Source organism: Salmo trutta, unplaced genomic scaffold (genome assembly GCF_901001165.1).
Source record: "Salmo trutta unplaced genomic scaffold, fSalTru1.1, whole genome shotgun sequence".
Taxonomy (NCBI): Eukaryota; Metazoa; Chordata; class Actinopteri; order Salmoniformes; family Salmonidae; genus Salmo; species Salmo trutta.
In genome coordinates this window covers 4,301,070-4,373,158 of record NW_021822911.1, presented here as the reverse complement: position 1 = coordinate 4,373,158, position 72,089 = coordinate 4,301,070, and the positions used below count along the sequence as shown (strand labels likewise).

General features: G+C 41.1%; 2 protein-coding genes and 1 pseudogene across 2 annotated transcripts; 2 read left to right on the top strand and 1 right to left on the bottom strand.

The window, feature by feature from the left end:
- Positions 1 to 6,410: 6,410 nt before the first annotated feature.
- LOC115186594 (zinc finger protein 2 homolog) lies at positions 6,411 to 7,706 on the bottom strand (the record flags this gene model as incomplete). Its single annotated transcript, XM_029746183.1, has 2 exons — positions 6,411 to 6,748; positions 6,917 to 7,706. Coding segments are annotated over 2 exons (1,128 nt in total), but the record flags the coding sequence as incomplete, so codon positions are not given.
- A 16,351-nt stretch (positions 7,707 to 24,057) lies between these two features.
- On the top strand, positions 24,058 to 25,188 carry LOC115186414 (zinc finger protein 2 homolog; the record flags this gene model as incomplete). The annotated part of the gene is made up of 1 exon (XM_029746051.1): positions 24,058 to 25,188. A coding segment is annotated over one exon (1,131 nt), but the record flags the coding sequence as incomplete, so codon positions are not given.
- Positions 25,189 to 39,312: 14,124 nt separating this feature from the next.
- On the top strand, positions 39,313 to 63,163 carry LOC115186413 (zinc finger protein 2 homolog; annotated as a pseudogene).
- Positions 63,164 to 72,089: the final 8,926 nt, after the last annotated feature.

Genomic DNA, 72,089 nt, shown 5'->3' with positions numbered 1-72,089 from the left:
TTTTCACCTTTTCTCCATGTAGTTTAACTAATAATAATAATAATAATAATAATAACAACAATATAATATTAATAAGTCACTTTCTCTTTTAATAATTTCTCTCATTCTAGTGTGTTGCTTTGTTCAACAGGTGTGATATTATTATGCTGTTACTGAATTCAGTTCATAATATCAATGTTAAGAAAAGTATGTTCAGTGGTTTCAAACCAAATTACACAGGAAGCAGGAGATCATTGTAGTTTAGAAAACAACACATGTTCTGATATTCTGGTAAAATAATCACGATATATGAATCGTATAATACGATATATGAACAATATGTTTTTGAATTTGACTTGCCGACGCCCAGTTAGCGCCATTTTGTATGATTGAACTGTCACGTAGCTGTCCCAGGTGAAATGAACTTTTAGATCTGAGTGTTTTACCGTCAGTCACTATACTAAAATAACACCATACATTTAATTTCTCTACACACTTTACAATAATCACTGGGAAGATTCTTACCTTGTAGCCTGAATTCACAACCAGAACATGTCAAGTCATTGAGATATTTTCCGTTGTGCTGAGAGAGCAGCTTCCTGATGACAAGTGGCTCTGTATCTATGTTCTAGGTACAGTTGATCTTTGGATGCAATAATATCTGGTCAAAGTCTAGTGACACAACACCATAGTATATCATAAACATAACAGCAGTTGGCCAGTAAAGGCCATGACATACTATAAAACAGGGTTTGTCAACTAGATTTGGCTTCGGGTGTCACGGTTGTCATAGAGAGGAATGGACCAAAGTGCAGCGTGATTATCGTTCCACATATTTTATTGAACTGTGAAACTATGCAATACATACACATAAACTAAAGAACAAAAAAACAACAAACCGTGATGCAGAGGTGAAACATACACAACTCAAAAACAATCTCCCACAAACCCAGGTGGGAAAAACACCTACTTAAGTATGATCTCCAATTAGAGACAATGATGACGAGCTTCCTCTAATTGGAGATCATCCCAAACAAAACCCAACATAGAAATACAAAACTAGAAAACAACATAGAAAAACTAAACTAGAAAACCCCCCTGTCACGCCCTGACCTACTCTACCATAGAAAATAATAGCTTTCTATGGTCAGGACGTGACATCGGGAGAATTTGTTTCTGAGTTAAATCGGCGGGCCAGAACATAATTAGCATATAATATTAGCACAATTAATACGCCTACACTACAAATTTAACAACATGTTTAACACATTTGATTAGTACATAGTACCTTCAGTGACAATAAAATAATTTAGATCTGATTAAGTTCATAAAATCACCAATATCTCTATTCAATTATAACTTTTTGTTTATTTCTCTGTGTGTTGATTGGTGGGGAAAAACAGGTCTACGTAGCCTACTGTAGTCTACACTACTTTATTAATATCAACATTCACTCAGAACAATTAGCTTGATAGCAAGAGAACATGTCGCTCTCAAAAAGTAGCAAAAGAAAGGTGGATAATGAAAATCAAAGTTTCAGGGAAGAACGGACAGAGAGATATCCATTCATCTGACCATCTTTCTCCAATGCCAAGCCAGAGTGTCTTGTTTGCAATGAAAATGTCATTGTTTGCAAAGAATTCAATCTCAGACGGCATTATGAATCTAAACATGGTACTTTCAAAGTGGCCCAGACAGAGGCCTGAAGCAGAAACACTGAAGCATTAACTACAACCTACAAACACGGCAGTAGAATCCTCCTTTGTGGCCTGACCCAACAACAGAAGGTCACAAGTGCTTTCCTAAAAGCATCCTGGGTTCTAACCAAACACAACATGCCCTTCACAGACGCAGAGCTATTTAAAAAGTGCATGGTGACAGTTTTGGAGGAATTGGCTACAGACCAGTCTATGGATAGCATAATTGCGTCTGTCAAACAGGTGCCCCTGTCTGTGACATCAGCCGGACGCCGTGTCTGTGCTCTGGCGGATGATGTGCATAGGATTGTTCTGGAGGGACTCAGTCAGGCTGAGCATTTTCCCCTGGCTATTGATGAGAGTACTGACAACACTGATGTAGCACAGTTGTGTGTATATGTCCGTTATTTTCATGGAAATGACTTTAAAGAAGAGCTACTGGCACTGATTCCCCTGGAAGGACACACCTCCGGGGACGTTCCCCTGGAAGGACACACCACCGGGGACGTTCCCCTGGAAGGACACACCACCGGGGACGTTCCCCTGGAAGGACACACCGCCGGGGATGTTCCCCTGGAAGGACACACCGCCGGGGACGTTCCCCTGGAAGGACACTCCACCGGGGACGTTCCCCTGGAAGGACACACCGCCGGGGACGTTCCCCTGGATGGACACACCGCCGGGGACGTTCCCCTGGAAGGACACACCGCCGGGGACGTTCCCCTGAAAGGACACACCACCGGGGACGTCCTATTCACAAAGCTGCAAGAATTGTTTACTCAGCATGGCTTGTCATTCGAAGAAGTCAACTCTGTGGTCTCCGACGGGGCTCCTGCTATGGTGGGCAGAGGTTTCTGATGGACTCCTGCTATGGTGGACAGAGGTTTCTGATGGACTCCTGCTACAGTGGACAGAGGTTTCTGATGGACTCCTGCTATGGTGGACAGAGGTTTCTGATGGACTCCTGCTACGGTGGACAGAGGTTTCTGATGGACTCCTGCTATGGTGGACAGAGGTTTCTGATGGACTCCTGCTATGGTGGACAGAGGTTTCTGATGGACTCCTTCTATGGTGGACAGAGGTTTCTGATGGACTCCTTCTATGGTGGACAGAGGTTTCTGATGGGACTCCTGCTATGGTGGACAGAGGTTTCTGATGGGACTCCTGCTATGGTGGACAGAGGTTTCTAATGGACTCCTGCTACGGTGGACAGAGGTTTCTGATGAACTCCTGCTATGGTGGACAGAGGTTTCTAATGGACTCCTGCTACGGTGGACAGAGGTTTCTGATGGACTCCTGCTATGGTAGACAGAGGTTTCTGATGGGGCTCCTGCTACGGTGGACAGAGGTATCTGATGGACTCCTGCTATGGTGGACAGAGGTTTCTGATGGACTCCTGCTATAGAGGACAGAGGTTTCTGATGGACTCCTGCTATGGTGGACAGAGGTTTCTGATGGACTCCTGCTATGGTGGACAGAGGTTTCTGATGGACTCCTGCTATGGTGGACAGAGGTTTCTGATGGACTCCTGCTATGGTGGACAGAGGTTTCTGATGGACTCCTGCTATGGTGGACAGAGGTTTCTGATGGACTCCTGCTATGGTGGACAGAGGTTTCTGATGGACTCCTGCTATGGTGGACAGAGGTTTCTGATGGACTCCTGCTATGGTGGACAGACACAGGGGCCTGGTCAGCAGGTTGTTTTACATTGTCTCATCCATCAGAGTGTGTTGTGTACCAGACTAAACATGGTTTACATTGTCTCATCCATCAGAGTGTGTTGTGTACCAGACTAAACATGGTTTACATTGTCTCATCCATCAGAGTGTGTTGTGTACCAGACTAAACATCCACAGAACATGACATAAGCAGAGCTGTGGGAGACCACCTCAAGCCCCTGGTAGAGCCGGGGGTGGTGTTTACCACTCCACCACGCCTTCAGCAGGCTGGAAAAGTGGGATTGATCTGGTTGATCCATTTGTTTGTTTCCGTTTCCAGTAGTTGAATCCTTTGATGTAAACATTTCATTTTCAACAAATTAACTGGGTTGGTTGAAAAGTGATACTAAATGTACATATCATGCACTATTTTGAGATAGTGGAAGAAATACTGAATTTATACTAAGATGGACCAAGATACTTGTTGCTTTTGCACAGATTTGTTCATTGGTTTGACAAGAGTCTGTTGATTGTCAGTCATTGGGTTCATTTGTTTTACACTATGTTGAAATCAAATCAAGCTTTATTTATACAGCACATTTCAGACATGGATGCAACACAATGGGTTTACAGGAAAAACCAAATAAATGAAAATAAACAAATATATGATAAAAAACAGAAGACTAACAATTCAAAGACTAGTGATCATTCTAAGGAAATGCCATTGATTAAAATATTAACAATTGGATGCAACATCCAACCCAAAATATCAGCTTGTTTTACTATATTGTTTGTTGTTACATTCCCCATCAAGAAAAATCTAAAATGTTTCTCAAACAAAGAGTCACTGACAACAACCACAACTAAACAGGTGGGGTTTTAGGAGGGTCTCTGAAAGACACTATGGGGGTGTCCACTGAAAGTTGACTAGTAACAACAACTGGGACCTAAAAGACACCCACCATGAGACCCACTAAATCTGCCCAAGAAGAGACAAACAAAAGAAAAACCCACACCAAACTTAAAGACAGGAAGCAAACCAAAAAGGTGGAGCAACTAAAGGTGTTGACTCTCCACATGTATCAAGACAACTGGAGCACTGGGCCAGACACTCTTAAATAGAACCTGGACCAGCTGAGGTGAAACACCTTCCTACTAACGAGATGGACAAGCCAGCACAGGTGTAACACATACTGACTAACGAGCTAGACGTGCTAACGAGCTAGACGTGCTAACAAGCTAGACGTGCTAACAAGCTAGACGTGCTAGATGAGCTAGACGTGCTAACGAGCTAGACGTGCTAACGAGTATAACGAATATAAACATGGTGTCTACTTGCGATCTACTGGCTATCAACAATTAAAAACAAGAAAAACACATTTCTAAACAATAATATACAATCGTTTTATTTTCTCTCATTTTTCTTTCTATAGAATCCTAAAACTCACTAGCTTCTAGAACTCTCGTCTTCCTAAAACTCACTAGCTTCTAGAACTCTCGTCATCCTAAATCCCACTAGCTTCTAGAATTCTCATCCCCTTGGAACGAGCCCAAACAAAACTCATCTCCAATATGTAAAAACATGTAGTCAAAATAAATTGTGATCCATGGCAATGCACTGGCTAAACGCAAAACAGAAATCTTTTTGACTGCCCAGCCTTGAGACAATCAGCAACCATGTTGTCCTTACCACAAACATGTCTGATTTCAAGAGGAAACTCCTGCAATATCCGTAGTAACTTTCCACCTCACTGCAGAGCTTCTCTCTCTTTTCAGGGTTCACTAGATAGGCATGTTGTTGGATCGGGGCCCAGTCCCCAATGTCATGCTCTAGTACATTTAGGTTGGCACATGTGAGAATAAACCCTGATATTCATAAAAACACGGCAACAATGTGAATACAATTGTACCAAAAAAATTGTCAGTTGGTTGCATAAATAATTATCATTACCAAATGTTACATGAATTGTAAATATTAAATATTTGATTGCATAGTCTTATTTTCGATGACATTTTGCTTGGTGGGATATCCCCAATGTCAAAGCACAGTTTTAACATGTACAAATCAATAACCAATATGCAGAAACAGTTTGTGATAAATTGAAAACCTAAACATAACATGTGCTATGTACACAAAAATCAGCCAGTCAGGTTGTACATGCTGTTGAAACTAACACAACTAAAAAACACATGGAAATGGGAGATATATTTTACCTCACAGGTTAGAGGACAACCTGCAGAAGACAGTCAGCTACATTTTGGAGTGATGCATTTAAATGTAGGGGTCGCTAAACAAAGGAACACAACACTTATTCATCGATATCATGCTAAAATCATTTGTGTGACAGGAGGGAGATGAAGTTGCACGTCCTGTTAAAACGAACAGCTCAAAAAACACATGGAATCTGGGAATAATGTGTACATCCCTGGTTAGAGGACAATTTGTAGAAAGCAGCTAGATACATTTTGAAGTGGTGCGTTTTGATTCAAGTGGGTCACCAACATGGTAAGTGTAACACAGATCTTTTTTTGTTAGTCACTTTTTGTTAAATCTCATAAATAGTAACTCTTTCAATTCAGAGCCTGGATTTTCCCGCTGAGGCTAATATTCATATCATGTTGAAATCAATAGAACAGGGGACAAATGTTTATGGTTCTACATTGTGACATCATTAAAATACTCCAACTACAATGTTAAAACATTCTACATTGTGACATTATTTCATTGATATCATGAAACAACTCCATGTATTTTCTGATGTTTAATCAGAGATCTTTTATCAGAGTATCTCTTCCCACATTGATCACAGCTAGGAGGTTTCTCTCCTGTGTGGGTTCTCTGATGTGATACTAGGCTGGTTAGCCAAGCAAATCTTGTCCCACATTGACTACAGCTATATTGTTTCTCTCCAGTGTGTGTTCTCTGGTGTATAGTGAGATAGCTAGACGTAGAAAAACTCTTCCCACATTGAGTACAGCTATATGGTTTCTCTCCTGTATGAGTTCTCTGGTGTTTAGTGAGAACTCTAGATGTAGAAAAACTATTCCCACATTGGTTACAGCTATAAGATTTCTCTCCTGTGTGTGTTCTCTGGTGTAATTTTAGGCTGTCTGGCCGAGTAAAACTCTTCCCACATTGAGCACAGTTATAAGATTTCTCTCCTGTGTGTGTTCTCTGGTGTATAGTCAGCTGGCTAGATGTAGTAAAACTCTTCCCACATTGATCACAGTTATAAGGTTTCTCTCCTGTGTGTGTTCTCTGGTGTAGAGCCAGAGAGCCAGATGCAGCAAAACTCTTCCCACATTGATCACAGCTATAAGGTTTCTCTCCTGTGTGTGTTCTTTGGTGTACAGTCAGATTGCTAGATGCAGTAAAACTCTTCCCACATTCATCACAGCTATAAGGTTTCTCTCCTGTGTGTCTTCTCTGGTGTACAGTCAGAGAGCCAGATGCAGTAAAACTCTTCCCACATTGATCACAGCTATAAGATTTCTCTCCTGTGTGTGTTCTCTGGTGTAGAGCCAGAGAGCCAGATGCAGCAAAACTCTTCCCACATTGACCACAGCTATAAGGTTTCTCACCTGTGTGTATTCTCTGGTGTAGAGTCAGAGAGCCAGATGCAGCAAAACTCTTCCCACATTGACCACAGCTATAAGATTTCTCACCTGTGTGTATTCTCTGGTGTAGAGTCAGAGAGCCAGATGCAGCAAAACTCTTCCCACATTGACCACAGCTATAAGGTTTCTCTCCTGTGTGTCTTCTCTGGTGTAGAGTCAGAGAGCCAGATGTAGTAAAACTCATCCCACATTGACCACAGTTATAAGGTTTCTCTCCTGTGTGTGTTCTCTGGTGTAGAGCCAGAGAGCCAGAAGTAGTAAAACTCTTCCCACATTGATCACAGCTATAAGATTTCTCTCCTGTGTGTGTTCTTTGGTGTAATATCAGGCTGCCTGACTGAGTAAAACTCTTCCCACATTTATCACAGCTATAAGATTTCTCTCCTGTGTGTGTTCTTTGGTGTGATATCAGGCCGCCTGACTGAGTAAAACTCTTCCCACATTGACCACAGCTATAAGGTTTCTCTCCTGTGTGTATTCTCTGGTGTAGAGTCAGAGAGCCAGATGCAGCCAAACTCTTCCCACATTGACCACAGCTATAAGGTTTCTCTCCTGTGTGTATTCTCTGGTGTAGAGTCAGAGAGCCAGATGTAGTAAAACTCTTCCCACATTGATCACAGCTATAAGATTTCTCTCCAGTGTGTGTTCTCTGGTGTAGTGTCAGCTGTCCAGATCGACAAAAACGCTTCCCACATTGATCACAGCTATAAGATTTCTCTCCTGTCTTGATTCTCTGATGAATTTTAATGCCTGATGAGGTGAATCTCTTCCCACAGTCAGAGCAGCAGTGAGTTCTCTTCCCTGTGGGTCTCTGCAGGTGTTTCTTGAGGTGTTCTAATGTGGAGGGACTCTTCTCTGCCTCTTCAGCATCATGAGGTTGTTGAGGCTCCTCAGAGGATCCACGATAGTCCCGTATCTCTCCTGTGTGAACAACAAAGTCAGACAGATGATTAAAATCCCACAACAGCGGTAATCCACTGTAAAGGGTGATGCCAACAGCGTAGCCATGATGTTGTACAACAATTGACGTCTGTAATGAATGTTAAAATTATTTGACATTTGCCTTAAAATGAGCAAGAATAGTCATATTTTGTCTTGTTTTCACATTAGTAGTAACATCGATGATTGTAGGCTAGAAATAAGTTATTCATGTTGTTGAAACTCTAAGCAGTGTGCCAGATGACTTTTGGTCTCCAATATAGGCCCCTTTCTGTGTTTGCTAAAATTGTGGCACGAGGGCAATTTCATTGCAGAAACTCCTCCCTGCTAATGAGGAAACCACTAGTTATGGATGTAGTATATCTGGTAATGAGGAAACCACTAGTTATGGATGTAGTATATCTGGTAATGAGGAAACCACTAGTTATGGATGTAGTATATCTGGTAATGAGGAAACCACTAGTTATGGATGTAGTATATCTGCTAATGAGGAAACCACTAGTTATGGATGTAGCATATCTGGTAATGAGGAAACCACTAGTTATGGATGTAGTATATCTGGTAATGAGGAAACCACTAGTTATGGATGTAATATATCTGGTAATGAGGAAACCACTAGTTATGGATGTAGTATATCTGGTAATGAGGAAACCACTAGTTATGGATGTAGTATATCTGGTAATGAGAAAACCACTAGTTATGGATGTAGTATATCTGCTAATGAGGAAACTACTAGTTATGGATGTAGTATATCTGGTAATGAGGAAACCACTAGTTATGGATGTAGTATATCTGCTAATGAGGAAACCACTAGTTATGGATGTAGCATATCTGCTAATGAGGAAACCACTAGTTATGGATGTAGTATATCTGGTAATGAGGAAACCACTAGTTATGGATGTAATATATCTGGTAATGAGGAAACCACTAGTTATGGATGTAGTATATCTGGTAATGAGGAAACCACTAGTTATGGATGTAGTATATCTGGTAATGAGGAAACCACTAGTTATGGATGTAGTATATCTGGTAATGAGGAAACCACTAGTTATGGATGTAGTATATCTGGTAATGAGGAAACCACTAGTTATGGATGTAGTATATCTGGTAATGAGGAAACCACTAGTTATGGATGTAGTATATCTGCTAATGAGGAAACCACTAGTTATGGATGTAGTATATCTGGTAATGAGGAAACCGATAGTTATGGATGTAGTATATCTGCTTGGAGCAAAAATGGTGAGCAAAGATTTTAGATTTTCACAATGTATTCTGAAAGTGAATGGGGGAAAACTCAGGGGAGTAACCTCCATTTCCAGGTTGATGATGAGTTCATTTCACACTACTTTGGATTATAATTGTAAGACTCATTTGAATGTCCTGTTTATTATAATGTTTGCTACAGCATTAACCTCTCTAGGGTAGGGGGCAGTATTTTCACGGCCGGATAAAAAACGTACCCGATTTAAACTGGTTACTACTCTTTTCCAGAAACTAAAATATGCATATAATTATTTGATTTGGATGGAAAACACCCTAAAGTTTCTAAAACTGTTTGAATGGTGTCTGTGAGTATAACAGAACTCATATGGCAGGCAAAAACCTGAGAAGATTCCATACAGGAAGTGCCCTCTCTGACTATTTCTTGGCCTTCTATAGCCTCTTTATGGAAAATAGAGGATCTCTGCTGTAACGTGATAATTTCTTAGGCTCCCATAGGCTCTCTGAAGGCGCCAGAAAATGGAATGAGATCTCTGCTGTCTCTGGGCTAGGTACAGGAGCGCTGTTTGTGAGGTATCAGGCTGGTGGCTCAGAGACAGGAGATGCGCAGCCACGAGAGTACTCCATGTTTTTCTTCACCAGTTTGAACGAATACAATATCGAGAAGTGGCCATGTTTTTCTTTCAGCCTTTGAATGAAAACAACTTTGCCCGGTTGGAATATTATCGCTATTTTACGAAAAAAATAGCATAATAATTGATTTTAAACAGCGTTTGACATGCTTCGAAGTACGGTAATGGAATATTTAGAATTTTTTTTGTCACGACATGCGTCCTCGCGTCACCGTTCGGATAGGGACCTGAACGCACTGACAAAACAGAGGATATTTAAACATAACTATGGATTATTTTGAACCAAAACAACATTTGGTGTTGTAGTAGAAGTCCTGGGAGTGCATTCTGACGAAGAACAGCAAAGGTAATCCAATTTTTCTAATAGTAAATCTGAGTTTGGTGAGTACCAAACTTGGTGGGTGTCAAAATAGCTAGCCTGTAATGGCCGCGCTATCTACTCAGAATATTGCAAAATGTGCTTTTGCCGAAAAGCTATTTTAAAATCTGACACCACGATTGCATTAAGGAGTTCTGTATCTATAACTCTTAAAATAATTGTTATGTATTTTGTGAACGTTTATCGTGAGTAATTTAGTAAATTCACCGGAAGTTTTCGGTATGTTTGCTAGTTCTGAACGTCTCATGCTAATGAAAAAAACTAGTTTTTGATATAAATATGAACTTGATTGAACAAAACATGCATGTATTGTATAACAATATGTCCTAGGAGTGTCATCTGATGAAGATCATCAAAGGTTAGTGCTGCATTTAGCTGTGGTTTTGGTTTTTGTGACATTATATGCTAGCTTGAAAAATGGGTGTCTGATTATTTCTGGCTGGGTACTCCGCTGACATAATCTAATGTTCTGCTTTCGTTGTAAAGCCTTTTTGAAATCGGACAATGTGGTTGGATTAACGAGAGTCTTATCTTTAAAATGGTGTAAAATAGTCATATGTTTGAGAAATTGAAGTTATAGCATTTTTAAGGTTTTTGAATATCGTGAGGTCACCGCATGTGTGGGAGGTGGGACAAAAGAGCTCTCTGAGGCATGTTGAGTGGGACTAGGGGCTCCGCAGTAAAATAAAACAATGATAACTACCCTAAACAACAGTATACAAGGCATATTGACATTAGAGAGACATAAAGCAAGGCATAAAGCAATCACAGGTGTTGATTGGGAGAGCTAGCAAAGACAACAACGGGTAAGACAACAACAATTCATCAGCTAAGACAACAACAACAGGTAAAATGGCGATGCATGGGCAGAGAGGGTCAGTTAAATACATACAGGGCCTGAATTCTAGGCTGGGGCCGACAGATAAACAAAACAAACAAAATGGAGTAGTGATTAATGAACAGTCCAGCAGGCATCAGCTATGTAGCCAAGTGATCATAGGGTCCAGTGAACAGGAATATATGAAACAGGGAAGCCGTTAGGTAGTCGTTACTACGCTAGCCGGGAGATGCGCCTGGCTCGAGGCTAACTGGTGCTAACTTCGAGACAAGTGCGTCACCGACGTCCGGCAAAGGCCGGTTGAGGGCACATCGGACGGAATTACGTCGGCAGACCAGTCGTGATGGATCGACGGGGCTCCGTGTCGACAAAGGGTCCAGGCCAATTGGCAAAAGAGGTATTGTAGCTGGAGTAATTTTGTTTGCTAGCCGGGAGATGCACCTGGCTCGAGGCTAACTGGTGCTACCCAAACGTTTTGGGTAGCCTCCCACAAGCATCCCACAATAAGTTGGGTGAATTTTGGCCCATTCCTCCTGACAGAGTTGGTGTAACTGAGTCAGGTTTGTAGGTCTCCTTGCTCGTACACGCTTTTTCAGATCTGCCCACAAATGTTCTATAGGATTGAGGTCAGGGCTTTGTGATGGCCATTCCAATACATTGTTGTCCTTCAGCCATTTTGCCACAACTTTGGAAGTATGCTTGGGGTCATTGTCCATATGGAAGACTCACTTGCAACCAAGCTTTAACTTCCTGACGAATGTCTTGAGATATTGCTTCAATATATCGACATACTTTTCCTTCCTCATGATGCCATCTATTTTGTGAACTGCACTAGTCCCTATTGCAGCAAAGCACCCCCACAATATGATGCTGCCACCCCTGTGCTTCACAGTTGGGATGGTGTTCTTCGGCTTGCAAGCCTCCCCCTTTTCCCTCCAAACATAACGATGGTCATTATGGCCAAACAGTTCTATTTTTGTATAATCAGACCAGATGAAATTTTTTCAAAATGTACGATCTTTGTCCCCATGTGCAGTTGCAAACCGTTGTCTGGCTTTTTTTATGGCAGTTTTGGAGCAGTGGCTTCTTCCTTGGTGAGCGGCCTTTCAGATATAGGATATAGGACTCGTTTTACTTTGGATATAGATACTTTTGTACCTGTTTCCTCCAGCATCTTCACAAGGTCCTTTGCTGTTGTTCTGGGATTGATTTGCTCTTTTCGCACCAAAGTACGTTAATCTCTAGGAGACAGAACGCGTCTCTATCCTGAGCGGTATGACAGCTGCGTGGTCCCATGGTGTTTATACTTGCGTACTATTGTTTGTACAGATGAACATGGTACCTTCAGGCGTTTGGAAATTGCTCCCAAGGATGACCCAGACTGAGGTCTTGGCTGATTTATTTTGATATTCCCATGATGTCAAGCAAAGAGGCACCGAGTTTGAAGGTATGCCTTGAAACACATCCACAGGTACACCTCCAATTGACTCAAATGATGTCAATTAGCCTATCAGAAGCTTCTAAAGCCATGGCATAATTTTCTGGAGTTTTCCAAGCTGTTTAAAGGCACAGTCAACTTAGTGTATGTAAACTTCAAACCCACTGGAATTGTGATTCAGTGAATTATAAGTGAAATAATCTGTCTGTAAACAACTGTTGAAAAAATTACTTGTGTCATGCACAAAGTAGATGTCCTAACCGACTTGCCAAAATTACAGTTAGTTAACAAGAAATGTGTGGAGTGGTTGAAAAACGAGTTTTAATGACGCCAACATAAGTGATGAACTTCCAATTTGACAACAATTTGACCCCCACAGCAAATCTTAACTGCCAATTATAGAATATACTATAAAGCCTTGAAATCAGGTTAAAACTATAATTTTGACCTCATGGGTGGCCAGTCCTTGTATTTATAGTGTAGTCAATTCAGGCGGTAGCCCTGAGCTGGACTCAAACCTGGGTCCAGCAACTGTCAAGCCAACATCTTATAACTGTTACACCAAGATGTCTGAACTTCTTGACAAGGTCCCTAGGTTTTGGGTTACGGTTGATACAATAGCTTTCTCTATGAATGTGAGAGTGGTTACATTTCTCCAGCCCCGATCCCTCAGATGTTTACCAAACCAAGTCTCTGGACAGCCATTTTGTTTCTGTTTAAAACCTAGGTTACCCCTTTAAATAAGCCACACAATCAACCAATCAATCTGCAGATCAAACAATAACAAAGTTGTAATTCCATCACTGTTTTGGTAATAAGATGATTTTGGGGTTGGAGAAATGTAACTAATTTCAAATTCATAGACGGACCTATGGATGCAAGGACTGACCATCCATGATATCAACATTATAGTTTTAACCATGTTGAGGCTATACAGTGTTGATTTACATTGTTTCTAAACATTGGAGTAAAAAAAGCTTATTTGGGGTTCTGATGGGGTACAACAGTTGAACTAAGCTCACGAAGCATGTGTTATATTCTTCAAGAACCAATGGCTATAAATTAATAATTTAAAAGTCCAAATATGGATGTAGCTATTGCAGATTTCCGCGTTAACACCAAACATCAGTTCAACAACTGCAGAGTTTGTGCCTCTGTATTTAAGACAGTACTTACTAGTGTTAATCAGGGAACGGTTTCTCAAACCCATCTTATTGCTAAGTTCACCGTTAGAACCATTGGACGCCTTAAGATGCGTTTGGGAAACCGGACCAAGATATCCAGTTTCCTCCTCTTCTTCCACCTCCTTTTTGGATGTGACAGTCATCTCCCCCTCCTCCTCTTTCACTCCAAAAACAGCAGCCTCCTCTTCTTTTACTGTAACATCCTCCTCCTCTTTCACTCTGAACGCGTCTTCCTCTTCTTTCACTGAAACGTCTTTCTCTTCTTCTTTCACGGTAACAGCCTCACCCTCTACTTGTTTTTGTATTGTAACATCCTTCTCTTCCTCCTCCTCTTTCACTAGAGCTTCTTTCTCCGTCCAGCAGACCTCCTCTTCTTTAGCAGGAGGAGAGTAGCTTAGTGAACTCATGGTCGGAGATGTTAGCTAGCTAGCATTAGCGACTAGCCTAGTTCTAAGCTAACTTAGCAAACCAGCTAGCTGACAAACAACGTAAATATATAATTAAATGGCCCAACAAGTACATACGACCGAAGTGTGTTTAATTCACAGCGACTAATATACACCAAAACAGTGTAAAGAGCGTGAATGTTGTAGCTATGTTTGCTAGAAAGCTACCGAGGTGTCTGACTAGCTGTTGTTGTTGAAGGAGCGTCCCGTCCACTAGATTATACGTCACACTGGCAGCATCGCCTGAACCTAAAAGACGCACATCGCCATCTGCTGACTGGAGGGCAACGCAGTTGAGGAACCAAACGTTTATTTTTCATTTATTTCATAAAAGGTTAATATTATATTAAGTCGTTCAAAGAGAAGCATGTGTTGATTGATTCGTTTTTAATGAGTGAGAATTTAAAACAATCTTTACACCCACTACATATTTTCATTGAACCATACTTCTGACATGGATCATTTTGACCCCAGAGGCATGTCTTTTATCATAGCCAAAATGTATTTTATTCAATTCTTCCAATTTTTCATGACTTTGTCAATCAACTGGTTGTTAATACATCTAAATCATGGTTTAGTGTTTCTGTATCAATATGGACTTTTAACAAATTCAAATCCTTTGGAGTCATTTTGACTCCAGCCAAAAGCATCTTTGATAAATAGGACGTTTAATTCAAATCAAAATCACATTTTATTGGTCACATACATGTGTTTAGCAGATGTTATTGTGGGTGTAGTGAAATGCTTGTGTTTCTAGCTCCGACAGTGCAGTAATATCTAATAAGTAATATCTAACAATTTCACGACATATACCCAAAACACACAAATCTAAGTATTTGAATCTAGGTTTCTCTGTAGACATGATCCATCCCACCAGAGGGTGGAGGGGCTCCTGTATCAGTGGTTTTGACCAGATAAACACCTGCAGACACACAGTATAGTGCCTCCCATGTACTCTCCTAAGATTGGACTCTTCTATACCACGTATCACATGACTGTGTACAAAACTGCAAGGGGTATACAGTGCATTCATTAAGTATTCAGACCCCTTCACTTTTTAAACATTTAGTTACATTACAGCCTTATTCTAAAGTTGAATAATTTTATAATTGAATAATCAATACCCCATAATGACATCACAATAACCCATAATGACAAAACAAAATCATTTTTTAAAAACATTTTTACAAATGTATTTACTTAAGTATTCAGACCCTTTGCTATGAGACTCGAAATTGAGCTCAGATGCATCCTGATTCAATTGATCTTCCTTGAAATGTTTCTACAACTTGATTGGAGTCCACTTGTGGTAAATTCAATTGATTGGACATGATTAGGAAAGGCTCACACCTGTCTATATAAGGTCCCACAGTTGACAGTGCATGTCAGAACAAAAACCGAGCCATGAGGTCAAAGGAATTGTCCATATTGCTCTGAGACAGGATTGTGTCGAGGCACAGATCTGTGGAAGGGTACCAAAAAATGTCTTCAGCATTGAAGGTCCCCAAGAACACAGTGGCCTCCATCATTCTTAAATGGAAGAAGTTTGGAACCACCAAGACTCTTCCTAGAGCCGGCCGCCCGGCCAAACTGAGAAATCGTGGGAGAAGGGTCTTGGTCAGGGAGGTGAACAAGAACCTTATGGTCACTCTGACATAGCTCCAGAGTTCCTCTGTGGAGATGGGAGAACCTTCCAGAAGGACAATCATCTCTGCAGCACTCCAGCAATCAGGCCTTAATGTAGTAATGATTCAATTGTCAAAATTTATTTCAATGGACAATTAAGTGAACTGTTCACTACTGTAAGTTGCTCTGGATAAGAGCGTCTGCTAAATGACTAAAATGTAAAATGTCTTACTCGTACCTCAGCCAGCATTGTGAATGGTTAGGAAATAATATGTCATGTTTTACTCGTACCCCAGCCAGCATTGTGAATGGTTAGGAAATAATAGGTCATGTTTTACTTGTACCTCAGCCAGCATTGTGAATGGTTGGGAAATAATATGTCATGTTTTACTCGTACCTCAGCCAGCATTGTGAATGGTTAGGGAATAATATGTTGTGTTTTACTCGTACCTCAGCCAGCATTGTGAATGGTTAGGAAATAATATGTTCCTGTGGCTCAGTTTGTAGAGCATGGTGTGTGCAATTCCAGCATGGTGTGTGCAACGCCAGGGTTATGGGTTTGATTCCCACGGGGGGCCAGTACAAAAAAAATGCATGAAATGTATGTATTCACTACTGTAAGTCGCTCTGGATAAGAGCGTCTGCTAAATGACTAAAATGTAAAATGTCTTACTCGTACCTCAGCCAGCATTGTGAATGGTTAAGAAATAATATTTCATGTTTTACTCGTACCTCAGCCGGCATTGTGAACGGTTAGGAAATAATATGTCATGTTTTACTCGTACCTCAGCCAGCATTGTGAATGGTTAGGAAATAATATGTCATGTTTTACTCGTACCTCAGCCAGCATTGTGAATGGTGTCTGAGGCGGTGACATACTAGACCATGGCAGTAAATCTAATACTTAGGTGTTTTTAGTCATGCATGAAAGGTCTGGGGTGGTTCTGTGGTTATAAGTTACTGACCTTGGAATACATTTCTGGCCATGCTGGCAGGGTCTGAATCAAACCCAATGTCCACCTGGTACACTGGCAGGGTCTGAATCAAATCCAATGTCCACCTGGTACACTGCCAGGGTCTGAATCAAACCCAATGTAGACCTGGTACACTGGCAGAATCTGAATCAAACCCAATGTCCACCTGGTACACTGACAGGGTCTGAATCAACCCAATGTCCACCTGGTACACTGACAGGGTCTGAATCAACCCAATGTTAAGGGGAGGGAAGATTGGTCAAGAGGGTGATGATTATTGTTGTTCTACTCCCTGATTGTTATGCAACAACACTGTTTACAAAAGCTTTGTTAAATCAGCACAACAGTTTTCAGCTGTGCTAACATAATTGCAAAAGGGTTTTCTAATAATCAATTAGCCTTTTAAAATGATAAACTTGGATTAGGTAACACAACGTGCCATTGGAACACAGGAGTGATGGTTGCTTATAATGGGCCTCTGTATGCCTATGTAGATATTCCATTAAACAATCAGCTGTTTCCAGCTACAATAGTCATTTACAACATTAACAATGTCTACACTGTGTTTCAGATCAATTTGATGTTATTTTAATGGACCAAAAAAGTGTTTTTCTTTCAAAAACAAGAACATTTCTAAGTGACTCCAACCTTTTGAACGGTAGTGTTAATCATTTTAGAATAAGGCTGTAATTTAACAAAATGTGGAAAAAGTGAAGGGGTCTGAATACTTTCCGAATGCACTGTATTGTTACACCATGTAGCAGCAGTATAGACCTAGTCTGTTCATACATGATGTATTGTTACAACATGTAGCATCAGTATAGACCTAGTCTGTTCATTATATACATCTACATGATGTATTGTTACACCATGTAGGAGCAGTATAGACCTAGTCTGTTCATTATATACATCTACATGATGTATTGTTACACCATGTAGCAGCAGTATAGACCTAGTCTGTTCATTATATACATCTACATGATGTATTGTTTACACCATGTAGGAGCAGTATAGACCTAGTCTGTTCATTATATACATCTACATGATGTATTGTTACACCATGTAGGAGCAGTATAGACCTAGTCTGTTCATTATATACATCTACATGATGTATTGTTACACCATGTAGGAGCAGTATAGACCTAGTCTGTTCATTATGTACATCTACATGATGTATTGTTAAACCATGTAGGATCAGTATAGACCTAGTCTGTTCATTATATACATCTACATGATGTATTGTTACACCATGTAGGATCAGTATAGACCTAGTCTGTTCATTATATACATCTACATGATGTATTGTTACACCATGTAAGAGCAGTATAGACCTAGTCTGTTCATTATATACATCTACATGATGTATTGTTAAACCATGTAGCAGCAGTATAGACCTAGTCTGTTCATTATATACATCTACATGATGTATTGTTACACCATGTAGGAGCAGTATAGACCTACAGTAGCTGGCTACTTATTTATATGTTGTTTGACTGAATGAAACTGCCTTAAATGTGCTGTAGTAAACATGTTTTATTCGCACTAATCAACCAACACATTCCTGTCTTTGTATGTCTCAATATAATAGTATTATTTAATTAAATCCATGTAAAATAATCTTTGTCTGAAAATAAAATGTGATCCTCAACTGCGTTTCCCTCCAGTCAGCAAACGGCGATGTGCGTCTTTCAGGCGATGCTGCAGCGTGACGTATAATCTAGTGGACGGTTCTTCATAAACAGCTCGTCAACCACCTCGGTAGCTTGCTAGCCAACATAGCCGAACGATTCAAGCTATTTATACGCTTTCGGTCTATATTACCTACTGTGTTTTAGACACACTTCTGTCGTATCTACTTGTTAACCTATTTCATTTAATATTACGTTATTTTTTATTAGTCAGCTATAGTAGCTGGCTGGTTAAGTTAGCATTAGCCTGGTTGCTAATGATAGCTAGCTAGCTAACATCCCCGAACATGAGCTCCCTAAACTACTCCCCTCCTGTTAAAGAAGAGGAGGTCTGCTGGACGGAGAAAGAAGCTCTGGGGCTGAACATTGTCGTGAAAGAGGAGAAGGAAGAGGAGGATGTTACAGTGAAACAAGAAGTAGAGGGTGAGGCTGTTACAGTGAAAGATGAAGAGAAAGACGTTTCAGTTAAACAAGAGGAAGAAGAGGATGATGCTGTTTTTGGAGTGAAGAAGGAAGGAGAGATTACTGTCACATTGAAAGATGAAGAGGATGAGACAGGAGATCTGAGTAACACCAGTAAGTACCGCCTTCAATTAGTTTTTAACTTTGGATATTCGGAGTTGGCTCGTCAATACCTCTTCAACGGAGGGTCCTGGGATGATGACTGATATGTCTAGAATCAGGCGACGTAGAGAACAAGCTACCCCTTGTTTTCTCCGTCCCGTTTCCAAAAAGTGACTTAACATATATATTTGAGGAGGGTCTATCTGCTGACCGCAGACTGGGGGGCCACGGCATGTAGTGATTTTAATGTAGTGATGTTTTACTACACACCGTGACCCCCAATAGAGCCATGTGAGAGTTGGGTTGGCTACACCAAAGATTATGGATATACTGACAAGATGTCTCTCCGCCCTAACAAGGGGAGTCGTTGTCCACAAAGCTGCACTGTGGGTTGTCTATCTCCCACCTATCCTGTCTTTGGATTGGTGGATACATCTTATTATTGTAATCTATTGTTTATATTCTATGAGGGTTGTTGACGTCAACCGCCTGTATTCAATGGAGAGAGATGCTAAGCTACTAGCATGAATATGCATAGCGATCTGGAGACAAATCCTATAGTGTTTTTATCAAAGTTGTCGGTATGTCACGTGTCCACATAACAACTTAATCATTACGAAACTTCTGTTGGATCAAGTAAACCTCACGTAGCAAATAAGCCATTCATTTTGTTGTTGACCAAATTCAACACTATCCACATTGGGTTGATAATTGTTTCCACTTGGATACAGCCTACTGTAACCTACTGGCATGACCTAGAGAGATACAACCTACTGTAATCTACTGGCATGACCTAGAGAGTTACAACCTACTGTAACCTACTGGCATGACCTAGAGAGATACAACCTACTGTAACCTACTGGCATGACCTAGAGAGATACAACCAACTGTAACCTACTGGCATGACCTAGAGAGTTACAACCCACTGTAGCCTACTGGCATGACCTAGAGAGTTACAACCTACTGTAACCTACTGGCATGACCTAGAGAGTTACAACCTACTGTAACCTACTGGCATGACCTAGAGAGTTACAACCTACTGTAGCCTACTGGCATGACCTAGAGAGATACAACCTACTGTAGCCTACTGGCATGACCTAGAGAGTTACAACCTACTGTAACCTACTGGCATGACCTAGAGAGATACAACCTACTGTAGCCTACTGGCATGACCTAGAGAGTTACTCCCTACTGTAACCTACTGGCATGACCTAGAGAGTTACAACCTACTGTAACCTACTGGCATGACCTAGAGAGTTACAACCTACTGTAGCCTACTGGCATGACCTAGAAAGTTACAACCTACTGTAGCCTACTGGCATGACCTAGAGAGTTACAACCTACTGTAACCTACTGGCATGACCTAGAGAGTTACAACCTACTGTAACCTACTGGCAGGACCTAGAGAGTTACAACCTGCTGTAGCCTACTGGCATGACCTAGAGAGTTACAATCTACTGTAACCTACTGGCATGACCTAGAGAGTTACAACCTACTGTAGCCTACTGGCATGACCTAGAGATACAACCTACTGTAACCTACTGGCATGACCTAGAGAGTTACAACCTACTGTAGCCTACTGGCATGACCTAGAGTGTTACAACCTACTGTAACCTACTGGCATGACCTAGAGAGTTACAACCTTCTGTAACCTACTGGCATGACCTAGAGAGATACAACCTACTGTAACCTACTGGCATGACCTAGAGAGATACAACCTACTGTAATCTACTGGCATGACCTAGAGAGTTACAACCTACTGTAGCCTACTGGCATGACCTAGAGAGATAGAACCTACTGTAACCTACTGGCATGACCTAGAGAGTTACAACCTACTGTAACCTACTGGCATGACCTAGAGATACAACCTACTGTAACCTACTGGCATGACCTAGATAGTTACAACCTACTGTAGCCTACTGGCATGACCTAGAGAGTTACAACCTACTGTAGCCTACTGGCATGACCTAGAGAGTTACAACCTACTGTAGTCTACTGGCATGACCTAGAGTTACAACCTACTGTAACCTACTGGCATGACCTAGAGAGATACAACCTACTGTGGCCTACTGGCATGACCTAGAGAGTTACAACCTACTGTAACCTACTGGCATGACCTAGAGAGTTCCAACCTACTGTAACCTACTGTCATGACCTAGAGAGTTACAACCTACTGTGGCCTACGGGCATGACCTACAGAGCTACAACCTACTGTGGCCTACTGGCATGACCTACAGAGCTACAACCTACTGTAACCTACTGGCATGACCTAGAGAGATACAACCTACTGTGGTCTACTGGCATGACCTAGAGAGATACAACCTACTGTAACCTACTGGCATGACCTACAGAGATAAAACCTACTGTAACCTACTGGCATGACCTAGAGAGTTACAATCTACTGTAACCTACTGGCATGACCAAGAGAGATACAACCTACTGTAACCTACTGGCATGACCTAGAGAGATACAACCTACTGTAGCCTACTGGCATGACCTAGAGAGATACAACCTACTGTAGTTTACTGGCATGACCTAGAGAGTTACAACCTACTTTAACCTACTGGCATGACCTAGAGAGATACAACCTACTGTAACCTACTGGCATGACCTAGAGAAATACAACCTACTGTAACCTACTGGCATGACCTACAGAGCTACAACCTACTGTGGCCTACTGGCATGACCTACAGAGGTACAACCTACTGTAACCTACTGGCATGACCTAGAGAGTTACAACCTACTGTAACCAACTGGCATGACCTAGAGAGTTACAACCTACTGTAGCCTACTGGCATGACCTAGAGAGTTACAACCTACTGTAACCTACTGTCATGACCTAGAGTTACAACCTACTGTAGCCTACTGGCATGACCTAGAGAGATACAACCTACTGTAACCTACTGGCATGACCTAGAGAGATACAACCTACTGTAACCTACTGGCATGACCTAGAGAGATACAACCTACTGTAACCTACTGGCATGACCTAGAGAGATTCAACCTACTGTAGCCTACTGGCATGACCTAGAGAGATTCAACCTACTGTAGCCTACTGGCATGACCTAGAGAGTTCCAACCTACTGTAACCTACTGTCATGACCTAGAGAGTTACAACCTACTGTAGCCTACTGGCATGTCCTACAGAGATACAACCACTGGTATGCATGCATTTCTATGCATGCAACAACAACCAAAGTGCTTCTTCATTCATTACTCAGGTAAAGACCGTGATGCCGTGCTCCACGTTGGATCCAAAATCTCTAACAAATTGATGTTTATAATGTGTTATTGTCTACTTGATTTCCAGTAGGGTCTCGTTAGTCTGTCTGGACACAAAGATACTTAGCTCATAATGTGTAGAGAACTGTTCCTTGGTGGATAGGCTATTTTACAACACACAGAGCTATTTTCCTTTATTCTGGACATTTAGAATGACAACACATTACAGAGTAGCCTTGTGGGATTATTCACAAAATTATCTGGTTATGAAATGTCATGACAAATACATTTTAGTTTCCTTGTTTCACCTGAAATATTAAATATATAGTCCTAGGTCTATGTTCTTATTAGGTGAAGTTATGGGTCCTACAGTAGGTTTATGTTATTGTTAGGTGAAGCTATGGGCCTATTTGTTAAACACTTAGTGTACAAACCCTCACTGTCAGGCTGATGTTAAAGCTAGCCAAAGAGCATTTTACTGGTTGAAGTGTTTTTTTAAGTATAAAGCAATTGATTTGAGACAATAACACAAACATATTAAGCAGGTGATTCAAGCGAGCCTTACAATTATAATCCAAAAGTAATGTGAAATGCACTTATAAGCAACCTGTAAATGGAGGCTATTTTTGCAGTCAGCCTATGAAAACTCCCCTGAGTTTTCCACCACGGTGGTGAATTAGTGAATAGACACAGAGCTTAATGTGAGTTTCCTTGAGTAGCACTCCTGATCTTGTGCTGATCTTGCGCTGTAATTTTCAGAATACATTGTGGAAAACTAAAATCTTCGCTCACCATTTTTGCTCCAGGCAGATATACTACATCCATAACTAGTGGTTTCCTCATTAGCAGATATACTACATCCATAACTAGTGGTTTCCTCATTAGCAGATATACTACATCCATAACTGGTGGTTTCCTCATTACCAGATATACTACATCCATAACTAGTGGTTTCCTCATTACCAGATATACTACATTCATAACTAGTGGTTTCCTCATTACCATAAATACTACATCCATAACTAGTGGTTTCCTCATTACCAGATATACTACATCCATAACTAGTGGTTTCCTCATTAGCAGATATACTACATCCATAACTAGTGGTTTCCTCATTAGCAGATATACTACATCCATAACTGGTGGTTTCCTCATTACCAGATATACTACATCCATAACTAGTGGTTTCCTCATTACCAGATATACTACATTCATAACTAGTGGTTTCCTCATTACCATAAATACTACATCCATAACTAGTGGTTTCCTCATTACCAGATATACTACATCCATAACTAGTGGTTTCCTCATTACCAGATATACTACATCCATAACTATCGGTTTCCTCATTAGCAGATATACTACATCCATAATTAGTGGTTTCCTCATTAGCAGATATACTACATCCATAACTAGTGGTTTCCTCATTACCAGATATACTACTTCCATAACTAGTGGTTTCCTCATTACCAGATATACTACATCCATAACTAGTGGTTTCCTCATTAGCAGGGACCAGTTTCTGCAACCAAATTGTGTGCGCATTGCCCTCGTGACGCAATTTTATCAAACACAGAAAGGGGCCTATATTGGAGACCAAAAGTTGTCTGGCACACTGCTTAGGATTTTAACAAATTTAATATCTTATTTCTAGTTACTACTAATGTGAAAACAAGACAAAATATGATTGTTACTAACTTGACTGTCTTAATTGCCAAATAATTTAACTGACTTCAATTGTTGTACAACTTCATGGGTATGCTCTGGGCATCACCCTTTACCTCAAATAAATAGTGGATTTCTGCTGTTCTGGGCCTTTAACCATCTGTCTGACTTTGTCATTCACACAGGAGAGAGACGGGACAGTCGTGGATCCTCTGGGGATCCTCAACAACATCATGATGCTGACGAGGCAGAGAAGAGTCTCTCCAGATCAGAACTCCTCAAGAAACACCAGCAGATACCCACAGGAAAGAAACCTCACTGCTGCTCTGACTGTGGGAAACATTGCAAATCTTCATCAGTTCTTAAAATACACCAGCGAGTCCACACAGGAGAGAAACCTTATAGCTGTAATCAATGTGGGAAGAGTTTTACTAAATCAATTAATCTGAAAACACACCTGAGAACACACACAAGAGAGAAGCCTTACAGCTGTGATCAGTGTGGCAAGAGTTTTACTCAGTCAACCAACCTGGTATCACACCAGAGAACACACACAGGAGAGAAACCTTATAGCTGTGATCAGTGTGGCAAGAGTTTTACTCAGTCAAGTAGCCTGGTATCACACCAGAGAACACACACAGGAGAGCAGCCATATAGCTGTGATCAGTGTGGCAAGAGTTTTACTCGGTCAACCAACCTGGTATCACACCAGAGAACACACACAGGAGAGCAGCCATATAGCTGTGATCAGTGTGGCAAGAGTTTTACTAATTCAAGAAACCTGGTATCACACCAGAGAACACACACAGGAGAGAAACCTTATAGCTGTGAGCAATGTGGGAAAAACTTTTCCAGGATAGGATACCTTAAAGGACACCAGAGAACACACACAGGAGAGAAACCTTATATCTGTGATCAATGTGGGAAGAGTTTTACTCAGTCAATCAACCTGGTATCACACCAGAGAACACACACAGGAGGGCAGTCATATAGCTGTGAGCAATGTGGGAAAAGTTTTTCTCGGATAGGACACCTTAAAGGACACCAGAGAACGCACACAGGAGAGAAACCTTATAGCTGTAATCAATGTGGCAAGAGTTTTACTCATTCAAGCAACCTGGTATCACACCACAGAACACACACAGGAGAGAAGCCTTATAGCTGTGATCAGTGTGGCAAGAGTTTTACTCAGTCAAGCAACCTGGTATCACACCAGAGAACACACACAGGAGAGCAGTCATATAGCTGTGAGCAATGTGGGAAAAACTTTTCTCAGGGAGAAAGCCTTAAAGAGCACCAGAGAACACACACAGGAGAGAAGCCTTATAGCTGTGATCAATGTGACAAGAGATACTCTCATTCAAGTGGTCTGATTAAACATCAGAAAATACATGCAGGAGATTCACACAGTGTGGAATGATCTCCAACACCAGACCTGGGTAGTAGAACACAGAGTGTGGAATGATCTCCAACACCAGACCTATATACATCAATTCACATTTTATTTGTCACATACACTTGTTTAGCAGATGTTATTGCGGGTGTAGCAAAATGCTTGTGTTTCTAACTCCAACAGTCCAGTAATATCTAACAAGTAATATCTAACAATACACACAATCTAAAGGAATGGAATTAAGGATATATAAATATTTGGACGAGTGATGTCAGAGCTGCATAGACTAAGATACAGTAGTTAGTATAGAATACAGTATATACATATGAGATGAGTAATACATAGACTAAGATACAGTAGAATAGGATAGAATACAGTATATACATATGAGATGAGTAATACATAGACTAAGATACAGTAGAATAGGATAGAATACAGTATATACATATGAGATGAGTAATACATAGACAGATACAGTAGAATAGGATACAGTATATACATATGAGATGAGTAATACATAGACTAAGATACAGTAGAATAGGATAGAATACAGTATATACATATGAGATGAGTAATACATAGACAGATACAGTAGAATAGGATACAGTATATACATATGAGATGAGTAATACATAGACTAATATACAGTAGAATAGGATAGAATACAGTATATACATATGAGATGAGTAATGCCAGATATGTAAACATTATTAACATGCAGGAGAAGGAAAGATAGTGATGGTGCTCAGTGACATTGTTGCAAATGGTGGGGAACAACCAATTTTAGCATTTTTTATAATTTTACCCCCGTTTTTTCTCCCCAATTTCGATATTGTGATATTGCGTAGGCTTAAACACTGGTATACACTGATTTATAAGGCCATATTGGGTAAAATGCCGTTTTATCTCTGTTCTTTTTCAGGTAAATAAATATCAATTACGGTCCCATTCTCATTTGCTTCTAACAGTACCAAAAATTAGAACAGGTCATGGTAGAAATAGTTTTAGTTACTCAGCTCCGTGGTCCTGGAATTCTCTCCTGAACATTTAAAAATTTGATGATCTAGTTTCGTTGGTTGAGTTTAAATACGTCATCGATGTATATATCATAGAAGAGTGTAATTGTTTTTAGGCCAGCTGTTTTTAGTCAAGATGTTTGTATATGTGTGTTTATAGTTGTGTTTAATGTTGTGTTCGTGAATGTAAGTTGTTTTGTCTGAAACCTTGTTCCCCCTGCTGCTATTGGACCAGATCTCTCTTGGAAAAGAGATGTTATCTCAAGGAGAAAAACCTGGATAAATAAAGGTAAAAAAATATATATCTATATTGTCTCATCGCTGAAACTCCCCAACGGCTCAGGAGGTGGAGTCATGCGTCCTCTGAAACATGACCCAACAAACCGCGCTTCTTAACACCTGCTTCTTAACACCTGCCCGCTTAAACCGGAAGCCAGCTGCACCAATGTGTCGGAAAAAACACTGTTCACCTGACGACCGAGGTCAGCCTGCAGGCGCCACAACGAGTCACTAGAGTAGTAAAGCCCCCCCTGGCCAAACGCTCCCCTAACCCAGGCACCACAAGGAGTCGCTAGAGTAGTAAAGCCCCCCCTGGCCAAACGCTCCCCTAACCCAGGCACCACAAGGAGTCGCTAGAGTAGTAAAGCCCCCCCTGGCCAAACCCTCCCCTAACCCAGGCACCACAAGGAGTCACTAGAGTAGTAGTAAAGCCCCCCCTGGCCAAACCCTCCCCTAACCCAGGCACCACAAGGAGTCACTAGAGTAGTAAAGCCCCCCCTGGCCAAACCCTCCCCTAACCCAGGAACCACAAGGAGTCACTAGAGTAGTAAAGCCCCCCCTGGCCAAACCCTCCCCTAACCCAGGCACCACAAGGAGTCACTAGAGTAGTAAAGCCCCCCCTGGCCAAACCCTCCCCTAACCCAGGCACCACAAGGAGTCACTAGAGTAGTAAAGCCCCCCCTGGCCAAACCCTCCCCTAACCCAGGCACCACAAGGAGTCACTAGAGTAGTAAAGCCCCCCCTGGCCAAACCCTCCCCTAACCCAGGAACCACAAGGAGTCGCTAGAGTAGTAAAGCCCCCCCTGGCCAAACCCTCCCCTAACCCAGGAACCACAAGGAGTCGCTAGAGTAGTAAAGCCCCCCCTGGCCAAACCCTCCCCTAACCCAGGAACCACAAGGAGTCACTAGAGTAGTAAAGCCCCCCCTGGCCAAACCCTCCCCTAACCCAGGCACCACAAGGAGTCGCTAGAGTAGTAAAGCCCCCCCTGGCCAAACCCTCCCCTAACCCAGGAACCACAAGGAGTCGCTAGAGTAGTAAAGCCCCCCCTGGCCAAACCCTCCCCTAACCCAGGCGCCACAAGGAGTCACTAGAGTAGTAAAGCCCCCCCTGGCCAAACCCTCCCCTAACCCAGGCACCACAAGGAGTCGCTAGAGTAGTAAAGCCCCCCCGGCCAAACCCTCCCCTAACCCAGGCACCACAAGGAGTCACTAGAGTAGTAAAGCCCCCCCTGGCCAAACCCTCCCCTAACCCAGGAACCACAAGGAGTCACTAGAGTAGTAAAGCCCCCCCTGGCCAAACCCTCCCCTAACCCAGGAACCACAAGGAGTCGCTAGAGTAGTAAAGCCCCCCCTGGCCAAACCCTCCCCTAACCCAGGCACCACAAGGAGTCGCTAGAGTAGTAAAGCCCCCCCTGGCCAAACCCTCCCCTAACCCAGGAACCTCAAGGAGTCACTAGAGTAGAAAAGCCCCCCCTGGCCAAACCCTCCCCTAACCCAGGAACCACAAGGAGTCGCTAGAGTAGTAAAGCCCCCCTGGCCAAACCCTCCCCTAACCCAGGCACCACAAGGAGTCACTAGAGTAGTAAAGCCCCCCTGGCCAAACCCTCCCCTAACCCAGGAACCACAAGGAGTCGCTAGAGTAGTAACGCCCCCCCTGGCCAAACGCTCCCCTAACCCAGGAACCACAAGGAGTCGCTAGAGTAGTAAAGCCCCCCCCTGGCCAAACCCTCCCCTAACCCAGGCACCACAAGGAGTCGCTAGAGTAGTAAAGCCCCCCTGGCCAAACGCTCCCCTAACCCAGGCACCACAAGGAGTCACTAGAGTAGTAAAGCCCCCCCCGGCCAAACCCTCCCCTAACCCAGGAACCACAAGGAGTCGCTAGAGTAGTAAAGCCCCCCCTGGCCAAACCCTCCCCTAACCCAGGAACCACAAGGAGTCACTAGAGTAGTAAAGCCCCCCCTGGCCAAACCCTCCCCTAACCCAGGCACCACAAGGAGTCACTAGAGTAGTAAAGCCTCCCCTGGCCAAACCCTCCCCTAACCCAGGCACCACAAGGAGTCGCTAGAGTAGTAGTAAAGCCCCCCCTGGCCAAACCCTCCCCTAACCCAGGAACCACAAGGAGTCACTAGAGTAGTAAAGCCCCCCCTGGCCAAACGCTCCCCTAACCCAGGAACCACAAGGATTCACTAGAGTAGTAAAGCCCCCCCTGGCCAAACCCTCCCCTAACCCAGGAACCACAAGGAGTCACTAGAGTAGTAAAGCCCCCCCTGGCCAAACCCTCCCCTAACCCAGGCACCACAAGGAGTCACTAGAGTAGTAAAGCCCCCCCCGGCCAAACCCTCCCCTAACCCAGGAACCACAAGGAGTCACTAGAGTAGTAAAGCCCCCCCCGGCCAAACCCTCCCCTAACCCAGGCACCACAAGGAGTCGCTAGAGTAGTAAAGCCCCCCCCGGCCAAACGCTCCCCTAACCCAGGCACCACAAGGAGTCGCTAGAGTAGTAGTAAAGCCCCCCCTGGCCAAACCCTCCCCTAACCCAGGCACCACAAGGAGTCACTAGAGTAGTAAAGCCCCCCCTGGCCAAACCCTCCCCTAACCCAGGCACCACAAGGAGTCGCTAGAGTAGTAGTAAAGCCCCCCCTGGCCAAACCCTCCCCTAACCCAGGCACCACAAGGAGTCGCTAGAGTAGTAAAGCCCCCCCTGGCCAAACCCTCCCCTAACCCAGGCGCCACAAGGAGTCGCTAGAGTAGTAAAGCCCCCCCTGGCCAAACCCTCCCCTAACCCAGGCGCCACAAGGAGTCGCTAGAGTAGTAAAGCCCCCCCTGGCCAAACCCTCCCCTAACCCAGGCACCACAAGGAGTCGCTAGAGTAGTAAAGCCCCCCCTGGCCAAACCCTCCCCTAACCCAGGCACCACAAGGAGTCACTAGAGTAGTAAAGCCCCCCCTGGCCAAACGCTCCCCTAACCCAGGCACCACAAGGAGTCGCTAGAGTAGTAAAGCCCCCCCTGGCCAAACCCTCCCCTAACCCAGGCACCACAAGGAGTCGCTAGAGTAGTAAAGCCCCCCCTGGCCAAACCCTCCCCTAACCCAGGCACCACAAGGAGTCACTAGAGTAGTAAAGCCCCCCCTGGCCAAACCCTCCCCTAACCCAGGCACCACAAGGAGTTGCTAGAGTAGTAAAGCCCCCCCTGGCCAAACCCTCCCCTAACCCAGGAACCACAAGGAGTCGCTAGAGTAGTAAAGCCCCCCCTGGCCAAACCCTCCCCTAACCCAGGAACCACAAGGAGTCGCTAGAGTAGTAAAGCCCCCCCTGGCCAAACCCTCCCCTAACCCAGGCACCACAAGGAGTCGCTAGAGTAGTAAAGCCCCCCCTGGCCAAACCCTCCCCTAACCCAGGAACCACAAGGAGTCACTAGAGTAGTAAAGCCCCCCCTGGCCAAACCCTCCCCTAACCCAGGCGCCACAAGGAGTCGCTAGAGTAGTAAAGCCCCCCCCCCCGGCCAAACCCTCCCCTAACCCAGGCACCACAAGGAGTCGCTAGAGTAGTAAAGCCCCCCCTGGCCAAACCCTCCCCTAACCCAGGCACCACAAGGAGTCGCTAGAGTAGTAAAGCCCCCCCCGGCCAAACCCTCCCCTAACCCAGGCGACACTTTACCAATTGTGTGCCACCCTATGGGACTCCCGATCACAGCAGGTTCTGGTACAGCCCGGGAGTGGGATTTTGCCATTTATTTCTGTTATATCAACACACTTGACACAACTATAAATCTGTTTGGCACCATAGACATCTAGTGACCACTTGACAATAATGTTCCATACAACGTTGTATTCCATGTTTGAGAGGTCTGTCATTTTCATTGAAGACAATCAAAGTTAACATTCCATAAAAGTTAATTTAAAGGCTGAGTCTCAAATAGTCGCCTGTCCCTTTTAATAGCCGGGCGATGGCCCACATAGCAAATACATTTTGGGTCTAAATTAAATGATCTACTATGATAATTTAATTACATGTTTTAAATAAAATGTCCATAATATCTACATTAATAGTGGAATGATAGTATTTCACAATATTCCTTCACATTTGTATTTTATTTTGTGTCAAAATCTCTATTTAGACTGTCTTCTGTTGTGAAGATGTGAAAACCCTCCCTCTCTGCCATCGGTGTCAGTGAAAGCCGCGGTCATCTCTTTCTCAACCAACAATGGCAGACTGGGGCAAGCAGCCAATGTAGAAATCTACACTCTTCAATCAATTTCAGTTTATGTTAGAAAACAAGTACTGAATAGCGTACGGAATTACTGTACCATCTAAATCGAAAATATATTTTCAATTTAAAAAAAGTAGTTTTTACCGCTGTTTGAAGTTGGTGGACGAAACTGAAAGTAAAATAGTCTCCACTATAGTCCGTGCTATCTGGTATCCTTCAGACGTCCCTACCCCACTGACCTCTCCACCATGTTACAGGGAAGTGTGATGGAGGAGTTTGGAATGCAGACTAGTTGATGCAGTTCACCATGTTACAGGGAAGTGTGATGGGGGAGTTTGGAATGCAGACTAGTTGATGCAGTTCACCATGTTACAGGGAAGTGTGATGGGGGAGTTTGGAATGCAGACTAGTTGATGCAGTTCACCATGTTACAGGAAGTGTGATGGGGGGAGTTTGGAATGCAGACTAGTTGATGCAGTTCACCATGTTACAGGGAAGTGTGATGGGGGGAGTTTGGAATGCAGACTAGTTGATGCAGTTCACCATGTTACAGGGAAGTGTGATGGGGAGTTTGGAATGCAGACTAGTTGATGCAGTCCACCATGTTACAGGAAGTGTGATGGGGGGAGTTTGGAATGCAGACTAGTTGATGCAGTTCACCATGTTACAGGAAGTGTGATGCGGGAGTTTGGAATGCAGACTAGTTGATGCAGTTCACCATGTTACAGGGAAGTGTGATGGAGTTTGGAATGCAGACTAGTTGATGCAGTTCACCATGTTACAGGAAGTGTGATGGGGGAGTTTGGAATGCAGACTAGTTGATGCAGTTCACCATGTTACAGGAAGTGTGATGGGAGGAGTTTGGAATGCAGACTAGTTGATGCAGTTCACCATGTTACAGGAAGTGTGATGGAGTTTGGAATGCAGACTAGTTGATGCAGTTCACCATGTTACAGGGAAGTGTGATGGGGGGAGTTTGGAATGCAGACTAGTTGATGCAGTTCACCATGTTACAGGAAGTGTGATGGGGGGAGTTTGGAATGCAGACTAGTTGATGCAGTTCACCATGTTACAGGAAGTGTGATGGAGTTTGGAATGCAGACTAGTTGATGCAGTTCACCATGTTACAGGGAAGTGTGATGGAGGAGTTTGGAATGCAGACTAGTTGATGCAGTTCACCATGTTACAGGAAGTGTGATGGGGGAGTTTGGAATGCAGACTAGTTGATGCAGTTCACCATGTTACAGGGAAGTGTGATGGTGGGAGTTTGGAATGCAGACTAGTTGATGTAGTTCACCATGTTACAGGAAGTGTGATGGGGGGAGTTTGGAATGCAGACTAGTTTATGCAGTTCACCATGTTACAGGGAGTGTGATGGGGGGAGTTTGGAATGCAGACTAGTTGATGCAGTTCACCATGTTACAGGGAAATGTGATGGAGGAGTTTGGAATGCAGACTAGTTGATGCAGTTCACCATGTTACAGGGAAGTGTGATGGGGGAGTTTGGAATGCAGACTAGTTGATGCAGTTCACCATGTTACAGGGAAGTGTGATGGGGGAGTTTGGAATGCAGACTAGTTGATGCAGTTCACCATGTTACAGGAAGTGTGATGGGGGAGTTTGGAATGCAGACTAGTTGATGCAGTTCACCATGTTACAGGAAGTGTGATGGGGGGAGTTTGGAATGCAGACTAGTTGATGCAGTTCACCATGTTACAGGAAGTGTGATGGGGGGAGTTTGGAATGCAGACTAGTTGATGCAGTTCACCATGTTACAGGGAAGTGTGATGGGGGAGTTTGGAATGCAGACTAGTTGATGCAGTTCACCATGTTACAGGAAGTGTGATGGGGGTAGTTTGGAATGCAGACTAGTTGATGCAGTTCACCATGTTACAGGAAGTGTGATGGGGGAGTTTGGAATGCAGACTAGTTGATGCAGTTCACCATGTTACAGGAAGTGTGATGGGGGAGTTTGGAATGCAGACTAGTTGATGCAGTTCACCATGTTACAGGAAGTGTGATGGGGGAGTTTGGAATGCAGACTAGTTGATGCAGTTCACCATGTTACAGGGAAGTGTGATGGGGGAGTTTGGAATGCAGACTAGTTGATGCAGTTCACTATGTTACAGGGAAATGTGATGGAGGAGTTTGGAATGCAGACTAGTTAATGCAGTCCACCATGTTACAGGAAGTATGATGGGGGTAGTTTGGAATGCAGACTAGTTGATGCAGTTCACCATGTTACAGGAAGTGTGATGGGGGAGTTTGGAATGCAGACTAGTTGATGCAGTTCACCATGTTACAGGGAAGTGTGATGGGGTAGTTTGGAATGCAGACTAGTTGATGCAGTTCACCATGTTACAGGAAGTGTGATGGGGGAGTTTGGAATGCAGACTAGTTGATGCAGTTCACCATGTTACAGGAAGTGTGATGGTGGGAGTTTGGAATGCAGACTAGTTGATGCAGTTCACCATGTTACAGGGAAGTGTGATGGGGGAGTTTGGAATGCAGACTAGTTGATGCAGTTCACCATGTTACAGGAAGTGTGATGGAGGAGTTTGGAATGCAGACTAGTTGATGCAGTTCACCATGTTACAGGGAAGTGTGATGGGGGAGTTTGGAATGCAGACTAGTTGATGCAGTTCACCATGTTACAGGGAAGTGTGATGGGGGAGTTTGGAATGCAGACTAGTTGATGCAGTTCACCATGTTACAGGAAGTGTGATGGGGGAGTTTGGAATGCAGACTAGTTGATGCAGTTCACCATGTTACAGGAAGTGTGATGGGGGGAGTTTGGAATGCAGACTAGTTGATGCAGTTCACCATGTTACAGGAAGTGTGATGGGGGAGTTTGGAATGCAGACTAGTTGATGCAGTTCACCATGTTACAGGGAAGTGTGATGGGGTAGTTTGGAATGCAGACTAGTTGATGCAGTTCACCATGTTACAGGAAGTGTGATGGTGGGAGTTTGGAATGCAGACTAGTTGATGCAGTTCACCATGTTACAGGAAGTGTGATGGGGGGAGTTTGGAATGCAGACTAGTTGATGCAGTTCACCATGTTACAGGAAGTGTGATGGGGGAGTTTGGAATGCAGACTAGTTGATGCAGTTCACCATGTTACAGGGAAGTGTGATGGGGGAGTTTGGAATGCAGACTAGTTGATGCAGTTCACCATGTTACAGGAAGTGTGATGGGGGGAGTTTGGAATGCAGACTAGTTGATGCAGTTCACCATGTTACAGGGAAGTGTGATGGGGGAGTTTGGAATGCAGACTAGTTGATGCAGTTCACCATGTTACAGGAAGTGTGATGGGGGAGTTTGGAATGCAGACTAGTTGATGCAGTTCACCATGTTACAGGAAAGTTTGATGGGGGAGTTTGAAATGCAGACTAGTTGATGCAGTTCACCATGTTACAGGAAGTGTGATGGGGGAGTTTGGAATGCAGACTAGTTAATGCAGTTCACCATGTTACAGGGAAGTGTGATGGGGGGAGTTTGGAATGCAGACTAGTTGATGCAGTTCACCATGTTACAGGAAGTGTGATGGGGGGAGTTTGGAATGCAGACTAGTTGATGCAGTTCACCATGTTACAGGAAGTGTGATGGGGGAGTTTGGAATGCAGACTAGTTGATGCAGTTCACCATGTTACAGGGAAGTGTGATGGGGTAGTTTGGAATGCAGACTAGTTGATGCAGTTCACCATGTTACAGGAAGTGTGATGGGGGAGTTTGGAATGCAGACTAGTTGATGCAGTTCACCATGTTACAGGAAGTGTGATGGTGGGAGTTTGGAATGCAGACTAGTTGATGCAGTTCACCATGTTACAGGGAAGTGTGATGGGGGAGTTTGGAATGCAGACTAGTTGATGCAGTTCACCATGTTACAGGAAGTGTGATGGAGGAGTTTGGAATGCAGACTAGTTGATGCAGTTCACCATGTTACAGGGAAGTGTGATGGGGGAGTTTGGAATGCAGACTAGTTGATGCAGTTCACCATGTTACAGGGAAGTGTGATGGGGGAGTTTGGAATGCAGACTAGTTGATGCAGTTCACCATGTTACAGGAAGTGTGATGGGGGAGTTTGGAATGCAGACTAGTTGATGCAGTTCACCATGTTACAGGAAGTGTGATGGGGGGAGTTTGGAATGCAGACTAGTTGATGCAGTTCACCATGTTACAGGAAGTGTGATGGGGGAGTTTGGAATGCAGACTAGTTGATGCAGTTCACCATGTTACAGGGAAGTGTGATGGGGTAGTTTGGAATGCAGACTAGTTGATGCAGTTCACCATGTTACAGGAAGTGTGATGGTGGGAGTTTGGAATGCAGACTAGTTGATGCAGTTCACCATGTTACAGGAAGTGTGATGGGGGGAGTTTGGAATGCAGACTAGTTGATGCAGTTCACCATGTTACAGGAAGTGTGATGGGGGAGTTTGGAATGCAGACTAGTTGATGCAGTTCACCATGTTACAGGGAAGTGTGATGGGGGAGTTTGGAATGCAGACTAGTTGATGCAGTTCACCATGTTACAGGAAGTGTGATGGGGGGAGTTTGGAATGCAGACTAGTTGATGCAGTTCACCATGTTACAGGGAAGTGTGATGGGGGAGTTTGGAATGCAGACTAGTTGATGCAGTTCACCATGTTACAGGAAGTGTGATGGGGGAGTTTGGAATGCAGACTAGTTGATGCAGTTCACCATGTTACAGGAAAGTTTGATGGGGGAGTTTGAAATGCAGACTAGTTGATGCAGTTCACCATGTTACAGGAAGTGTGATGGGGGAGTTTGGAATGCAGACTAGTTAATGCAGTTCACCATGTTACAGGGAAGTGTGATGGGGGGAGTTTGGAATGCAGACTAGTTGATGCAGTTCACCATGTTACAGGAAGTGTGATGGGGGGAGTTTGGAATGCAGACTAGTTGATGCAGTTCTCCTAACTTCCACATGGGGGAGACATTCTACATGTAGCACCTTTAGTGCTGAATGAAACAGGTTCAGGAATCTGTCAAATGTTGGATAAAGTATCTGATGAAAACAGGAATATGTATTTTTGGGGTGATTTGAATATTGACTGGTTTACCACCACCAACTGTCCACAGAGGAAAAAGCTTATTTCTGTGGCCAATGGTGGTAACATAACCCAAGGTGACAATACCAACCAGAATGTTAACTAAGTCTGATACCATATCATCAACCTGTATTGATCATAACCCAAGGTGACACTACCAACCAGAATGTTAACTAAGTCTGATACCATATCATCAACCTGTATTGATCATAACCCAAGGTGATAATACCAACCAGAATGTTAACTAAGTCTGATACCATATCATCAACCTGTATTGATCATAACCCAAGGTGACAATACCAACCAGAATGTTAACTAAGTCTGATACCATATCATCAACCTGTATTGATCATAACCCAAGGTGACAATACCAACCAGAATGTTAACTAAGTCTGATACCATATCATCAACCTGTATTGATCATAACCCAAGGTGACACTACCAACCAGAATGTTCACTAAGTCTGATACCACATCATCAACCTGTATTGATCATAACCCAAGGTGACAATACCAACCAGAATGTTAACTAAGTCTGATACCATATCATCAACCTGTATTGATCATAACCCAAGGTGATAATACCAACCAGAATGTTAACTAAGTCTGATACCATATCATCAACCTGTATTGATCATAACCCAAGGTGACACTACCAACCAGAATGTTCACTAAGTCTGATACCATATCATCAACCTGTATTGATCATAACCCAAGGTGATAATACCAACCAGAATGTTAACTAAGTCTGATACCATATCATCAACCTGTATTGATCATAACCCAAGGTGACACTACCAACCAGAATGTTCACTAAGTCTGATACCACATCATCAACCTGTATTGATCATAACCCAAGGTGACAATACCAACCAGAATGTTCACTAAGTCTGATACCATATCATCAACCTGTATTGATCATAACCCAAGGTGACAATACCAACCAGAATGTTCACTAAGTCAGATACCATACCATCAACCTGTATTGATCATATTTTTACCAACATGGCTGAACATTATTCAAAAGCTGTATCAGTGGTGATCAGAACTTGGTGACACTCAAGAGAAAAACACAAATACCAAAGATCCTAAAGTAACCTACCCAAGGCCCTACAAGAGGTTCAGCCAGGACTCATATACCAAAGACTGATCCTAAAGTAACCTACCCAAGGCCCTACAAGAGGTTCAGTCAGGACTCATATACCAAAGGCTGATCCTAAAGTAACCTACCCAAGGCCCTACAAGAGGTTCAGCCAGGACTCATATACCAAAGGCTGATCCTAAAGTAATCTACCCAAGGCCCTACAAGAGGTTCAGTCAGGACTCATGCCAAAGGCTGATCCTAAAGTAACCTACCCAAGGCCCTACAAGAGGTTCAGCCAGGACTCATTTGTGGATGAGGTTCAGAATGTGCGATGGCTGGAAGAGTGTAGTGAGGATGATCCTGAAAGGGCACAGAGTGTGTTTATGAAATGATTTATGAGTATTGTTGATAAGCAAGGCCCCATTCAGAAAACAGACTGAGGTCAAACGATGCCCCAGGGATTGATGAGCTGAGAAATGTAACGGTTCAACGTAATGAAACCAAAAAGGTAGCGGACAGATCTGTCTGATGAGCAAAGTTATTGTAAATGAATACATCTAGGTACCAAGCTAGACCAGTTATTGTAGATTAATACATCTAGTGACCAAGCTAGACCAGTTATTGTAAATGAATACATGTAGTGACCAAGCTAGACCAGTTATTGTAAATGAATACATCTGGTGACCAAGGTAAATAGAAAGGATATTATCATCACTAAATCAAGGCTGATGGACAACATCTATGGACAACTTTGATTCAACACAAGTGGCAGACATGTTTTAATTCCTACCCATTATGACATTCATTACCAAAACCACCTGACATTGCAAATTACTTGAATTACTATTTGACGGGTCAGGTGGACACATTGAGAAATGAGTCCAACTGACGGCTCCCTGAATCATACTGCAGAGTGAAGGAAAAGCAGCCAACAAGTGCTCAGCATATGTGGGAACTCCTTCAAGACTGTTGGAAAAGCATTCCAGGTGAAGCTGGTTAAGAGAATGCCAAGAGTGTGAAAAGCTGTCAATAAGGCAAAGCGTGGCTATTTGAAGAATTTCAAATATAAAATATATTTTGAATTGATTAACACTTTTTTGCTTACTACATGATTCCATATGTGTTATTTCATAGTTTTGATGTCTTCACTATTATTTAATCTACTATGTAGAAAATAGTAAAAATAAAGAAAGCCCCTTGAATGAGTAGGTGTTCTAAGACTTTTGACCAGTAGTGTATATTATGTTATATAATAAATATGTAATAACATTAAAACATAACTGTTTGTCCTTATAGGGAACCAGATTGTGACTACAACTCAGTTACTAAGTCTTTAACAACACTGTGTTGTTACACTGGTGAGTAAAAACTCATGCTTCCTACACTTTAACTTGTTGTCTGAAAATAAAATATACATTTTACTCAACTGCGTTACCCACTCCAGTCAACAGATGGCGGTCTGGGAATTTAAGGTAATACTGTTGGTGTGACGTATAATCTAGTGGACGGAACGCTTCTTTCAACAGCAGCAACAGTTAATCAGATACCTCGGTAGCTCGCTACACAAAATAGCCGAACCAATAAAGCTCTTCAGATTTCTGTTGTCTAGTTAGTTATCCGATTTAATTTCATATTTACGGCGTTGTTGTTATTTGTTAGCTAGCGGGCTGGTTAAGTTAGCATTAGCCTAGCTAGCTAACATCCCCGACCATGAGTTCACTAAGCTACTCTCCTCCTGTTAAAGAAGAGGAGGTCTGCTGGACGGAGAAAGAAGCTCTAGTGAAAGAGGAGGAGGAGGAAGAGGAGGATGTTACAATACGAAAACAAGTAGAGGGTGAAGCTGTTACAGTGAAAGAAGAAGAAGAGAAAGACGTTACAGTAAAAGAAGAGGAGGATGCGTTCAGAGTGAAAGAGGAGGAGGATGTTACAGTAAAAGAAGAGGAGGATGCGTTCAGAGTGAAAGAGGAGGAGGGGGAGATGACTGTCACATCGATAAAGGAGGAGGAAGAAGAGGAGGAAACTGGATATCTGGGCACGGTTTCCCAAACGCATCTTAAGGCGTCCAATGGTTCTAACGGTGAACTTAGCCATAAGATGGGTTTGAGAAACCGTTCCCTGATTAACACTAGTAAGTACTGTCTTAAAAACAGAGGCACAAACTCTGCAGTTGTTGAACTGATGTGTGGTGTTAAAGGGGAAATCTGCATTAACTACATCAATTTTTGGACTTTTAAATTATTTATAGCCATTGATTCTTGAAGAATATAACACATGCCTCATGAGCTTAGTTCAACTGTTGTACCCCATCAGAACCCCAAATATGCTTTTTTACTCCAATGTTTAGAAACAATGTAAATCAACACTGTATAGCCTCTGTCTATGCATTTGAGACTAGTTACATTTCTCCAGACCCATCCATCAGCTTATTACCAAAACAGTGTTTGAACTGCAGATTGGTTGATTGATTGATGTTTTTTTTTAAACAGCAACAAAATGGCTGCCCAGAAACTTGGCGTAACAGTAACATCTTGGCGTAACAGTTATTAGGTGTTGGTTTGACAGTCACTGGACCCAGGTTTGAGTTCAGCTCAGGGCTACCCCCTGAATTCACTACACTATGAATACAAGGACTGGCCATCCATGATGTCGTAATGATAGTTTAACCAGGTGTCTAGGCTATATAGTGTATTCTAGAATTCATCCATGATGTCATAATGATAGTTTAACCAGGTTTCTAGGCTATATAGTATATTCTAGAATTCATCCATGATGTCATAATGATAGTTTAACCAGGTCTCTAGGCTATATAGTGTATTCTAGAACTGCCAGTGTAGATTTCTTGTGGAGGCAAATTATTAGAGCTGTTGATAAGTCATTTGTATAATATTCAGCCAATTTTTTTCATGCCATTACGTTAAAGGCGAAACATACCTAGATTTAATTACGTTCATGAATTGGTTTGAAACCTTTGTTTTAAAACCTTCTCAAAGTTGTTCCCTTGACGGATTTGTAGAAAACAGTTTGTCGTAAAACACTTTTTTTATTTATTTAAATGTAACCTTTTATTTAACTAGGCAAGTCAGTTAAGAACAAATTCTTATTTACAATGACTGCCTACCCCGGACGACGCTGGGCCAATTGTGCGCTGCCCTATGGAAATCCCAATCAAGGCCAGTTGTGATACAGCCTGGATTTGAACCAGGGCGTCTAGTGACGCCTCAAGCACTGAGATGCAGTGTCCACTGTGCCACTCTGGAGCCCCAAAATCATGTTATAGGCCTACATTTGCACACAGGCCAGGTAGACTAGTCCTACTTCTATATGTGTAATCAGGTGTGCGTCGTTACTCAACATTGACAGGAGTGTTTCAAACAAAAGACAATGAATAAATTGACAAAACTGACGCGTCTTGAGGGGTCAGGTCTGGGTGGTCTGCCATGGGCCGTTTCATTTAGTATCAGTTTGGGTCGGCATGGGGAATGATTGTATTTCCCCATAGTATGTTGTACCGAAGTTGACCAACTGAAAGGGAGTGTAACTTAATGACTATTGTTGGATTCTAAACTTTGAACATATTAAAGACATGATAGATCAGACGCAGAGTATATAAAGGACTGAGATCTGTAGAAAGACAGAGTGGCTGTGGAATGTGCTGGGTGGACGGGAGGAGATCACAGGATTGCTTTAGGGGGAGCGGATGGACATCTGTGGATTAGGCGAAGGAGGGGTTGAGGTCAGGAGGTCAGGTCAGATACCCTGAAGGGAGTAATAAGGGTTTAGTATCCTGTTACCCTCTTCCTGACGAAACCAGAAGATGTAATGATTGGATAGGAGTGTCCAAAGTGGGGTATATATACTTGTGATGGTGAGAACATGTTTTGTCTGACTTACAGCTGTAATGACCCTTTGGGAAGAATTAAACTTGGTTAACCTCTCTGGGATTTGTCAACCAAGAGTCAGCCAGTGAAATTGCAGGGCACCAAATTCAAACAACAGAAATCTCATAATTAAAATTCCTCAAACATACAAGTATTATACACCATGTTAAAGAAACTTCTTGTTAATCCAACGTGGATTTAATAGTATGTTGTACCTAGTTTCCCTCCTTCAGGGAACAGTAGTTATATTCATAACGTGTGGATTTAATAGTATGTTGTACCTAGTTTCCCTTCTTCAGGGAACAGTAGTTATAGTCATAACATTACGCTTGTCATATGATGAACTTCAACTTAAATACTGGATTTTGCTGTCGGACAGTTTTTTGTATTCAGATCTCTGAAATGCTCTCTAACTACGTAACATTTAGTGTCTCCTTATGTTACGCTGGGAAAACAGTTTTCATGGGAACAGAAATCCTAAATCATTTCAGAGTTTGCTAAATCCAGTGGTTCTAACCGAGTCATCTTAACTTTGTTGACAACACCCAAATGGATACTGTCATTAATGTGGTTCTTCAATAATTACACGTCATTCTTAATACTGTAGCTGTTTAGTTACAGTCACATGTTCAACTATCATCAGCTGATCCAGGAAATAATTTTCTGAATGACAAACATCACGACATGCAACAACAACCAAAGTGCTTCTTCATTCATTACTCTGGTAAAGACAGTTATGCCGTGCTCCACGTTGGATCCAACATCCCTAACAAATTCATTTTTATACTGCGTTATTGTCTGCTTGATTTACAGTAGGGTCTCGTTAGTCTGTTTGCACACAGAGATACTTAGCTCATAATGTGTAGATAACTGTTCCTTGGTGGATAGGCTATTGTACAACACACAGAGCTATTTTCCTTTATTCAGGACATTTAGAATGACAACACATTACAGAGTAGCCTAGTGGGATTATTCACAAAATTATCTGGTGATCAGGTTATGAAATGTCATGACAAAGACATTTTAATTTCCTAGTTTCACCTGAAATATTAAATGATTTATAGTCCTAGGTCTATGTTGTTGTTAGGTGAAGTTATGGGTCCTACAGTAGGTCTATGGTATTGTTTGGTGAAGTTATGGGCCAATTTGTTAAACACTTAGTGTACAAACCCTCATTGTCATAGCCTTCCCTGTGGCTCAGTTGGTAGAGCATGGTGTTTGCAACGCCAGCATGGTGTGTGCAACGCCAGGGTTGTGGGTTCGATTCCCACGGGGGGCCAGTACAAAAAAAATTAAATAAAATGCTTGAAATAAAATGTATGCATTCACTAATGTAAGTCGCTCTGGATAAGAGTGTCTGCTAAATGACTAAAATGTAAATGTAAATGTCAGGCTGATGGCAAAGCTAGCCATAGAGCATTTTACTGGTTGAAGTGTTTTTTAAAGTATAAATCAGTTGATTTGCGACACTAACACAAACATTATATTAAGCAGGAGATTCAAGCAAGCCTAACAATTATAATCCAAAAGTAATGTGAAATGCACTCATAAGCAACCTGGAGGCTATTTTTGCTGTCAGTCTATGAGAACTCTCCTGAGTTTCCCCCACGGTGGTGAATTAGTGAATAGACACAGAGCTTAATGTGACTTTCCTTGAGTAGCACTCCTGATATTGCGCTGTAATATTCAGAATACATTGTGAAAAACTAAAATCTTTGCTCACCATTTTTGCTCCAGGCAGATATACTACATTCATAACTAGCGGTTTCCTCATTACCAGATATACTACATTCATAACTAGTGGTTTCCTCATTACCAGATATACTACATCCATAACTGGTGGTTTCCTCATTACCAGATATTCTACATCCATAACTAGTGGTTTCCTCATTACCAGATATACTACATCCATAACTAGCGGTTTCCTCATTAGCAGGGAGGTATTTCTGCAATCAAATTGTGTGCGCATTGCCCTCATGCCCCGATTTTATTGAACACAGAACGGGGCCTATATTGGAGACCAAAAGTCGTCTGGCACACTGCTTAGGATGTCAACAACTTTATTATTAACTTATTTCTAGCTACAACTAATGTGAAAACAAGACAAAATTACTTGTTGCTAACTTGACTGTCTTAATTGTCAAATAATTTAACAGACGTCAATTGTTGTAGAACTTCATGGGTATGCTCTGGGCATCACCTTTTACCTCAAATAAACAGTGGATTTCTGCTGTTGTGGGCCTTTAACCATCTGTTTAACTTTGTTGTTCACACAGGAGAGAGACGTGACTATCGTGGATCCTCTGGGGAGCCTCAACAACCTCATGATGCTGACGAGGCAGAGAAGAGTCTCTCCACATCAGAACACCTCAAGAAACACCAGCAGAGACCCACAGGGAAGAAATCTTACTGCAAATTGTCGTCAGAACTTAAAATACACCAGCAAGTACACACAGGAGGGAAAGCTCACCACTGTTTTGATTGTGGGAAAAGTTACTCAAGAGCAGATGCACTGAAAGTACACCTGAGAATTCACACAGGAGAGAAACCTTTTGGCTGTGATCAATGTGGGAAGAAATTTACTGTGTCAAACTCCTTGATAGTGCACCAGAGAATACACACAGGAGAGAAACCTTATAGCTGTTATCAATGTGGGAAGAGTTGTACTACATCTAGCCATCTAATTGTACACCAGAGAACACACACAGGAGAGAAATATTTTATCTGTGATCAATGTGGGAAGAATTGTAATACATCTAGCCATCTAATTGTACACCAGAGGACACACACAGGAGAGAAACCTTATAGCTGTGGTCAATGTGGGAAGAGTTTTGGTCAATCTGTCCATTTGACAGTGCACCAGAGAACACACACAGGAGAGAAATGTTATAGCTGTGGTCAATGTGGGAAGAGTTTTGGTCAATCTGGCCACCTGACAGTGCACCAGAGAAGACACACAGGAGAGAAACCTTTTAGCTGTAATCAATGTGGGAAGAGTTTTAGTACATCTGGCTATCTGACTATACACCAGAGAACACACACAGGGGAGAAACTTTATAGCTGTGATCAATGTGACAAGAGATTCTCCGATAAAAGATCTCTGATCAACCATCAGAAAATACATACATGAAGGAGTTGTTTCATGATATCAATGAAATATCCCACCTAGCAACATGTAATTGAAAAGAAGACTATGCTCGAAGTCCAATATACGTTCGGTTTTAGTTGAAAGTTAAAAATATGTATTTTCGGGTTGTTTTTTTTCAATGACTTGAAAACAGCTTCATTTCAACGTACTTGCAGCCTATACACATGGACGCAGTATAATAAATTAGTCTATAATCAATTTTATTAACAATCCTACTTCACTCCAGTATTTCTTTACAACATTCAATTGCTAATTGTCTTTATTCCACTACTAAAGAAGCATGACTCAAATCACCTCATATTTCAAACATCCAGCCTGACAAAAGATACAAGTTTTATTATTCCATGCCTCACCATTAAGTTAATTATTGCCAATAGATATTAACAAAGGAGTGTACATTTGGTTTTGATATTTACAATTCATGTAATGTTTAGTAATCATAATTATTTATGCAACCAATTGACAATTTTTGGTACAATTATATTGACATTGTTGCCCTGCTTTTAGAATGTCAGGGTTTATTCTCAGATGTGCCAAACCAAATGTACTAAAGCATGACATTGGGGACTGGGCCCCGATCCAACAACATGCCTATCTAGTGAACCCTGAAAAGAGACAGAAGCTCCGCAGTGAGGTGGAAAATTACTACGGATATTAAGGAGCTAGTTCTAGAAGCTAGTTAGTTTTATTCTATAGAAATAAAAATGAGAAAAAAATAATACGATTGTATATTTTTATTTAGAAATACGTTTTTTTTTGTTTTAATTGTTGACAGCCAGTAGACACCATGTTTATATTGGTGAAGGTGAAGCATTGTAGTTGATTATAATGAGGAATGGAAGTTGTTTTCTGTTTGTGGTGAGCAAACTTGTCCAACAAAAATATAGGATATATTTGTGTCTTAAGGGGGAAGGTGTTACAGGCTTTGGTTTTTCCATTATTGTTTTGAGGTTGGACTTTAGCGCGTATAGCTAGTTAGCGCGTATAGCTCTGTTAGCGCGTATAGCTCCGTTAGCGCGTATAGCTCCGTTAGCGCGTCTAGCTCCGTTAGCGCGTCTAGCTCGTTAGCACGTAGGACGCATTGATTGGTGTCACCTCGTTAGTCAGTATGTGTTACACCTGTGCTGGCTTGTCCATCTCGTTAGTGGGAAGGTGTTTCACCTGAGCTGGTCCAGGTTCTATTTAAGAGTGTCTGGCCCAGTGCTCCAGTTGTCTTGATACATGTGGAGAGTCAACACCTTTAGTTGCTCCACCTTTTTGGTTTGCTACCTGTCGTTAAGTTTGGTGTGGGTTTTTCTTTTGTTTGCCTCTTCTTGGGCAGATTTAGTGGGTCTCATGGTGGGTGTCTTTTAGCTCCCAGTTGTTGTTACTAGTCAACTTTCAGTGGACACTGAGAGCAAAACTGCAACATTATATTATAATACTTTTATTGCATCAAATGGTTGTTTTATTAACAGAATAGAGGGTTCTTATAACTATTGTGTCTGTGTGTTCTACTGAGGATGGGCCTCTGGGAGAAAACACTGACAGGAGATTTACAATGTCTTTTGGGTGATAAAACCTAAAGAGACCGCATTACAGAGCATGAGTTAATGTTTCTGTTCTATATGGTACCAGGGAGAGATGACCCCAGGGCCAGACCCTGGTCTCTACAGAAAGAGTACTGTTTTTACAGCAGATACTGTCTGCTGAGAATTATAAGTATCTTTCATACAAATCTTAACCTTGTGACCCGTTCTATACATCTGTTGTTCGTCATGTAGGTTAAAAGGGGTGTATCTTGGCTGTAAAATACCTTTGTACTTTTGTTTCGTGGCTCTCAACGAGTCATCTGGGGGTGATTCGTCAACCAGCCATCATTATCGTAGAGCACCCAATTGATTAATTTTGTGTATGTGTTGTATTGACCTGCTCCCTTATTAATAAGTGAATAAAGGTTTAGTTTAAGAATAACTCTGACTTGTGTGATAAGTTTCTCTTGTCATTTGATATTAAAGAAATTAACAACCACATTTGGGGATGTGAATCTTCACTTGGTGACCACTCCTGGTGACCTGGGTAAATGGTGCACCAGGGATCCCTCTAACTTGGGATCTCAGGGAGACCACACTTCAGGAGCGGAGCAGATGGACCCACATTTGATCTGAGAGGCAGCGAGCCGAGTGGATACCACATCTCCAACGTAGTTTAAAAATAAAGAATGAGGTGAGCGAAACAAGTGGAATTTTTAGAAAAGCCGCGTAGACTCTGTGTGTATTCCTGTGTGAGGGGGGGCACCTTGGAGGTGTAAACAGGGCCGAGGCAGTAGGCTCTAAGTGTGTTTTCCTGAGTGAGGGGGGCACCTTGGAGGTTTAAAGAGGGGCGAGCCAGCTATCTGTGAGCTGTATGAAATCTAGAATCTGTGTTTACTAGTTAAGACCATCTATGATATAGTATAAGATAGTAAGGTGCCCCTGTAATTGTTTTAAACATGTAATTATTTTAAACCTGTAATTATTTTAAACCTGTACCCCATTTTAGAAGTATTGAAAGATGTAAATGTATGAGTAACATTATCCTAGGAACTAACTATGAGATAGAAATGTGAAAATATTCCTGCAGGCTAAAATATTGTTGAAAAATAACTAATTGATTAGGTATGTTTGGGAATAGCATTGTGTGACTGTGGTATGAGAGTTGTGTGACTGTGATATGAGAGTTGTGTGACTGGAAATGAGTCTTAATCAGACGTCTGGGTAGTAACATATAGAAATATGCTTAATCAGATGATTGAAATGTGGATAATAAGAGGGATGATATTTTAGAAAGCAGCAGAAGGTCTATAGTTCCTGGGAGGCTTGATTTTGCCGTGGTGTCTGGGAGATTAGAGAACCGAGAACAAAAGTTTATTTTTTGTTCTGCTGGGAGTATGTTTGGACAGCTGCTTCGTAGCTGTGGAGAGTCCTTGAAAAAGCAAATGGAATGGTTGTTGTGACTACCTGAGAATTTCTTACGTTTTATATGGATTCTGTGAATATATGAATATATGATGAATTGTATGTGTGTATAATCGATTACTAGAGATTTGATGAAGTAATACTGGGAATATAATTAGATACAATTTAAACAACCCATATGTAGACGAACGTAGGTTTTGAGTTGGTATCTTTAATGGATCATTTGATAAAGATGAGGTTTAAGCATTATTAAACTGTCTACAAAGTCTGGCCAGTTGTCTCAGAAACTGATGGGAGTGTGTCCACTTTAGGTTAAGTTACTCTAACGATGAAACTATAAAACGCGTATTGGACTTTCTCCATCCAGGTACTACATTTGAAATAAACTGCCCTTAAGGCCTGGGGGGGTTCTTCCCAGTATGAGAGGAGTTGCTGGATTTATTGAATAAACCTTTTTCCATAAAGTTAGAGTGAACCAAGGTGTCTGACTAGCTGTTGATGTTGAAGAACCGTCCACTAGATTATACGTCACAGTGGCAGAATCACCTGAAAGACGCACATCGCCATCTGCTGACTGGAGTTGGTATCGCAGTTCAGAAAATACTTTCAAACAAAATGTTAAAAAGCGACTGCCCCTAAAAACCAAAGACTCCCTTTGAAAACGGGCGATGTGGCATCAGAAACATTTATTATAGTGTAAAAATGTACTACAAAGTGTAGCTAAATGGAATAACTTTGGTCACACCCACTCAGCACATGACGTCAAAGTACGTTGAATTATGGTCAATATCAGGTCCTGTCTGTTGTGGCCGCTATTTCGCCCTAAAATATTCATCCCAAATTGGGCTGTGTATAACTATGTAAATGTCTCTCGGACAAGGTGACTTTTATCAATATACACTCTAAAAAGTAAAGATTTCTGGAGTATCCTTTAGGGGTTCTTGAAATTGGAACTGTGGGGGAACCCCTAAAAGTTATTTGAAGAACCTTTTGTGGGAACCCCTATAAGTTCTTTGAAGAACCCCTTATCATGGTTCCTCAAAGAACCTTATGGGGTTCATTTTTTAAACTCCCTGTCCACGCTCCCTCCATTATAAAAACATTTTAATAATAATAACAATATTGACAATATGGATTTAAATAATTCATTGTTTATTTAGTGCCACCACAAATATGAATTAATATTTACAAAACAATTTACCAAACAAAACACATTACAATATTGCAACAATAATAATGATGTACAATAAAAACATAAAAAATGAATCATAGGTAAACTACCAATATTGTAGACTTGATGCTAAATACAGATGTTTCAGCTTTAGTGTGTATATCATATCCACTTAGTTATGTTAGGAAGTTTTCCATCTTTATGACCGGCCCTGGTAACTTCACCCCAACTTCTCTGATCCCCAGAACACAGGAACTTAACAACATAAGTGTTTTTCTGACATTTTGGGGAAATTTTACAGAAAATAAAAATCCAGTCGTAGCAAAGCCCCAAGTCCCATGGGGACGTCCTCGAGGGCCTGGATGTTCTCCCCATCAAAGGCCAGCGGGATTTCACTCTCATGGTGAAATGGATTTCCACCGATGTGCAGTAAAGGAGTGAAGAGCGGTGAAATCTGTGTCAACAAAAGTAAGAAAAGATTAATACACAAACAATTAACAAAGAACACAACAAATGTTCAGCTGTAGTTTTATATAAGCATGCACACCTATGTTAATGAAGAAACAGATGATTGGTGCAGAGGCATACCTTGTCATGGACATAAAGGCCACTCGGGTCCTCATTGAAGAGGTAGGGCAAGAGCAGAATCGCTGCTGTGGTCTCCAGTCCTAGTAAAGTAAATCAATGATCTTACTACACTTGCTAATTTCATTACAAAATACATTAGAGAAAGGGAAGGAATAAGAGCAGATCCCTCTTCTGTATTGTCCTTCAGGGACTGTCAAAATAGCAGGATGATGTCCTCACCCCTGCCTCGCCTCTCTACCTCTGATAGTCCTTGAATTCTCTTTTTGTCTATATCCATTCCATGGACTTTATTCATTCATTCATCAATGTTACTACTAATGTGAAAACAAGACAAAATATGACTTCTTGCTCATTTTAAGACAATTGTTAAATCATGTTAACATTCATTACAGATATCAATTGTTGTATAACATCATGGCTACGCTATTGGCATCACCTTTTACAGTGGATTTCTGCTGTTGTGGGCCTTTTAATCATCTGTCTGACTTTGTTGTTCACACAGGAGAGAAACTTTACTATCATGGATCCTCTGGGGAGCCTCAACAATCTCATGATGCTGAAGAGGCAGAGAAGAGTCTCTCCACATCAGAACACCTCAATAATCACCTGCAGACATCCACAGGGAAGAGAACTCACTGCTGCTCTGACTGTGGGAAGAGATTTACCTCATCAGGCATTAAATTTCATCAGAGAATCCACACAGGAGAGAATCCTTATAGCTGTGATCAATGTGGGAAGAGTTTTGGTCAATCTGGCTCGCTGACAGTGCACCAGAGAATACACACAGTAGAGAAATCTTATAGCTGTATTCAATGTGGGAAGAGATGTACTACATATGGCCATCTGAATCTACACCAGAGAATAGACACAGGAGAGAAACCTTATAGTTGTGGTCAATGTGGGAAGGGTTTTGGTCAATCTAGAGAGCTGACAGTGCACCAGAGAACACACACAGGAGAGAAACCTTATAGGTGTGATCAGTGTGACAAGATATGCGTTGATAAAAGATCTCTGATCAAACATCAGAAAATACATGAAGGAGTTATTTCGTGATATCAATTAAAAAATGTCACAATGTAGAATTTTTTTAAATATTGTAGAAGGAGTATTTTAAGGTATTTCACAATGTAGAACCCTAAATGTTTGTCCCCTGTTCTATTGATTTCAACATGATATGGATATTAGCCTCAGGGGGAAAATCCAGGCTCTGAAATGGAAGAGTTACTATTTATGTGATTTAACAAAAAGTGACTAACACAAAAAGAGCTGTGTTACACTTACCATGTTGGTGACCCACTGGAATCAAAATGCAACACTTCAAAATGTAGCTTGCTGTTTTCTACAAATTGTCCTCTAACCAGTGATGTACACATTATTCCCAGATTCTGTGTTTTTTGAGCTGTTACTTTTAACAGGACGAGCAACCTCATCTCCCTCCTCTCGGCACAATTGATTTCAACATGATATTGATGAGTGATGACAATTAAGCGTTCCTTTGTTTAGCGACCCCTACATTTAAATGCATCACTCCAAAATGTAGCTGACTGTCTTCTGCAGGTTGTCCTCTAATCAGTGAGGTAAAAGATATCTCCCATTTCATGTTTTTTTGTTGTTGTGTTTCAACAGCAGGTTCAACCTGATTTCCCCCCAAATCAATATGCGTTGCAATGGATCCCAATTTATTTTGACTGCACGTTTTTCCGTATTGGAGATGAGTTTTGTTTGGGCTCGTTCCAAGGGGATGAGAGTTCTAGAAGCTAGTGAGTTTTAGGAAGACGGGAGTTCTAGAAGCTAGTGAGTTAGAAATTTTTTTTTTCTTGTTTTTAATTGTTGACAGCCAGTAGACACCATGTTTATATTGAAGGTGAAGTATTGTTGTTTATTATAATGTGAAATGGAAGTTGTTTTCTGTTCTTGGTAAGCAAATTGTCCAACAAAAATATAGTATATATTTGTTGTCTTAATGGGGTAGGTGTTACAGGCTTTGGTTTTTGCATTTATGTTTTGAGGTTGGACTTTAGCACGTCTAGCTCGTTAGCACGTATAGCTCGTTAGCACGTAGGACGCACTGATTGGTGTCACCTTGTTAGTCAGTATGTGTTACACCTGTGCTGGCTTGTCCATCTCGTTAGTGGGAAGGTGTTTCACCTGAGCTGGTCCAGGTTCTATTTAAGAGTGTCTGGCCCAGTGCTCCAGTTGTCTTGATACATGTGGAGAGTCAACACCTTTAGTTGCTCCACCTTTTTGGTTTGCTTCCTGTCTTTAAGTTTGGTGTGGGTTTTTCTTTTGTTTCCCTCTTCTTGGGCAGATTTAGTGGGTGTCTGACATGTGCTGTATAAATAAAGCTTGATTTGAACATATTGCAAAACAAATTACCCAATGACTCACCAATCAATAGACTCTTGGTCCATCTTAGTATGAAAAACAGTATCAATCCCACTTTTCCAGCCTGCTGAAGGCGTGGTGGAGTGGTAAACACCACCCCCGGCTCTACCAGGGGCTTGAGGTGGTCTCCCACAGCTCTGATTATGTCATGTTCTGTGGCCTTGCCGTTCCATTTCTTGACTGCCCCTGCAACACAGAAAGAAACACATTTAGTCATATTATATAAAACACTCAAAGTAATGGATATGGAGCATCTATGGCCTCAGTTATACCTGGCACCTAAATGTGACTTCTGATCACTCCATGCTGAATTAGGTTTAGATCTGCCAGGATGGGCATTGTGTTCGGAATTTGAGTCAGGCCACCGAATATCCATAAGCAATGTAAAGAGATGGGGTGAATGAGTGGGGAAAAGTACATTTGACACAAATTACCTTCATTATATCAAAGAACAAATGTGTGTGTCTGAGGGGAAATTAACTTTCATACAGCCAAAAGGCTTGAGAAATTACACCAATATCAGTGGACAATTTGCACTAATGTAAATAAACATAGATGATGGAACATATTCCCTTTTGCTGACGTGATGAACCGCTAAGGGGACATAAATATTTACCATCTAAACCATGTGTGACCTCTCACCTCTCTGGCTGTAGAAGTGTTCTTCCTAACCAGTCCCTCAACAGCTCTCTGACTGAGCTCCACCCTCACTGGGTCTTCAGAGGAGAGGAAGGCTGAGGAGGGATGGAAGGATGAATGGATCAGTCAGTCAATAAAGTGTAGAGCTGCTGTCTATGCTGTCTGACAAAATCACTATTTTAGTAGTTCATTAAAGTAAATGAGGCTTTATGACTGCTGAATACCATCTATAAATCACTTAGATCATGTATTTTCAGGTAGAGATACATCCTTGGGACGTCCCTAGCCCGTTGAAGTTGGCATTTAAAATGGTTAAGGTAGGGGTTAAGGTTAGGGTTTAGGGTAGGGACGTCCCAAGGATCCCATATAGCATTGACCATTGTGCATTCTTCTGTCTCTTTTACATAGCAGGTGATGGGTTCTGACTTCTGAACTTGAAAATATGAAATATCCTTATTTATGTGAAATTGAATGAAACAATAATGTATGTTGATGCTAATATGATGTACAATATTCCATGATGTTTCTATATGATAACAATACAGTAATATATTTAATATGATGTACAATATTCCATGATGTTTCTATATGATAACAATACAGTAATATATTTAATATGATGTACAATATCCCATGATGTTTCTATATGATAACAATAGAGTAATATATTTAATGATGTACAATATTCCATGATGTTTCTATATGATAACAATAGAGTAATATATTTAATATGACATATACTATTTTTTTAAAGGTTCTTCAAAGAACTTGTTAGAAGGTGGGTTCATCGAGGAACCTCCGTTGTTGCTGGACTTCTTCCGGGAACTTCGCAATTACAACTGAAAACGATGGTGACAAGTTTGGATGCGACAACAGTTAAAAAGGTTAAGTTGGGTTGATGTTTGGCTCTGAATATGTCTCGAAATCATTTATAATTATAATATAACATACTAATAATGAATAACGAAGACAATGATGGTTTTCTGTGAATATCTTCCATAACGTTACTATAGTTAATGAACGTAAATATTAGAAAGCCGGGTTTGACCGTCGGCGTTGTATGAGCTACAGTACAGTACCGTTAGTTAGCTAGCTAACGTTATGTCCTAACTAGGCACAACTAGGTTTGGATTATTTCCTCAACTATATTCTTTCCCATATATTGTATATCGTTTCCATTAAGCCAACATGGCTTTACACTCATTAATGTAAGTTTCCAATCTAGAGCAGTTCTCACTTTTGTGATAATGAACTAGCTAACATTAGCTTCGTTAACTAACTAACTAACTAACTAACTAACTAACTAACTAACGAAGGTGACCTGTCCAGACGAGATGTTAACTAACTAAACTCCCCCCCAACTCCTCTCATACCAGGAAGAACCCCCCCCCCCATTTCAAATGTAGACACACTCCCATCAGTTTCTGAGACAACTGCCCAGACTTTGTAGACAGTTTAATAACGCTTAACCCTCATCTTTATCAAATGATCCATTAAAGATACCAACTCAAAACCTACGTTCGTCTACATATGGATTGTTTAAATTGTATCTAATTATATTCCCAGTATTACTTCATCAAATCTCTAGTATTCGATTATACACACATACAATTCATCATATTTTCATATATTCACAGAATACATATAAAACGTAAGAAATTCTCAGGTACTCACAACAACCATTCCATTTGCTTTTTCAAGGACTCTCCACAGCTATGAAGCAGCTCTCCAAACATACTCCCAGCGGAACAAAAAAATAAACTTTTGTTTCCCGGACAATGACCATGGGATCCTCAACGGTTCTCTAACCTCCCAGAGACCACGGAAAAATCAAGCTTCCCAGGAACTATAGACCTTCCTCTGCTTTCTAAATGATCATACATATATCTCAATACCACCCCGTGATGTTCTATGATGGGCAGTGAAGGAACCCCAACATAATGTTTTATCAAAGCTTATTATCCACATGTCAATCATCTGATTCAGCATATTTCTATATGTTACTATCCAGACGACAGATTACGACTCCTTTCAACAGTCACACAACTCTCATATCACAGTCACACAACTCCCATATCACAGCCACACAATGCTATTCTCAAACATACCTAATCAATTAGTTGTTTTTCAACAATATTTTAACCTGCAGGAATATTTTCACATTTCTATCTCATGGTTAGTTCCTAGAATAATGCAACACATACATTTATATCTTTCAATACTTCTAAAATGGGGTACAGGTGTAAAATAATTACAGGTTTAAAACAATTACAGGTGCACCTTACTAGCTTATACTATATCATAAATTGTCTTAAATAGTAAACAAAGATTCTAGTTTTCATCCAGTTCACACAGATAGCTGACTCAGCCCTGTTTACACCTCCAAGGTGCCCCCCACTTAGGAATACACACTCAGAGGCTTTTCTAAAAACTCCACTTTACGTGCTTACCACCAACAGAAAACAACTTCCATTCCTCATTATAATCAACTACAATGCTTCACCTTCACCAATATAAACATGGTCTCTACTGGCTGTCAACAATTAAAAACAATTTAAAAAATAATAATTACCACTAGCTTCTAGAACTCTCGTCTCCTTGGAATGAACCCAAACAAAACTCATCTCCAATACGGAAAACTAACTTCTTAATAATTTGTAGAAAACAGCTAGATTATACTTACAGACACCATTCAAACAGTTTTAGAAACTTTAGAGTGTTTTCTATCCAAATCTAATAATAATATGCATATCCTAGCTTCTGAGTTTGTGTAGGAGGCAGTTTAATATGGGCACGTATGTTTTTTTTTAAATTCTCAATAGCGCCCCCTGGCCTTAACGTGCGTCAAGAGGTTTTAAGAGTGTCTGGCCCAGTGCTCCAGTTGTCTTGATACATGTGGAGAATCAACACCTTTAGTTGCTCCACCTTTTTGGTTTACTTCCTGTCTTTAAGTTTGGTGTGGGTTTTTCTTTTGTTTGCCTCTTCTTGGGCAGATTTAGTGGGTCTCATGGTGGGTGTCTTTTAGGTCCCAGTTGCTTTTACTAGTCAATTTCCAGTGGACACCCCCATAGTGTCTTTCAGAGACCCTCCTAAAAAACAAGTTATATTTTGGGTTGGATATTGCATCATATTGTTAATATTTTAATCAATGGCATTTCCTTACAATGCTCATTAGTCTTTCAGTTGTTATTATTGTTTTTTATCCTCATATTTGTGTACTAAATATTTCTGATTATTTTCATAGTTTTTTCCTGTGGAGCCATTGTGTTGCATCCATGTCTGAAATGTGCTGTATAAATAAAGCTTGATTTGATTTGAACATATTGCGAAACAAATGAACCCAATGACTGACCAATCAACAGACTCTTGGTCCCTCTTAGTATCCCCCTTGTCCCTTTCTCAATGTCATGAACTAGACCAGGTACTGTTACAGCTGCTCTCTCCTCCTCAATGTCATGAACTAGACCAGGTACTGTTACAGCTGCTCTCTCCTCCTCAATGCCATGAACTAGACCAGGTACTGTGTTACAGCTGCTCTCTCCTCCTCAATGTCATGAACTAGACCAGGTACTGTGTTACAGCTGCTCTCTCCTCCTCAATGTCATGAACTAGACCAGGTACTGTGTTACAGCTGCTCTCTCCTCCTCAATGCCATGAACTAGACCAGGTACTGTGTTACAGCTGCTCTCTCCTCCTCAATGTCATGAACTAGACCAGGTACTGTGTTACAGCTGCTCTCTCCTCCTCAATGCCATGAACTAGACCAGGTACTGTGTTACAGCTGCTCTCTCCTCCTCAATGCCATGAACTAGACCAGGTACTGTTACAGCTGCTCTCTCCTCCTCAATGTCATGAACTAGACCAGGTACTGTGTTACAGCTGCTCTCCTCCTCAATGTCATGAACTAGACCAGGTACTGTTACAGCTGCTCTCTCCTCCTCAATGCCATGAACTAGACCAGGTACTGTGTTACAGCTGCTCTCTCCTCCTCAATGCCATGAACTAGACCAGGTACTGTGTTACAGCTGCTCTCTCCTCCTCAATGCCATGAACTAGACCAGGTACTGTTACAGCTGCTCTCTCCTCCTCAATGTCATGAACTAGACCAGGTACTGTGTTACAGCTGCTCTCTCCTCCAAAGTGAAGGGGTCTGAATACTTAACGAATGCATTGTAAACCGCTGGCAGAGTTTTCTACCATTGGCAGTTTTGTACACAGTCATGGGATACGTGGTATAGAAAAGTCCAATCTTAGGAGAGTACATGGGAGGCACTATACTGTGTGTCTGCAGGTTTCTATCTGGTCAAAACCACTGGTACAAGTGCCCCTCTACCCTCTGGTGGGATGGATCATGTCTACAGAGAAACCTAGATTCAAATACTTAGATTTGTGTGTATTGGGTATATGTTGTGAAATTGTTAGATATTACTTGTTAGATATTACTGCACCGTCTGAGATAGAAACACAAGCATTTCACTACACCTGCAATAATATCTGCTAAACATGTGTATGTGACCAATAAAATGTGATTTTGATTTGAAATAAACGTCCTATTTATCAAAGGTGCTTTTGTCTGGGGTCAAAATGACTCCAAAGGATTTGAATTTGTTAAAAGTCCATATTGATACAGAAACACTAAACCATGATATAGATTTCTTAAGAACAAGTTGATTGACAAAGTCATGAAGAATTGAATGAACCACATTTTGTCTATGATAAAAGATATGCCTCTGGGGTCAAAATGATCCATGTCAGAAGTATGGTTCAATGCAAATATGTAGTGGGTGTAACGTTTGTTTTAATTTCTAACTCATTAAAAGCGAATCAATCAACACATGCTTCTCTTTGAACGACTTAATATAATATAAAACCTTTTCTGAAATAAATGAAAAATAAACGTTTGGTTCCTCAACTGCGTTGCCCACTCCAGTCAGCAGATGGCGATGTGCGTCTTTTAGGTTCAGGCGATGCTGCCAGTGTGACGTATAATCTAGTGGACGGGACGCTCCTTCAACAACAACAGCTAGTCAGACACCTCGGTAGCTTTCTAGCAAACATAGCTACAACATTCACGCTCTTTACACTGTTTTGGTGTATATTAGTCGCTGTGTATTAAACACACTTCTGTTGTATGTACTTGTTGGCCCATTTAATTATATATTTACGTTGTTTGTCAGCTAGCTGGTTTACTAAGTTAGCTTAGAACTAGGCTAGTCGCTAATGCTAGCTAGCTAACATCCCCGACCATGAGTTCACTAAGCTACTCTCCTCCTGTTAAAGAAGAGGAGGTCTGCTGGACGGAGAAAGAAACTCTTGTGAAAGAGGAGGAGGAAGAGAAGGATGTTACAATACAAAAACAAGTAGAGGGTGAGGCTGTTACCGTGAAAGAAGAAGAGAAAGACGTTACAGTGAAAGAAGAGGAAGACGCTTTCAGAGTGAAAGAGGAGGAGGATGTTACTGTGAAAGAAGAGGAGGATGATGCAGTTTTTGGAGTGGAGGATGAAGTGAAAGAAGATGAAGACGTTTTTGGAATGAAGGATGAAGAGGGGGAAATTACTGTCACATTAGAGGAGGACGAAGAAGAGAAGACTGGAGAACTGATTAACACCAGTAAATACAGTGAGTACTATGTTATAAAACAGGGACATTGATCTGATTAACACCAGTAAATACAGTGAGTACTATCTAATAAAACAGGGACATTGATCTGATTAACACCAGTAAATACAGTGAGTACTATCTTATAAAACAGGGACATTGATCTGATTAACACCAGTAAATACAGTGAGTACTATCTAATAAAACAGGGACATTGATCTGATTAACACCAGTAAATACAGTGAGTACTATCTTATAAAACAGGGACATTGATCTGATTAACACCAGTAAATACAGTGAGTACTATCTAATAAAACAGGGACATTGATCTGATTAACACCAGTAAATACAGTGAGTACTATCTAATAAAACAGGGACATTGATCTGATTAACACCAGTAAATACAGTGAGTACTATCTAATAAAACAGGGACATTGATCTGATTAACACCAGTAAATACAGTGAGTACTATCTTATAAAACAGGGACATTGCTCTGATTAACACCAGTAAATACAGTGAGTACTATGTAATAAAACAGGGACATTGATCTGATTAACACCAGTAAATACAGTGAGTACTATCTAATAAAACAGGGACATTGATCTGATTAACACCAGTAAATACAGTGAGTACTATCTAATAAAACAGGGACATTGATCTGATTAACACCAGTAAATACAGTGAGTACTATCTAATAAAACAGGAACATTGATCTGATTAACACCAGTAAATACAGTGAGTACTATCTTATAAAACAGGGACATTGATCTGATTAACACCAGTAAACACAGTGAGTACTATCTAATAAAACAGGGACATTGATCTGATTAACACCAGTAAGTACAGTGAGTACTATCTTATAAAACAGGGACATTGATCTGATTAACACCAGTGAATACTATCTAATAAAACAGGGACATTGATCTGATTAACACCAGTAAATACAGTGAGTACTATCTTATAAATCAGGGACATTGATCTGATTAACACCAGTAAATACAGTGAGTACTATCTTATAAAACAGGGACATTGATCTGATTAACACCAGTAAATACAGTGAGTACTATCTAATAAAACAGGGACATTGATCTGATTAACACCAGTAAATACAGTGAGTACTATCTAATAAAACAGGGACATTGATCTGATTAACACCAGTAAATACAGTGAGTACTATCTTATAAAACAGGGACATTGATCTGATTAACACCAGTAAATACAGTGAGTACTATCTAATAAAACAGGGACATTGATCTGATTAACACCAGTAAATACAGTGAGTACTATCTAATAAAACAGGGACATTGATCTGATTAACACCAGTAAATACAGTGAGTACTATCTAATAAAACAGGAACATTGATCTGATTAACACCAGTAAATACAGTGAGTACTATCTAATAAAACAGGGACATTGATCTGATTAACACCAGTAAATACAGTGAGTACTATCTAATAAAACAGGGACATTGATCTGATTAACACCAGTAAATGCAGTGAGTACTATCTTATAAAACAGGGACATTGATCTGATTAACACCAGTGAATACTATCTAATAAAACAGGGACATTGATCTGATTAACACCAGTAAATACAGTGAGTACTATCTTATAAATCAGGGACATTGATCTGATTAACACCAGTAAATACAGTGAGTACTATCTTATAAAACAGGGACATTGATCTGATTAACACCAGTAAATACAGTGAGTACTATCTAATAAAACAGGGACATTGATCTGATTAAAACCAGTAAATACAGTGAGTACTATCTAATAAAACAGGGACATTGATCTGATTAACACCAGTAAATACAGTGAGTACTATCTTATAAAACAGGGACATTGATCTGATTAACACCAGTAAATACAGTGAGTACTATCTAATAAAACAGGGACATTGATCTGATTAACACCAGTAAATACAGTGAGTACTATCTAATAAAACAGGGACATTGATCTGATTAACACCAGTAAATACAGTGAGTACTATCTAATAAAACAGGAACATTGATCTGATTAACACCAGTAAATACAGTGAGTACTATCTAATAAAACAGGGACATTGATCTGATTAACACCAGTAAATACAGTGAGTACTATCTAATAAAACAGGGACATTGATCTGATTAACACCAGTAAATGCAGTGAGTACTATCTTATAAAACAGGGACATTGATCTGATTAACACCAGTAAATACAGTGAGTACTATCTAATAAAACAGGGACATTGATCTGATTAACACCAGTAAATACAGTGAGTACTATCTTATAAAACAGGGACATTGATCTTTTTTTTTTTTAAATTAAAATTTATTTCACCTTTATTTAACCAGGTAGGCAAGTTGAGAACAAGTTCTCATTTACAATTGCGACCTGGCCAAGATAATGCAAAGCAGTTCGACAACATACAAAAACACAGAGTTACACATGGAGTAAAACAAACATACAGTCAATAATACAGTAGAAAAATAAGTCTATATACAATGTGAGCAAATGAGTTGAGATAAGGGAGGTAAAGGCAATAAGGCCATGGTGGCAAAGTAAATACAATATAGCAAGTAAAACACTGGAATGGTAGATTTGTAGTGGAAGAAAGTGCAAAGTAGAAATAGAAATAATGGGGTGCAAAGGAGCAAAATAAATAAAATAAATAAATACAGTAGGGGAAGAGGTAGTTGTTTGGGCTACATTATAGATGGGCTATGTACAGGTGCAGTGATCTGTGAGCTGCTCTGACAGCTGGTGCTTAAAGCTAGTGAGGGAGAAGTGTTTACAGTTTCAGAGATTTTTGTAGTTCGTTCCAGTCATTGGCAGCAGAGAACTGGAAGGGGAGGCGGCCGAAGGGGGAATTGGCTTTGGGGGTGACCAGAGATATACCTGCCGGAGCGCGTGCTACAGATGGGTGCTGCTATGGTGACCAGCGAGCTGAGATAAGGGGGAACTTTACCTAGCAGGGTCTTGTAGATGACCTGGAGCCAGTAGGTTTGGCGACGAGTATGAAGCAAGGGCCAGCCAACGAGAGCGTACAGGTCGCAGTGGTGGGTAGTATATGGGGCTTTGGTGACAAAACGGATGGCACTGTGATAGAGTGCATCCAATTTATTGAGTAGGGTATTCTAGGCTATTTTGTAAATGACATCGCCGAAGTCGAGGATCGGTAGGATGGTCAGTTTTATGAGGGTATGTTTGGCAGCATGAGTGAAAGATGCTTTGTTGCGAAATAGGAAGCCAATTCTTGATTTAACTTTGGATTGGAGATGTTTGACAGTCTAACCAGACAGTTGTCCACATATTCTAAGTCAGAACCGTCCAGAGTAGTGATGCTGGACGGGCGGGCAGGTGCAGGCAGCGATCGGTTGAAGTGCATGCATTTAGTTTTACTTGTATTTAATCTCTTACATCTAGACGTTCCGCTAGCGGAACACCTGCTCCAATATCCAATGATGGGCGTGGCGCGAAATACAAACTCCTCTAAAATCCGAAAACTTCCATTTTTCAAACATATGACTATTTTACAGCATTTTAAAGACAAGACTCTCGTTAATCTAACCACACTGTCCGATTTCAAAAAGGCTTTACAGCGAAAGCAAAACATTAGATTATGTCAGCAGAGTACCCAGCCAGAAATAATCAGACACCCATTTTTCAAGCTAGCATATAATGTCACAAAAAACAAAACCACAGCTAAATGCAGCACTAACCTTTGATGATCTTCATCAGATGACACACCTAGGACATTATGTTATACAATACATGCATGTTTTGTTCAATCAAGTTCATATTTATATCAAAAAACAGCTTTTTTACGTTGGCATGTGACGTTCAGAACTAGCATACCCCCCGCAAACCTCCGGTGAATTTACTAAATTACTCACGATAAACGTTCACAAAAAACATAACAATTATTTTAAGAATTATAGATACAGAACTCCTCTATGCACTCGATATGTCCGATTTTAAAATAGCTTTTCGGTGAAAGCATATTTTACAATATTCTCAGTAGATAGCCTGGCATCACAGGGCTAGCTATTTAGACACCCAGCAAGTTTAGCCTTCACCAAACTCCGATTTACTATTAGAAAAGTTTGATTACCTTTGATGTTTTCATCAGAATGCACTCCCAGGACTTCTACTTCAATAACAAATGTTGGTTTGGTCCAAAATAATCCATAGTTATGTTCAAACAGAGGCGTTTAGTTCGTGCGTTCAGGACACTATCCGAATGGTAAATAAGGGTCACGAGCACGGCGCATTTCGTGACAAAAGATTTCTAAATATTTCATTACCGTACTTCGAAGCATGTCAACCGCTGTTTAAAATCAATTTTTATGCCATTTTTCTCGTAAAAAAGCGTTAATATTCCGACCGGGAATCTGCAATTAGGTAAACAGCCGAAAGAAAATATATCACTGGGTCGACTCGGGCACGCGCCTAATTCCTTTGTCCTGTGATTGGCCACTTGGCAAAGGCGATAATGTGTTTCAGCCTGGGGCTGCCTCGACATCGTTCAGCTTTTTCCCGGGCTCTGAGAGCCTATGGGAGCCGTAGGAAGTGTCACGTTACAGCTAAGATCCTGACTCTTCAATAAACAGGCAAGAACAACAACACCTTGTCAGACAGGCCACTTCCTGCATGAAATCTTCTCAGGTTTTTGCCTGCCATATGAGTTCTGTTATACTCACAGACACCATTCAAACAGTTTTAGAAACTTTAGGGTGTTTTCTATCCAAAGCCAATAATTATATGCATATTCTAGTTACTGGGCAGGATTAGTAACCAGATTAAATCGGGTACGTTTTTTTATCCGGCCGTGCAAATACTGCCCCCTATCCCCAACAGGTTAATCATCTGTCTGACTTTGTTGTTCACACAGGAGAGAGACGGGACTATCGTGGATCCTCTGGGGAGCCTCAACAACCTCATGCTGCTGAAGAGGCAGAGAAGAGTCTCTCCAGATCAGAACACCTCATTAAACACCTGCAAAGACCCACAGGGAAGAGAACTCACTGCTGCTCTGATTGTGGGAAGAGATTCACCTCATCAGGCATTAAAATTCATCAGAGAACACACACAGGAGAGAAACCTTACAGCTGTGATCAATGTGGGAAGAGTTTTACTACATCTGGCTCTCTGAATCTACACCAGAGAACACACACAGGAGAGAAACCTTATAGCTGTGATCAATGTGGGAAGAGTTTTGGTCAATCTAGAGAGCTGACAGTGCACCAGAGAATACACACAGGAGAGAAACCTTATAGCTGTGGTCAATGTGGGAAGAGTTTTGGTCATTCTGGACAGCTGACAGTGCACCAGAGAACACACACAGGAGAGAAACCTTACAGCTGTGATCAATGTGGGATGAGTTATACTACATCTGGCTCTCTGAATCTACACCAGAGAACACACACAGGAGAGAAATCTTATATCTGTGATCAATGTGGGAAGAGTTTTGGTCGATCTTGCCATCTGACTCAACACCAGAGAATACATACAGGAGAGAAATCTTACAGCTGTGATCAGTGTGGGAATAGTTTTACTACATCTGGCTCTCTGACTTTACACCGGAGAATACACACAGGAGAGAAACCTTATAGCTGTAATCAATGTGGGAAGAGTTTTACTACATCTAGCCAGCTGACTTTACACCAGAGAATACACACAGGAGAGAAACCTTATAGCTGTGGTCAATGTGGGAAGAGTTTTGGTCAATCTAGCCAGCTGACATTACACCAGAGAACACACACAGGAGAGAAACCTTATAGCTGTGATCAATGTGGGAAGATTTTTTGTCAATCTGGCAATCTGACAGTGCACCAGAGAACACACACAGGGGAGTAAACTTATAGCTGTGATCAATGTGGGAAGAGTTTTGGTCAATCTTGCCAGCTGACATTACACCAGAGAACACACTGTATTGTATATATACAATAAATGTATTGGAGATGAGTTTTGTTTGGGCTCGTTCCAAGGGGATGAGAGTGCTAGAAGCTAGTGAGTTTTAGGATTCTATACAAAGAGAAAAGATAAAAAAGTATGATTGTATATTATTATTTAGAAATGTGTGTAGCCAGTAGACACCATGTTTATATTGTAGAAGGTGAAGCTTTGTAGATGATTATGTGAAATGGAAGTTGTAGAGATACTCTGAATGATCGGCTGAAAAGCCAACTGACATTTACTCCTGAGGTGCTGACCTGTTGCACCCCAGACAACCACTGTGATTATTATTATTTGACCCTGCTGGTCATCTATGAACATTTGAACATCTTGGCCATGTTGTTATAATCTCCACCCGGCACAGCCAGAAGAGGACTGGCCACCCCTCATAGCCTGGTTTCTTCCTTGGTTTTGGCCTTTCTAGGGAGTTTTTCCTAGAGAGTTTTTCCTAGCCACCGTGCTTCTACGCCTGCATTGCTTGCTGTTTGGGGTTTTAGGCTGGGTTTCTGTACAGCACTTTGAGATATCAGCTGATGTAAGAAGGGCTTTATAAATACATTTGATTGATTGATTGTACAACTGAATGCATTCAACTGAAATGTGTCTTGGGTGCACTGATTGGTGTCACCTCGTTAGTCAGTATGTGTTACACCTGTGCTGGCTTGTCCATCTCGTTAGTGGGAAGGTGTTTCACCTGAGCTGGTCCAGGTTCTATTTAAGAGTGTCTGGCCCAGTGCTCCAGTTGTCTTGATAGATGTGGAGAGTCAACACCTTTAGTTGCTCCACCTTTTTGGTTTACTTCCTGTCTTTAAGTTTGGTGTGGGTTTTTCTTTTGTTTGCCTCTTCTTGGGCAGATTTAGTGGGTCTCAGGGTGGGTGTCTTTTAGGTCCCAGTTGTTGTTTCTTGTCAACTTTCAGTGTCCCAAACTTATATTTTGGGTTGGATATTGCATCCAATTAACATTTGAATCAATGGCATTTCCAATGGTGTGCTCATTAGTCTTTCAGTTTAGTCTTCTGTTTTTATCCTCTTATGTTTGTTGTGTACAAAATATTTCTGTTTATTTTCAATGTTTTTTAAAGTCTTTTTCCTGTGAAGCCATTTTGTTGCATCCATGTATGAAATGTGCTGTATGAATCAAGCTTGATTTTATTTGAACATATAATAAAACAAATGAACCCAATGACTGACCAATCAACAGACTCTTGGTCCCTCTTAGTATGAAAAACAGTATCAATCCCACTTTTCCAGCCTGCTGAAGGCGTGGTGGAGTGGTAAACACTCAAAATAATGGAATATGGAGCATCTATGGCCTCAGTTACACCTGGCACTTAAATGTGACTAATGTCATCCGATCACTCCAAGCTGCATTAGGTTCAGATCTACCAGGATGGGCCTTTGACATCGTCTGGATGCAGCCAGGCCACCAAACATGCATAAGCAATGTAAAGAGATGGGGTGAATGACTGGGGAAAAGTACATTTTACACAAATGACCTTCATAATATCAAAGAACAAATGTGTGTGTCTGAGGGGAAATGAACTTTCATACAGCCAAAAGGGGTGAGAAATTACACCAATATCAGTGGACAATTTGCATTGATGTAAATAAACATGGATTATGGAACATATTCCCTTTTGCTGACGTGATGAACCGCTAAGGGAACATAAATATTTACCATCTAAACCATGTGTGACCTCTCACCTCTCTGGCTGTAGAAGTGTTCTTCCTAACCAGTCCCTCAACAGCTCTCTGACTGAGCGCCACCCTCACTGGGTCTTCAGTGGAGAGGAAGGCTGAGGAGGGATGGAAGGATGAATGGATCAGTCAGTCAATAAAGTGTAGAGCTGCTGTCTATGCTGTCTGACAAAATCACTATTTTAGTAGTTAATTAAAGTAAATAAGGCTTTATGACTGCTGAATACCAACTATCAATCACTTAGATCATGTATTTTCAGGTAGAGATACATCCTTGGGACGTCCCTAGCCCGTTGAAGTTGACATTTAAGATGGTTAAGGTTAGGGGTTAAGGTTAGGGTTTAGGGTAGGGATGTCCCAAGGATCCCGGATAGCATTGACCATTGTGCATTCTTCTGTCTCTTTTACATAGCAGGTGATGGGTTCTGACTTCTGATCTTGAAAATATGAAATATCCTTATTATGTGAAATTGAATGAAACAATAATGTATGTTGATGCTAATATGATGTACAATATTCAATGATGTTTCTATATGATAACAATACAGTAATATATTTAATATGATGTACAATATTCCATGATGTTTCTATATGATAACAATACAGTAATATATTTAATATGATGTACAATATTCCATGATGTTTCTATATGATAACAATACAGTAATATATTTAATATGACATATACTATTTTTTAACAGTTTCACTAATTCATTTTAATTAACTTAATCATTATGATTCAACATCAGTTCACCGTCTCACCTCATACTGTATTGGAGCAGCAGCAGCTGACTGCCCGGTTCAACGTCAGTTCACCGTCTCACCTCATACTGTATTGGAGCAGCAGCAGCTGACTGCCCAGTTCAACATCAGTTCACCGTCTCACCTCATACTGTATTGAAGCAGCAGCTGACTGCCCAGTTCAACATCAATTCACCGTCTCACCTCATACTGTATTGGAGCAGCAGCAGCTGATTGCCCGGTTCAACATCAGTTCACCATCTCACCTCATACTGTATTGGAGCAGCAGCAGCTGACTGCCCAGTTCAACATCAGTTCACCATCTCACCTCATACTGTATTGGAGCAGCAGCAGCTGACTTGATCGTTGATGCTAATCATCATGTTTGAATCTGAGAGTAAATAGAGCCGACTACACTCTAAAAATGAAGGGTTCAACTGGAGTTGTTCTCAGATCCCCTAAGAACCGTAGGGTTCTTGGTCAATGAAAAACAGCCCCAAAAGGTTCTTCAAAGAACTTGTTAGAAGGTGGGTTCATCGAGGAACCTCCGTTGTTGCTGGACTTCTTCCGGGAACTTCGCAATTACAACTGAAAACGATGGTGACAAGTTTGGATGCGACAACAGTTAAAAAGGTTAAGTTGGGTTGATGTTTGGCTCTGAATATGTCTCGAAATAATTTATTATAATAATACAACATACTAATAATGAATAACGAAGACAATGATGGTTTTCTGTGAATATCTTCCATAACGTTAATACAGTTAATGAACGTAAATATTAGAAAGCCGGGTTTGACCGTCGGCGTTGTATGAGCTACAGTACAGTACAGTTATCTAGCTAGCTAACGTTATGTCCTAACTAGGCACAACTAGGTTTGGATTATTTCCTCAACTATATTCTTTCCTATATATTGTATATCGTTTCCATAAAGCCAACATGGCTTTACACTCATTAACGTAAGTTTCCAATCTAGAGCAGTTCTCACTTTTGTGATAATGAACTAGCTAACGTTAGCTTCGTTAACTAACTAACTAACTAACTAACTAACTAACTAACTAACTAACTAACTAACTAACTAACTAACTAACTAACCAACCAACCAACCAACCAACCAACCAACCAACCAACCAACCAACCAACCAACTAACTAACTAACTAACTAAGGACGGTGACCTGTCCAGACCAGATGTTACAACGAACTGAATCGTCAATGGAGGTCTTCCTCTTTATATAGCCTGCTACAGCATGCAATACTATTAACTCACAAGGGGGCATAACGTAACATGTACAATACTATCCCATTTTGGAAATGTTACATGGACAATACTATCCCATTTTGGAAACGTTACATGTACAATACTATCCCATTTTGGAAACGTTACATGTACAATACTATCCCATTTTGGAAACGTTACATGTCCGCCCCCTTGTGGAGGGAAATTAATATCTTAGCCTCTTATGGCTAGGGGGCAGTATTTTCACGGCTGGATAAAAAATGTACCCGATTTAATCTGATTATTAGTCCTGCCCAGAAACTAGAATATGCATATAATTATTAGCTTTCGATAGAAAACACTCCAAAGTTTCTAAAACTGTTTGAATGGTGTCTGTGAGTATAACAGAACTCATTTGGCAGGCCAAAACGTGAGAAGATTCTGTACAGGAAGTACCCTGTCTGACCATTTCTTGCCCTTCTTTGTCATCTCTATCCATTACAAAGGATCTCTGCTGTTACGTGACACTTCCTACGGCTCCAATGGGCTCTCAGAGCCCGGGAAAAAGTTGAATGACGTAATTCAAAGACCTGGCTGAAACACACGAGCGCTTTTGCTAAGTGGTTTATCAGAGGACAAAGGGCTTAGGCTCGTGCACTGGCCTCCCCCGCCTTTCTGTTTTTCCCTCTATTTACCGAAACACAGATTCCCGGTCGGAATATCATCGCTTTTTTACGAGAAAAATGGCATAAAAATTGATTCTAAACAGCGGTTGACATGCTTCGAAGTACGGTAATGAAATATTTAGAAATCTTTTGTCACGAAATGCGCCATGTGCGCGACCCTTATTTACCATTCGGATAGTGTCTAGAACGCACGAACAAAACGCCGCTGTTTGGATATAACGATGGATTATTTTGGACCAAACCAACATTTGTTATTGAAGTAGAAGTCCTGGGAGTGCATTCTGATGAAGAACAGGAAAGGTAATCAAACTTTTCTAATAGTAAATCTGATTTTGGTGAGTGCTAAACTTGGTGGGTGTCTAAATAGCTAGCCCTGTGATGCCGGGCTATCTACTGAGAATATTGTAAAATGTGCTTTCACCGAAAAGCTATTTTAAAATCGGACATATCGAGTGCATAGAGGAGTTCTGTATCTATAATTCTTAAAATAATTGTTATGTTTTTTGTGAACGTTTATCGTGAGTAATTTAGTAAATTCACCGGAGGTTTGCGGGGGTATGCTAGTTCTGAACGTCACATGCTAATGTAAAAAAGCTGGTTTTTGATATAAATATGAACTTGATTGAACAAAACATGCATGCATTGTATAACATAATGTCCTAGGGTTGTCATCTGATGAAGATCATCAAAGGTTAGTTCTGCATTTAGCTGTGGTTTTGTTTTTTGTGACATTATATGCTAGCTTGAAAAATGGGTAGTCTGATTATTTCTGGCTGGGTACTCTGCTGACATAATCTAATGTTTTGCTTTCGCTGTAAAGCCTTTTTGAAATCGGACAGTGTGGTTAGATTAACGAGAGTCTTGTCTTTAAAATGCTGTAAAATAGTCATATGTTTGAAAAATGGAAGTTTTCGGATTTTAGAGGAATTTGTATTTCGCGCCACGCCCATCATTGGATATTGGAGCAGGAACATCTAGATGTAAGAGGTTAGATGGTAGCTGTAGATGGGATTCAAATGCATAATGGTATTACTACAGTGTCTAGACTACCTCTTTTGTATAAATTCCCTTCAGAATCCAAACACAGTATTGCCACGCAGCAAAATGTTGCATATAATCTTTCAAGTCAGCCTGATAAAATATTGAACAATTTGTGTACAAAGATATCTTGAAATGTGATATTAGGCCTGTATGGCAGTACTGTTACTGTATGGCAGTACTGTATTGGCTAGTGCTTTCTCCAATATGTTCATCTATTTTACATTACATTGTATGTTGATGCCATTTATCTTTCAATATTTATTTAATATATATTAATGCTTGTAAGACTATTCTTTGACACATTCTCTCTTCCTTTGAAACATTTTTATAGGACAGAACATGGACACAATGCAATTGGGATCAAGAAGAAGGTACAGATATGTTGTAGGACAGCTGCATTTGAAGTGTACATTTAACCTACATAGCAGTCAATACAAACTGAAATCTATTAGCATACAAATGTGTGCAAATGATCTTCTCAGAAATGAATAAAGTCCATGGAATGGATATAGACAAAAAGATAATTCAAGGACTATCAGAGGTAGAGAGGCGAGGCAGGGGTGAGGACATCATCCTGCTATTTTGACAGTCCCTGAAGGCCAATACAGAAGAGGGATTTGCTCTTATTCCTTCCCTTTTCTCTAATGTATTTTGTATTAAAATTAGCAAGTGTAGTAATATCATTGCTTTACTTTACTAGGACTGGAGACCACAGCAGCGATTCTGCTCTTGCCCAACCTCTTCAATGAGGACCCGAGTGGCCTTTATGTCCGTGACAAGGTATGTCTATGCACCAATCATCTGTTTCTTCAATAACATAGGTGTTCATGCTTATATACAACTACAGCTGAACATTTGTTATGTTCTTTGTAAATTGTTTGTGTATTCATATTTTCTTACTTTTGTTGACACAGATTTCACCGCTCTTCACTCCTTTACTGCACATCGGTGGAAATCCATTTCACCATGAGAGTGAAATCCCACTGGCCTTTGATGGGGAGAACATCCAGGCCCTCGAGGACGTCACCATGAGAGTGAAATCCCGCTGGCCTTTGATGGGGAGATCATCCAGGCCCTCGAGGACGTCCCCATGGGTCTTGGGGCTCTGCTACGACTGGATTTTTATTTTCCCTTCAATTTCCCAAAAATGTCAGAAAAACAGTTATGTTGTTAAGTTCCTGTGTTCTGGGGATCAGAGAAGTTGGGGTGAAGTTACCAGGGCCGGTCATAAAGATGGCAAACTTCCTAACATAACTAAGTGGATACGATATACACACTAAAGCTGAAACATCTGTATTTAGCATCAAGTCTACAATATTGTTAGTTTACCTATGATTCATTTTTAATGTTGTTTTTATTGTACATCATTATTATTTATATATTTTAAATGTCATGAAAATCACTATACAAAGTAAATGTATTATTTATTAGGGTCTGACATGTCTGCAGAAATGTTGCAATTTTTTTATGTGTTTTGTAAATATGAATTCACATTTGTGGTGCCACTAAATAAACAATGAATTATTTAAATCCATATTGTCAATATTGTTGTTATTAAAATATGTTTTTTATAATGCAGGGAGTGTGGACCGAGAGTTAAAAAAATTAACCCCAAAATGTTCTTTGAGGAACTTATAGGGGTTCCCCCACAGTTTCAATGTTCAATTTGAAGAACCCCTAAAGGAACTCCAGAACCCCTAAAGGAACTCCAGAACCCCTAAAGGAACTCCAGAACCCCTAAAGGAACTCCAGAACCCCTAAACTCCAGGAACCTTTACGGGACGCTTCTTCAACATCAACAGCTAGTCAGACACCTTGGTTCACTCTAACTTTATGGAAAAAGGTTTATTCAATAAATCTAGCAACTCCTCTCATACTGGGAAGAACCCCGCCAGGCCTTAAGGGCAGTTTTATTTCAATTGTAGTACCTGGACGTTTTATAGTTTCATCCTTAGGGCAACTTACCCTAAAGTGGACACACTCCCATCAGTTTCTGAGACAACTGTCCAGACTTTGTAGACTGTTTAATAATGCTTAAACCTCATCTTTATCAAATTATCAATTAAATATACCAACTCAAAACCTATGTTCGTCTACATATGGGTTGTTTAAATTGTATCTAATTATATTCCCAGTATTACTTCATCAAATCTCTAGTAATCGATTATACACACATACAATTCATCATATTTTCATATATTCATAGAATCCATATAAAACACAAGAAATTCTCAGGTAGTCACGACAACCATTCCATTTGCTTTTTCAAGGACTCTCCACAGCTACGAAGCAGCTCTCCAAACATACTCCCAGCAGAACAGAAAATAAACTTTTGTTTCCCGGACAAAGACAATGGGATCCTCAACGGGTCTCTAACCTCCCAGAGACAATGGCAAAATCAAGCGTCCCAGGAACTATAGACCTTCTGCTGCTTTCTAAAATATCATCCCATTCTCAATACCACCCCAGTTTGTATATGTTACTATCCAGACGTCAGATTAAGACTCATTTCCACATTCACACAACTCTCATATCACAGTCACAACTCTCATATCACATTCACACAACTCTCATATCACAGTCACACAATGCTATTCTCAAACATACCCAATCAATTAGTTGTTTTTCAACAATATTTTAACCTGCAGGAATATTTTCTCATTTCTATCTCATGGTTAGTTCCTAGGATAATGTAACTCATACATTTACATCTTTCAATACTTCTAAAATGGTGTCCAGGTTTAAAATAATTACAGGTGCACCTTACTATCTTATACTATATCATAAATGGCCTTAACTAGTAAACACAGATTCTAGTTTTCATCCAGCTCACACAGATAGCTGACTCAGCCTCAGAGCCTCCTGACTGGGCCCTATTTACACCTCCACACAGGAATACACACTCAGAGCCTCCCTGTTTACACCTCCACACAGGAATACACACTCAGAGCGTCCTGACTGGGCCCTGTTTACACCTCCACACAGGAATACACTCTCAGAGCCTCCTGACTGGGCCCTGTTTACACCTCCACACAGGAATACACACGCAGAGCCTACGAGGATTTTCTAAAAACTCCACTTTGTGTTTCGCTCACCTCTTTTATAAAAACTACGTTCGAGATGTGGTATCCACTCGGCTCGCTGCCTCTCAGATCAAAGGTGTGTCCATTTGCTCCGTTCCCGAAGTGTGGTCTCCCTGAGATCCCAAGTTAGAGGGATCCTTCGTGCACCATTTACCCAGGTCACCAGGAGCGGTCACCAAGTGAAGATTCACATCCCCATCGCCAAATGTGGTTAATTTCTTTAATATCAAATGAGGAGACAAACTTATCACACAAGTCAGAGTTATTCTGAAACTAAATCTTTATTCACTTATTATTAAGGCAGCAGGTCAATACAACACACACATATAGGGTGAATCAATTGAGTGCTCTATGATAATGATGGCTGGTCGATGAATCACCCCCAGATGATTCGTTGAGAGATGAATCACCCCCAGATGATTCGTTGAGAGATGAATCACCCCCAGATGATTCGTTGAGAGCCACGATACAAAAGTACAAAGGTCTTTTACAGCCAAGATACACCCATTTCAACCTACAAGA